The sequence below is a fragment of the Papaver somniferum genome, chromosome 8, assembly GCF_003573695.1.
Source record: "Papaver somniferum cultivar HN1 chromosome 8, ASM357369v1, whole genome shotgun sequence".
Lineage (NCBI taxonomy): Eukaryota > Viridiplantae > Streptophyta > Magnoliopsida > Ranunculales > Papaveraceae > Papaver > Papaver somniferum.
Genome location: NC_039365.1, coordinates 78,788,792 through 78,860,880, shown reverse-complemented (window position 1 = coordinate 78,860,880; position 72,089 = coordinate 78,788,792). Strand labels below are relative to the sequence as shown.

The 72,089-nt window shown below is 38.7% G+C and overlaps 3 protein-coding genes and 1 pseudogene across 5 annotated transcripts; 1 reads left to right on the top strand and 3 right to left on the bottom strand.

The window, feature by feature from the left end:
• Nucleotides 1-14,571: 14,571 nt before the first annotated feature.
• LOC113301699 (dual specificity protein kinase YAK1 homolog) lies at nucleotides 14,572-20,555 on the bottom strand. Of its 2 annotated transcripts, none has more exons than XM_026550489.1 (5): nucleotides 20,001-20,555; nucleotides 16,225-17,047; nucleotides 15,824-15,994; nucleotides 15,294-15,592; nucleotides 14,572-15,169 (listed from the first exon to the last, which is right to left on the bottom strand). In XM_026550489.1, exons 2-5 carry the CDS (start codon nucleotides 16,422-16,424, stop codon nucleotides 15,093-15,095), a joined length of 747 nt encoding a protein of 248 aa, XP_026406274.1. In that variant the 5' UTR covers nucleotides 16,425-17,047; nucleotides 20,001-20,555; the 3' UTR covers nucleotides 14,572-15,092. The 2 variants fall into 2 exon arrangements, with proteins under 2 accessions (XP_026406274.1, XP_026406272.1); XM_026550487.1 differs by lacking the exon at nucleotides 20,001-20,555 and adding an exon at nucleotides 17,591-17,744.
• A 3,269-nt stretch (nucleotides 20,556-23,824) lies between these two features.
• On the bottom strand, nucleotides 23,825-31,329 carry LOC113301697 (dual specificity protein kinase YAK1 homolog). Of its 2 annotated transcripts, none has more exons than XM_026550486.1 (17): nucleotides 30,685-31,329; nucleotides 29,581-29,780; nucleotides 29,140-29,403; nucleotides 28,948-29,017; nucleotides 28,750-28,832; nucleotides 28,584-28,662; nucleotides 28,407-28,447; nucleotides 27,521-27,643; nucleotides 27,240-27,390; nucleotides 27,039-27,153; nucleotides 26,845-26,927; nucleotides 26,659-26,733; nucleotides 26,452-26,526; nucleotides 25,467-26,290; nucleotides 25,066-25,236; nucleotides 24,535-24,833; nucleotides 23,825-24,410 (listed from the first exon to the last, which is right to left on the bottom strand). In XM_026550486.1, the coding sequence occupies exons 1-17, from the start codon at nucleotides 30,712-30,714 to the stop codon at nucleotides 24,334-24,336; spliced, it is 2,760 nt and encodes a 919-aa protein (XP_026406271.1). In that variant the 5' UTR covers nucleotides 30,715-31,329; the 3' UTR covers nucleotides 23,825-24,333. The 2 variants fall into 2 exon arrangements, with proteins under 2 accessions (XP_026406271.1, XP_026406270.1); XM_026550485.1 differs by having other exon boundaries at nucleotides 30,659-31,328.
• A 29,967-nt stretch (nucleotides 31,330-61,296) lies between these two features.
• Nucleotides 61,297-62,331, top strand: LOC113304623. Its single transcript, XM_026553767.1, has 2 exons — nucleotides 61,297-61,536; nucleotides 61,942-62,331. Exons 1-2 carry the CDS (start codon nucleotides 61,356-61,358, stop codon nucleotides 62,112-62,114), a joined length of 354 nt encoding a protein of 117 aa, XP_026409552.1. The 5' UTR covers nucleotides 61,297-61,355; the 3' UTR covers nucleotides 62,115-62,331.
• A 279-nt stretch (nucleotides 62,332-62,610) lies between these two features.
• On the bottom strand, nucleotides 62,611-66,576 carry LOC113301696 (annotated as a pseudogene).
• Between the last annotated feature and the right edge of the window lie 5,513 nt (nucleotides 66,577-72,089).

The window sequence follows — 72,089 nt, the reverse complement described above, 5'->3', positions numbered from 1 at the left end:
GAGGCATGCACTATATCCAAAAAGACCGATGTCTGAAGCTTAGTAAATTTTATAAGAAAATGGAGTTTGAAGTTAGGTAATAGTATTAGAAAAATTCAAAATAAAATTTACTAACATAAATGATTTGATCGAATCTAAAATTCCATTGAAAATCAAATCGAAAAACTCAAATTTGGGAGAAGATCTACTAGATTCGAGATGAATCTACAACGCATGCGATTTATAATCGATTGATTAATATAATAGATAGGTAATTACAAACACAAGACATGATTTTATATACTCAGCCCTTTACTCTCTCAATACATAATTTTCAGGTCTCATCTCTCGACTCACACACAACCCACACACACGTGTGTATACTATCATAACTTGACATCACTTACACATTCTCCATATACCACTCATACATATGCTTACCCTCCCTCAAGCTCAAGAGGTCTTGAGAGAGCCTTGAGATTGCACTCACACACTTTCCATACAAATCACAACATATGACTTTAGAAATCAAATCTAATAGGTGGAACACACCTATAGAATTAAGCAGTTGATGCAGATGGAAGAAATAGTGTTGTCATTTGACATAGCAGGCTGACATATGAGGTTGTTGTAGAAACTAAGGCATAGTATAAGAGAACAATACCAGAAAGAAACGGTCAAAGGGAATATGAAAGAAGTAGTAGCATCTGTAATAGGAGATAGGCCAGAAATTATTGGTGCAACAGTGAGAGTCAATGCAGTAGAAGAGACAGGCAAAAAAAAAAGAATTACCATGACAAAGGTGACAGTAGCAGGTGGACTAGGACAGAATGAAGAACTAATCACTTACTACAATAGCTCAGTACCCCTGCATATATCAAACCCACTAACATAACACTATCAAGACATGAAAGGTGACCAATTTAGTGAATATAGTTTGAAATAAGGAGTGTACAATCATGCTCAAATTGATAATTCAATCACGACAAGAAGAAAGAATTAACCCAAATAACAAATAAATAACAAGATAGAAAGGAAAATTAAGTGCGCTCAAAGTACCACCATAAGAATTAGTACCAACTCTATCAGTTTTCAAACTATGACCACCAGGAAGCAACAAGAACAATTTGAGTAATAGGAAAATCAGCTGTAAAAGCAAAGAGAACAAGTAGCTTCCCACCAACATGACGAACCTGATGATACTCTCCTCTTACTAAAAGAATCACTTGTGATAACACCTTTGCAGAATTCATTAACATACGGTGATGAAGTTAAATTTCAAATGTCCATTGAATTCAGTTTGGTCACATAACACCACAAGAGATCTTACAGTGAGACTAATCAAGTATCCACACACATAGACAAAAAGAAGATCTTACAGTTCCATTCACCAACCATTATAGCTTGCGTTATAGCACTAACAAAAAGAGTAGTTGAGAAGTAGTAGAAAAGGAACCAACAAGAGTTGAAGCTTCATTGCATTATTTATTGACACAAACAAGAAACTAACTACGATATGAAGAAAAACAACAGTAAAAGATAATGGATAATAGGATACACCCACAATTGAATGTATACTCAACAAAGAGAACTCCAACTTGTATACCAGTACCATCACCAAATTCAATCCTAGAGCACCATCTACAGTTTCTTCATCACACACCCAAACCAACTCACTCACATACCACTACTGTGAAGATTGTACCAAAGTAAACTGAAGAAAGATTAGGCACACGGGGGTGCAGCAAACAATCAACGCACACACCTACCCCAATATTCTACTGATCTTAAGAAGAATTCTTCTCCACTATCCAGTGGTACAAAATTAAGCCTCTTCGTAACTAAATATTGTAGTAGAAATATGCATGCTCGGATCGAATAGATTCAGGAATCAGTACCAATTGGATTTGATAAAAGAACTAGGTCAAATTCAAACCAATTTATGATGCGTGCAGAATTTGAAGACAAATTGAATGTTGTTGAGATAGTTATGTATAAATCAGGCACTTAAAATTAAATTTGAAGTAACCAAAAGATGAGATCTGATATTACCAATGTTGATTTGATTTAAGCAGTCGAGGTAGAAGAATCAAGTTTCAACGCAAAACGAAATTGCAAACCTAAATTCCCAATAGCTCAAGTGATTTAAATCGAATTTCAAATCTGAGAATAATGCTTGATTATGTGTGAAGACATAGCAGTGAAGCATCAGGATAAAATCAAACTTTGCACCAAGAACCATCAGTAACCACAACCCCAGTCGAATTCCATGAGTCTTCAATCAGCAGAGATTTGATTGAGAACAGCAGCAGAAAAAGTTGAATTAAAGAAATTAAGGTTTAATCAGCGGAAGAGGATCAACACTCCTGATAATTGAAATTCTCAGGACTGATACAAGATGAATCTACATTGAATACGATTTATAATCAATTAACTAATAGAAAAGATAGGTACCCTATAATACAAAACAAGATGCGTTTTTGAGCCCTGGACTTCTTGAGAGACAAACGTTGCATCCGACCATTCCAATCTCATCCTAGCCAAAGACATCCGACGGATGCAACAATTGTAACTTCTTTTCATTACGAACGTGCATTAATTAGATTCTTCTCATCATTATGTTTGAACAACGATTTTGGTTTTATTTCAACCTATAAAGAAAAATAACATTAAACCCTTTATCAATATTTTAAAAATAAATAAATTTGGAACCAGTTAGATATGATAAGACACCATGAAGAAATATTTTGAACAACGATGTGCACGTATGTTTTATTTAGAACATCATGTATTTAATACTTGGTGGAAACTTTTGAGGAATTATTTGGTTTCGTAATACCGAACAAGCATCCTAAAATTGAGGAATTCGTATTATAATCAAATGGTTTTGTTAGTACTAAAATTTAAAAAAAAAAAATCTAAGTTCTGGAGTTTTACCTGTACAATAAAACCAAAATTGATGGGAGTAAAAATTTATTTAAAATCTCTATATTAAATGAAACCACAAATTTTTTCGTTATCAAACTACAGACATGGTCTTCAAATGGAGGAGGAAACATATGGTAGTTTTTTATCTGCAAGTGCACCACCATTAATTTAGAAGATTCAGGTGATTTAAGAAACACTTATACATTTATCATAGATTAGATCAAAGCAAGGCCTTTACAGCAGGGTTTATTTACAAAAATAACCCGTGAGCTTAGGACGGTCAGAAAACATTTCTAGAGACAAACGTTGCATCCGACCATCCCGGTTTCACCCCAACCATAGATATCCGATGAATGTAAGCTTTGTAACCTCCTTCCAGTACAAATATATGCATTGATGACTGATAGACGCATTTATGTGTCTATTTTTATCTCTATTGTGTATTTTATTAGTACTCATTTTGTACTTATTTTGGTTATTTTATGTCTTTATAGGTATTTTGGAGAAATAAGCTTTTGCGGCGAAATTGGCTCGAAAAGTTGTTAAAGGCACCTGGGAGGACATTTGCTATTCGTACTCTCGCTTTGGATAAGGGGTAACCCATTTCGGGCATGTGCTAAAGGGAGACCGGGACTGGATAAAGGGGAGGTCACTTTCCTTCCCAAATTCAAAAGAAGAAAATTGGCGGGAAAACATGGCTTTCACGGGCAGATTTAGGTTTAGAGTTTTGATCGAGTTTTTTGGAGACTAAAGGGCTGATATTGATTGGGTTTACTCCTTAGGCCTAAATAGGCCTGGTGAAGTCTTTGGATAGCACCCAAATTGGCTGGAATGGCCGGAAATTGGAATCAAAGTCAAATAAGGATACACGGCTTCATGGGTTCGAATTTGGAAATTCAGAGAGATTAAAGGCAATAAATTCGTTCCAAAGATACATATTCTAACTAAGGAAGAGTTTGGTATAATCGGGAGAGCTCAGAAACGCGTGAAACAAATTTGGGAAGGAATTATTGCCGTGACTGCCAAGGAAGGAAAGAGGAGATTTCGATGCGATTTGGGAGAGATTCGATGACCCTTTTGTGTATAAATATGTTTCTTATGGTCCCAAGAAGGGTGACTAGGAGTAGGGAGAAGTTTAGATCACTGCAGAGCCGAGAAATCAAAGTTGCAGGAAACCAGTTCACTGCTGCTGCTGCCATTAACAAAGCTCGAAGAATACGAAGAACACACCTCCATAAGCAGTCGTTTTCTGTTGCGTCAGAAGCAGTCTTATTTTCTCGCGTCAACTGCAGCAGTTTGTGTCGTTGTTTACTGCAGCAGGAAAGTATCGTTGTTTTATAAACGCTTTCTGTTAGTCTTAAACTTCCTGTTTTAGTATTTCTTCATCTTTTAATCAACTTTTGAGCTGTAATCATGAATCTTGAGCAAGTGATTAATATGAGGAGATAAACCCCTTAGCTAAGGCAACGGAGGAAGCCATTGTTTCATGAAAATTGGTATAATTCTATTTTATTTATTTATTGCAATTATTTTATATGATTATTTGCATAGAACTTAAAAGAATAATTGATTTTTATTGAGTTGTTGTGAATTATTTTGATGGAGCATGCTTGGTTTTAAAACTTTTGATGTTTCATGCTTGGTGATTACAACTATTACTTCAAAAATCTATTAGAGGCAAAATATAAGATCACTTTAAAAGAAAGAATTGCATGAATATTGATTAGAATTTATCTCTTAATTGGTCATTGGTGGAATCCTGAGTCTTGGTATTTTCTTATTATCTTTGAAACAACTTAATTTACTTTTCAAAAATCCTTCGCAAGTCTGAGAATCGAACCACTTTTACCACTATCTCAAAACTACATCAATTTTTGGCGTCGTCGACGCGGATTTGCTTTTAGGGTTTTTAGACCTAGTTTTCTTTTATTTATTTTTATTTTTTAGGTTCTTATTATTTTTGTTCTTTTTTACGTTTTTGGGTATTTGTCTTTTGTCTACAGGTTTTGGATCATAAAGCGAATTGAGCCAAGGAGTTTGGTGATTTCGTAGAGACTGGAACTTAAAGCATAAAGACTTGGAGCAAAAGATTAAAGCGAAAAGAACGGAAAAGAAGACAATTTCTTTTTAGATTTTTTTTTTTAGGGTTTGTTTATTTTTCTTTATTAAAAAAAAAAAGAGAGAGAACTGTATTAGGGTTTGCTATTTTTGTAATTTTTTTTCTTTTTGGACACTTGGACATTGAACTTTGGACATTATTATTTTTAAACCCTAAGGAAGGGTTGGTTTAAATACAAAATGTGTGCAGGGAAGGACGGTGATTACGATATCACCTCGGCCCCTCGGGTTCGTACATAACATAGGAGTTGTGGCCCGAGTCGACTTCAGCGGTTCTTCGCCCGTCTGGTATGGGAGGTAAGTTTTTCGAAACACCCGCGAATCCCCTGTCAGCGGGTTTACTGTATTCCTTAAGGTGAATATATGCTGAGGAATTGAATACGGTTGCTTTTAATTCCTAGTAAAGGGCAAGGACTGGCCATACAAGATAAGGGTTCGGATTTCATCACCGTTCTCTTCTTGCCCGCCTTAGGAACACGAAACCAAACGCGAACCTAAGCCTAAAATTTTGACTAGAACGAGACCTATAGGGTAACGAGCTTAATAGGAAAATCGTTCGAAGAATATTGGTTACTTTTTTGAGCATACTTCGAAGTTCTTGACGGTTTCTGTGAGTTGAATGCGTGACTGCGCCGCCTTGTAACCGGTGAGGCCTTGGGTATCAAAGCTCCACTGAGCTTCCCTCGCCTTGATTCAACTTACTTTGACTCGGATTGATTCCAGAGGGGTTTGCTCAGATTGTAAGGAGTTGCTTTTCGAAAGAATAGAAGCTGGTCTAGTGACAATCTAAGTGGAGCCATCATGCTTTTTGTTTGCTAGAAATACAGGTTTGATTTGGTTGAGTCAGCCTTGTTTTGTTTGCATAGAATTCCCTTCCTTATTCTGTTGCATGCCTGAACGTAAAGAGACGCCCTAGGTAGATTTGTTAAAGAGAAACCTAGTAGTTCTAAGCGTCTTGATTACCTCAATTTAGAGAGTCCGATTCGTGAAGACTCCGCTTTTGAACGTCCGTTTGAAGAGAAAATCCCTGATAGTCCAATAGCGCCAGAAATGGCAACTTTGAAAGCACTGTTGAATCCGACTAGGACTACTCGTCCATCATGTATTAAGTTAGCTGACACAGATGCAACTTATGATTGAAACCTGGGACTTTACAGATGCTCCCAATCTTTTTAGGGAAAGAAAATGAAAACCCCTATTTCCATGTTAGGGATTTTGAAGAAATTTGTAGTACCCTAAGAATTAGAGGCTTAGATGATGATGCTTTGAAACTTAGGTTATTCCCATTCTCCCTAAAAGATAAAGCCAAAGCATGGCTATATAGTTTGACTTCCGAGTCAATTGAAACATATGAACAGCTTACATCTGCCTTTTACATCAAGTTTTTCCCTAGACACAAAACATCGTCGATTAGGACGCAAATCTGTACTTTTTCGCAACGAGAAGGGGAATCTTTGTATAGGTATTTGGAAAGGTTCAATGATTTGGTATCCCAGTGTCCTCATCATGGGTTAGAGAAGGTTAGGTTAGTTCAGATCCTTTATGAGGGTTTAGATTATTCGACAACGACCATGGTTGAGTCTTTATGCACTGGTGGGTTTGAAAACCAGACAGTTGATGCGGCGATGGACTTTTTGAATGAAATCGCCGATAAAACCCAGCAATGGGAAAATAGTAGGGAGCCCCAGAAAACAATTCTTCTAAGTAGAGGAAATGTCAATAGGGTAGAAGGAAACTTTGAATCAGATGCAAAAATTGCTGCTATAGCAAAGAGGTTAGAAGCTTTAGAAGTGAGTCACACTAGTGGTAGATTGGATCCTTTTTGGGAAGGCCAGAATAATGAAGAGCAAGCTAATGCTCTCTATAATAACACTAGGTTTGATAATCGTCAAAAGTTTGACCCATATTCAGAAACCTACAACCCTGGTTGGAGAAACCATCCTAATTTCTCTTGGTCTAAAGGCCAGAGTCAAGGGCAGTCTAGTAATCCTCAGCCTCCTCCAGGTTTTGGTTTTAAGAACTCCTCAGGTCAAGCCCAGTTTCAGAACCCTTCTGAGAATAGAATCACTAGCTTAGAGGAATCTCTCAATATGTTAAAAAAGAGCCACGATATGTTATACAAGAGCCAGGAAATGTTAATGACAAGTCAGGCTAGCTTCCAAGAGGAAACTAAGAAGAACTTTCAAACTAATGCTCAAACCCTTGCTAAGTTAGAACTTCAAGTAGGTCAAATTGCTCAGACTCTATGTGAAAGAGATAATGGTAGGTTTCCGAGTCAAACACAACCCAACCCTAGAGGAATTCATGAAGTAGGAACGAAACCACCACATCAACTGAATGCTATTAGTACCCTTAGAAGTGGTAGAGTTGTAGACAACAAGGTAACCATGCCCGATAGTCAGCATACTGTAGACCACCCCTCAGGATCTCATCCCTCAGGACCGCTAACTGAGGGGACTGATAAAATTTCCAATGATGCTGACTCGGTTCCTGAGAGGTCTGATCCTGTGCCTAGAGCCCCATTTCCCCAGCTATTAGTACCAACAAAAAGTGAATCCAACTTTAATGACATAATGGAGGTATTTAAGAAAGTTACCATAAACCTTCCGTTACTAGAAGCAATTAGGCAACTACCGGCTTATGCCAAGTTCCTCAAGGATATGTGTACCCGAAAGCGAAAGCTTAGTGTCCCTAAAAAAGCCTTTTTAGCTAGTCATGTAAGTTCGATCATTCAGAACACTGCAATTCCTAAGTATAAAGACCCAGGTCCCCTACCATTGCTTGCACAATAGGAAAACACCGGGTAGAAAAAGCTTTACTTGACTTAGGAGCCAGTGTGAATTTACTCCATACCATGTGTACTTAAAGCTGGGACTTGGAGAATTGAAACCTACCAAGATAACACTCCAGTTAGCTGATAGGTCTGTTAAAATTCCTCGTGGTGTGATAGAGGACGTTCTTATTGAGGTCGACAAGTTTATTTATCCTGTGGATTTCGTGGTCTTAGATACCCAACCTGTCCCTGACCCAGAGAACCAGATACCTGTGATTTTAGGTCGCCCATTTTTAGCGACGTCTAATGCAATCATAAATTGTCGAAATGGTATCATGAATCTATCTTTTGGTAATATGACTATCGAACTGAATATTTTTAATGTCAATAAGCTACATTCTGAGCTAGATGACACATGCATTGAAGAAGTGAACATGATAGGAACCTTAGTTTCGGAGTCCTTACCAAACACCACATCAGACGATCCATTAGAGAGTTGTCTAGCCCATTTTAGCCTGGATTTCGACGATGATAGTAACATTGAACAGGTTAATGCTCTGTTGGATTCTATTCCTGTGTTAGATGTTGATATATGGAAAGATAGGTTCGAACCATTACTAGCTTCTGAGTTTACCTTAAAAGAGCCTCCTGAGTTGGAGCCTAATTATACATTTTTAGGACCGCCCGAGTCTTTTCCTGTGATTATAGCTTCCGATTCGGATAATGATCAGGAGATTAGGCCAGAGACTGTGCTTCAAGAAAATAAGGAAACTTTAGAGTGGAAGAAAGCTGAAGATGAACTACCTGATCACAACTTAGAGAAAGCAATTGACCTTTTTCAAGAACCCGATGGTCTAGAAATTAGGAACATTGTGACTAGTCTATGTAGAGGCAGCGAATATTATAAGTTTGGGGGTAGCGAACTAGAAGAATCTATTGAGTATTTTAAGGACTGGGATGATCCGGAAATTCGAGCAATAATTAGAGGTTTGTCTGAGGGTAGTAAAAACCCTAAGTTTGGGGGTAGTGATGATTCTTGTGATTGTCAATTATCCAAAGTCCCTAACTTGGGACTCGAGCCTAGTGAGGTATTCCCTGAGTCTATTCAGACTCCACAACCTGATCCTCCTGATACTGTCCAGGAGGAAAATGATAACTTAGAGACCCGTTTTTCGGATGAATCTGTTTGTCGAGACACTCATATGAAGCCCAAGAAGGCCCCTCAGATAAATCTAGTTGTCTTGCGAGAAACTTTAGATCAGGTTATGCTCTATTTGCTCATTCTTCTGATTTTGAGCATTTGTCTCCTATTAGTGGCAGTTTTATTTGGTTTTGTTGACCCGCAGTTGTTTCGACTATTGATATATGATTTGAAAGGTAACTAGCCATTTTGTGGTACTTATGTCCGGCTGAAGACTTTAAACTTAGCATCATGCTCATGCAACCAGGTAACATCTTTCCTTAACTCTTTTGCTTCAAATGGTAACAGTTTCTCCTTGTTCATGCTTTTAATTTTATCTTTAGAACATTGAGGACAATGTTAGATTTAAGTTTGGGGGTATGGGAGAAACTTTTTAGTTGCAGTATGAATAAATAAACTCCAGAGCTTAGAAATTTATGCCTATTTAGGATTGCACTAACTAATCTAAGTGGATGGAAGCATTTTGGTTGTAGGAGTTGAGGAACCAATCTGATTAGATGGAAACATCTATAGAGTCTATTCATAAAAGCACAGAGCTCAGGTGTTAGAAATAACATGATAGTTTCACCATATCTCGTTGAGTCCTTTTCACTTCTATTTTTATTTTATTTTGTTTTTAAACTATGTTTCTCTAAGTGATAGGTGGGGCCCACGATTCAAGTTGTTACCAATGCTAGGGTGAATTAGAGTGATTGAGATACCATGCAAAAAAAAAAAAAAAAAAGACCGGACCAGTTAGACCAATCGGAATAAGTATTAACACTTGGATAGCAATATGCGTGTGTTCTCCCTGTTTCCGTCGCCTAAGCAAGCGTGGAATGCAGGACCCGTGGGAACTATCGTGTAATCTGCTGACAAGAAGCATGCGCTTGGATCAAAAAGATCTATTCATGCCGTTAAAAAAAAAAAAAAAAAAGGGTTATTGTTCTGTGTAGTCAACTGCTGGTTCCCTTGTATTTGCCAGTTTGTTGATCTAGATTTAAGTTATTGACCACTGGTACCCTTGTATATGCCAGTGTGTTGATATTAGTCAGACTAGTATCTCAATCCATTAGGATAGGTTCATTTTGGCGGAGGCCTTCAGACAGATATGGGAAACGTCGTCCACTTAGTAAACATCAAAACCATCTATGTTTTTTTATATCCATCTTCTTGATCTATCCATGTGATTAGTTTTGACTCCGAATATGATGTCCATAGTGCAACTATCTGAGTAGAGCTCTGTCACTTTATATGAATTTTAGTATGCTTGAGTGCAAACTCGTGTACAGCAATTGGAATTTCGCATCAGGGTACTTCTTCCTGTAGTTAATAAGTATGCCAACCAAGGAGATTCTTTAGTGCCTTCCAAGGTTCTGCGTAGATAGCTAAGGTCTGGAGTACAGGTTTTGTGGGTATATCTCTAGTAAGCCCTCCCGAGACTATAACTCGGCCACTAGGAACACCTAGGGGTTTAAAGGCTTATTGCATACGCTAAATGCAATCGACGATGCCTGCGACAGTGAGTTAGGATTTTATTTTGTAGTTTTGATTTGCTCGGGACTAGCAAATAATAAGTTTGGGGGTATTTGATAGACGCATTTATGTGTCTATTTTTATCTCTATTGTGTATTTTATTAGTACTCATTTTGTACTTATTTTGGTTATTTTATGTCTTTATAGGTATTTTGGAGAAATAAGCTTTTGCGGTGAAATTGGCTCGAAAAGTTGTTAAAGGCACCTGGGAGGATATTTGCTATTCGGACTCTCGCTTTGGATAAGGGGTAACCCATTTCGGGCATGTGCTAAAGGGAGACCGGGACTGGATAAAGGGGAGGTCACTTTCCTTCCCAAATTCAAAAGAAGAAAATTGGCGGGAAAACATGGCTTTCACGGGCAGATTTAGGTTTAGAGTTTTGATCGAGTTTTTTGGAGACTAAAGGGCTGATATTGATTGGGTTTACTCCTTAGGCCTAAATAGGCCTGGTGAAGTCTTTGGATCGCACCCAAATTGGCTGGAATGGCCGGAAATTGGAATCAAAGTCAAATAAGGAAACACGGCTTCATGGGTTCGAATTTGGAAATTCAGAGAGATTAAAGGCAATAAATTCGTTCTAAAGATACATATTATAACTAAGGAAGAGTTTGGTATAATCGGGAGAGCTCAGAAACGCGTGAAACAAATTTGGGAAGGAATTATTGCCGTGACTGCCAAGGAAGGAAAGAGGAGATTTCGATGCGATTTGGGAGAGATTCGATGACCCTTTTGTGTATAAATATGTTGCTTATGGTCCCAAGAAGGGTGACGAGGAGTAGGGAGAAGTTTAGATCACTGCAGAGCCGAGAAATCAAAGTTGCAGGAAACCAGTTCACTGCTGCTGCTGCCATTAACAAAGCTCGAAGAACACACCATCATAAGCAGTCGTTTTCTGTTGCGTCAATGGCAGTCTTATTTTCTCGCGTCAACTGCAGCAGTTTGTGTCGTTGTGTACTGCAGCAGCGAAGTATCGTTGTTTTATAAACGCTTTCTGTGAGTCTTAAACTTCCTGTTTTAGTATTTCTTCATCTTTTAATCAACTTTTGAGCTGTAATCATGAATCTTGAGCAAGTGATTAATATGAGGAGATAAACCCCTTAGCCAAGGCAACGGAGGAAGCCATTGTTTCATGAAAATTGGTATTTCTAATTTATTTATTTATTGTAATTATTTTATATGATTATTTGCATAGAACTTAAAAGAATAATTGATTTTTATTGAGTTGTTGTGAATTATTTTGATGGAGCATGCTTGGTTTTAAAACTTTTGATGTTTCATGCTTGGTGATTACAACTATTACTTCAAAAATCTATTAGAGGCAAAATATAAGATCACTTTAAAAGAAAGAATTGCATGAATATTGATTAGAATTTATCTCTTAATTGGTCATTGGTGGAATCCCGAGTCTTGGTATTTTCTTATTATCTTTGAAACAACTTAATTTACTTTTCAAAAATCCTTCGCAAGTCTGAGAATCGAACCACTTTTACCACTATCTCAAAACTACATCAATGACTCTCATAATTAGTTCCTCACTAATTATGTTACAACAAAACAACAAAGTGCAAGGGAAAAATTAGTTCCTCACTAATTTGTGTTCACTAATTAAAAGAATTAATGTAGCAACAAAACAACAAAGTGAAAAAATAATTGTTACAACCATTTAAAACTAATATTATTACACTCATATTTTATTATTCAAAAAAATAATATTTTGGCTCATATCTTTTTAAAATAAAAAATAATAACCTTCATCAACCTGTGTAACGTTTGAGAATTGCTGCAAGAAAACCATGAACTTAGATTAATATTTCTCATGCCGTGCCGTTACGGCACAGGTTATTTCTAGTTACATACATAGGACATGAGTTTATATACTCAACCCTTTGCTCTCTCAATATATAACTCTCAAGTCTCATCTCTTGACTCACACACTCTCCATACACCACTCATACATATGCTATTAAGATCTACATTGATCTAACCAATTTGAATCTCAAATTTGAAAAAGACTAAAATCACATAAAGATAATCAAACTGATTCTTTCCTGAACTTGATAGTGTAACTGTTTAGAAAGTCGAATCAACAAAGAACTTAATAAAATAAAAAAATCAAAACAAAAACCAAGCTAAAGTCACCTCTTAGCTCTCAGAGCTCCTTACATGTAGAGAAACGACTAAATATCTCTAAATATGCTTCCAAAATCCTAACAATCAAAGAAACAGAAATATAAAACTTACGTAAAACGAGATAGAATCGAAGTCGAACAAAACTAAAACGAAAAAAAAAATGTAACAAAATAAAGAAAAAATCTTCCGGGAGACTTTCAGTTGATCCTTCTGAAAACCCCTCTCTCAAATCCGAGAATCAAGTACAGTAAAAACTCTATATATTAATACACTTCGGACCTAGAAAAAGTATTAATATATCGATATTATTAATATATGGAGGCTATTGTCTATATGATTTTACAAGTTGGAACCAAATATTTTATTAATATGGAGGATCATTTGGATTTTCATACTTATGGGAAAAATATATTTAACTCTGCAAGAAGATTTTCGTCTTATTTAGCCTGATTCTCAAGTAGAAGGTCAGCGGATCGAGTATACTCCTCTTATGTAAATCTAGTTTAAGTTCTTAATGCTCTTCTTTCCTATTTGAAAAAAAAAACATTAAAAAAAGGGGGAAAATATCGTTTGGTCCCTTTTTAGGTGGGCCCATGTTTGTTTAGTCCTTTGGGAAAACGCCTTTACTGTTTGGTCCATAATTATTTAAAAATATAAAACAGACAAAAGTACCCTTCCGTGTTAAGTTTTACTTATTTTCTTGTAGCAGTTCATTCGTCAAAATGAACTCATGTTAATTTCTACTTATTTTTCAGAAAACTTATAAACCAGAGTTCATTCCGGAAATGAACTCCATATAAAAACCTAAAAAAAAAGAGTTCAATCCAGAAATGAACTCCATATAAATCTTCATCTTCTTCTTCATCGATTTCATCTTAAGCAGCAGCAACAAAACACATAAATCTTCATCTTCAAACAACAGCAACAGATTTCTAGGGTTTGACAAGTTCATCTTCAACATCAACATATTTTTCTAGGATTCATCTTCAACAACAAACACCAGTAGAGAATCATATTTGACGAGTTCATCTTCAACAGCACACAAGTTCATCGTCGTCTTCATCAGCAGATTTGAATTCGTCATCTTCAAACGCCGTCTTCATCTTCAACAACAAACAAACACGAGTTCAGATCTAAAAAATCTTCAAACAAACGTCGTCTTCGTCGTCTGCATCTTCAACAACGACGAGTTCATCTTTAAAAGATGCAGCAGAAGATCAAATATTCAAAAAAATTGTTTACAGGAAGAAATATAAAAAGAAAAAAGAAAAACTGAAATTCTAAATCTGAAAATATAGGAGAGAGAAAGTAAATATGAGAATGATTTCTTCTCTCTTACTTTTTGACTATATATATGGTCATAATCTAAAAGGGTATTTCTGCCACTACAAGATGACAATTACATCATCCATGACATCACCCTAGGAACAAACCATAATTTCTTGGACCAAACTACAATATATTTTCCCAAATAAGACCAAACAGACATATGACTGAGTCAACTGGACTAGACTCTCTCTAATATATTATTGCTAGGACTATATGGTATTTCCTACTAAAAAAGAAAGCATTAATAACGACTGTTAAAGAACGACCTAATGAACATCACTTGAATGACCACACCCCTTCACGTCTTGGAAGAAAATTAAATAACTCCGTGTGGCGACACTATCTGAATTGGGCTCCGACTTCATGGTTTCTATGGTGACAGGACAAGCAAGAACTAATTAACAAGCTCAAAAGAGCCTAAACTGCCAAAACCTAACTGAGTCATTACAGATCTGCAAGAAGTAAGACTGCATCAAAGCCAAACCCCAAATATTTAATCAGTGTGAAGGCTAAGTACATAAAAACTGTTCTAATATGCTGGTACAAACCTGTGAAAGAGCTGGACTTCTGCCATAACATACCCTCATCTGACATTTCATAAAAGTGCACCTTAATTGCAAAATAAATATATTGAAGAATGTTCCTTTCAAATCAATAATATGTGAATAGCTGAAAATCAGTACGAAGTCTGATTACAGATCCAGCACCCCTTGGTGATCAATTAGTAAGTTGACCAACTTCACAAGAAGAGTGCCTAAAATGGAGATAGACATGGATGCCATAATTTAGAATGTATTCCGTGAATAGCACAATGGCTTTACATGTACCACCATCCCACCCCACACCACTGTCACCACCATCAAGAAGAAGTTTTTACAATGGATCTTAGATGGATCCATCCCACCCCACACACCACTGTCACCACCATCAAGAAGAAGATTTTCCAACAGATCTTAGATGGATCCATAGGACCACTAAAATAATTTCCCCCAAATTATCACAATCCCCACGTTCACAGAAGGGTTTCTTGTAGAAACTTAGTTCCACTGCTGAATACACAATAACCCCACTTTCAGAAGGAAAAAAAAAGATCAAGTTCATTATTCATATATATCCTATCAAACAATCCTTCCATAATCCTTCCTTGAGTTGGATGCTGGTGGAATGTTGGTCACTGGATACCCAGGCCTCAGTCCTACAACAACATTTATTGCAGTTATGTGACATGAACATTACTCAAGAAAAATAACATAAAAAAAGGATTAGGAACACGCTATAATCGAGACAAGTGAAAATGCAGCACGCCTAATGGAACATACCCCATGGCGACCCGTTAGGAAGTGTGTTATTGCCTAGAGAGTGTGAGCCAACATTGTTATAGATTGGAGGTGGCTGAACCTTCTGATGATTCCACTCACCACCACGAGCAAAATTTGGCGGCACATAATTAGATCGATGACAAGGTGGTGGATGCTGCCCAAAACGACTAGGAGAGATTTGTGCGGAATGAGGTGTGAACTGTGAAGACATAATTGGACGGCCATGCCCCGCATGCATATCATGCGCTGAAGAGGAGCTCGCATCTACTTGAGGGAATGCTTGATTTGTTAAGAAGTTTCTGGATTACCAGAAGAGCCAAGAAGCATTAACAGTACTTGAAGAGTAATAAAGTTCGAACAAGACATTTCACGAATCACACATCTTAACAGACGATGTGTTTAAGTCTCCTAAAGAAAACTATGTGCATGTGAACTAGAGAGAGATACCTTGGAATCTCTGACCCCACCATATATGCATACAAATCATAGCAGAAATTGCAATGCTAAAGGATGCCACAACATTATATTACCTTTGATTGGGTATATGTGAGTTCATATGTGTCTGGTAGGTGTTGTTAAACCTTCCCATGCCAGCAACTGGAACAGCAGGATCTGGGGGATGACTAATGCGCATGATATTGGTAAATTCAGAAACCATAGAGCCCACATCAGGACCATCCTCTTGCAGGAGTAATTCTTCGCTGCAAATAATATATGTATATAAAACTATTAGGGTCGACAAACCATGAGAATTTTCCAAGTGCATGATTACATAACCAAGAAAAAGTACTAGCTCTTTGTAAGTAGCTCTAGATAAAAAGGTATGAAATGTGAGAAAAACCTTGATAATAATTTACTCATCAAGAATATAATTTAAACACCACAAATCAACACACCAGCCAAATCAGTATCTGAAGCTGTTAAGGTTTACCTATAATTGGGGTCCCAATCTCCAGGATCAGGTAGCGAACTAATTTCAGCCTTTTCATTTGTAGACTCCAAGCTTGGGCGATATGGCATGTTGGAGTTCAGTTGAGGAACAGACTGTGAAGTGCCAGATGAAAATCCTGCATTGAATATGGCATTTCCTCTCAAAGGCCTCCAATTAGGAACACTACTGGTTGATTGCATATTCCGAGGAGAACCATTAGTATGCCCACGAGATCTTCCCTCACCGTAACTACAGCTGGCACCATCAGTATGATGCCCTTGCCAGTGCGCTGTATTTCTTGAGGGGGTAACGAGTGGGACCCAGGATGTCCCCAACTTCTCCTCCTATTATTGAAGTGTCCAACAGCAGCCATTTTTCTTAAAGGTGATCCATGAACACTTCCTCTTGCTGGGGAAGTTGGGCCGAACTTTCCTGAAGATCCAGTGGAAACTTGAGTATGGTGATTACGAGGTGTAAACTGTGAGGGACTCACACCTAGAGACATCGGCCCAAAGTTTCCTGCGGATGGACTGACACCAAGTCCTCCATTCCCATGAGAAAGTTGAGAAGTTCTCCATCTAGCATCAGAGCTAGCTCCAGCGATTGGCACTCCACCACCCTGAGCACGGATGTTCAGAACAGATGGACCCACAGGAGAATAGTATGCATATACACAACTATCATCGCCATAACTTCCATAGTTGCTGCCAAGTCCAACTCCTTCGTTATAACTACCATGGCTTCCCAAGCTGCCATAGCTACTAGCATTCTGTGGAGCCACCTGAAAGTTATTCTGTGGAGGCCCTCTATTGATGCTTAACACCTACAAGTTCCAAACAATCGAAGGACTTTGAACCTGAATCATTTTAGTTACTATAAAAATAAAATTTGAAGGACAAGATCATAGTAAGATTGATAATCTTTGACATTGATGTTATATTGAGCCATAAAAAAAATTCCAAATTTGAAGGTTTGAAATTTAAAGCACTTTTTATATCGTTCGTGATTCAATTAGAAACAAAAAGACTATTCGATTTACGGTTGAGAATTTATATCCCAATCCACAATCATGAGAAAAATATATTTATTAACCTTGAGTATCATGTTCTCGTCATCAATAGCAGAAGCCTTAACCTATCAAGGGCAAGTGTCTTCTTTACACTTGGCAGAGAACCTACTAGGTTCTTTTTTTGTAACAAGAAGAATATACCCATATTACTTAACCTCATATTTCATCACTGCAATTCATACTTTTGCTATACCTCCAAAGAAAACTTTACTAACTTCACCAAGTATTGTAATTAAGCCACCCATCGAATATAAAAGTATTGGTATTAGGCATAAACTCATCCTAAAGGAAACGTACCACAACATCTTCAAGCGCAGCTTACACAACAACTACTAGAAGAACTAGTAGCACCACCAGAAGCATTACTGCTGACTTCACAATCAAACTAAAACTCCTTTGACCTTTCCAGTGGCAAAAACGCAAAACTTCAAAGTAGAACATCAGAATATACCTATACAAACTTGGTCTCGTCATTAACAGAGAAACTGATATGCTAAAAGAGTTCACTTCAGGCAAAAAATTGTCTTCAAATATTCTAGGGTTGTGTTGATATCGACATGATGATCTAAAACTTCAAGCATAAAGAAACGCAACAAGTGAACTAACAAAACACATTTCAAATTGCAACTCAAAAACAAGTAAAAAACAAAAATTACATCACAAAGAAGAAAAAAAAAGAGGCATGCACTATATCCAAAAAGACCGATGTCTGAAGCTTAGTAAATTTTATAAGAAAATGGAGTTTGAAGCTAGGTAATAGTATTAGAAAAATTCAAAATAAAATTTACTAACAGAAATGATTTGATCGAATCTAAAATTCCATTGAAAATCAAATCGAAAAACTCAAATTTGGGAGAAGATCTACTAGATTCGAGATGAATCTACATCGCATGCGATTTATAATCGATTGATTAATAGAATAGATAGGTAATTACAGACACAAGACATGATTTTATATACTCAGCCCTTTACTCTCTCAATACATAATTTTCAGGTCTCATCTCTCGACTCACACACAACCCACACACACGTGTGTATACTATCATAACTTGACATCACTTACACATTCTCCATATACCACTCATACATATGCTTACCCTCCCTCAAGCTCAAGAGGTCTTGAGAGAGCCTTGAGATTGCACTCACACACTTTCCATACAAATCACAACATATGACTTTAGAAATCAAATCTAATAGGTGGAACACACCTATAGAATTCAGCAGTTGATGCAGATGGAAGAAATAGTGTTGTCATTTGACATAGCAGGCTGACATATGAGGTTGTTGTAGAAACTAAGGCATAGTATAAGAGAACAATACCAGAAAGAAACGGTCACAGGGCATATGAAAGAAGTAGTAGCATCTGTAATAGGAGATAGGCCAGAAATTATTGGTGCAACAGAGAGAGTCAATGCAGTAGAAGAGACAGGCAAAAAAAAAGAATTACCATGACAAAGGTGACAGTAGCAGGTGGACTAGGACAGAATGAAGAACTAATCACTTACTACAATAGCTCAGTACCCCTGCATATATCAAACCCACTAACATAACACTATCAAGACATGAAAGGTGACCAATTTAGTGAATATAGTTTGAAATAAGGAGTGTACAATCATGCTCAAATTGATAATTCAATCACGACAAGAAGAAATAATTAACCCAAATAACAAATAAATAACAAGATAGAAAGGAAAATTAAGTGCGCTCAAAGTACCACCATAAGAATTAGTACCAACTCTATCAGTTTTCAAACTATGACCACCAGGAAGCAACAAGAACAATTTGAGTAATAGGAAAATCAGCTGTAAAAGCAAAGAGAACAAGTAGCTTCCCACCAACATGACGAACCTGATGATACTCTCCTCTTACTAAAAGAATCACTTGTGATAACACCTTTGCAGAATTCATTAACATACGGTGATGAAGTTAAATTTCAAATGTCCATTGAATTCAGTTTGGTCACATAACACCACAAGAGATCTTACAGTGAGAGTAATCAAGCATCCACACACATAGACAAAAAGAAGATCTTACAGTTCCATCCACCAACCATTATAGCTTGCGTTATAGCACTAACAAAAAGAGTAGTTGAGAAGTAGTAGAAAAGGAACCAACAAGAGTTGAAGCTTCATTGCATTATTTATTGACACAAACAAGAAACTAACTACGATATGAAGAAAAACAACAGTAAAAGATAATGGATAATAGGATACACCCACAATTGAATGTATACTCAACAAAGAGAACTCCAACTTGTATACGAGTACCATCACCAAATTCAATCCAAGAGCACCATCTACAGTTTCTTCATCACACACCCAAACCAACTCACTCACATACCACTACTGTGAAGATTGTACCAAAGTAAACTGAAGAAAGATTAGGCACACGGGGGTGCAGCAAACAATCAAAGCACACACCTACCCCAATATTCTACTGATCTTAAGAAGAATTCTTCTCCACTATCCAGTGGTACAAAATTAAGCCTCTTCGTAACTAAATATTGTAGTAGAAATATGCATGCTCGGATCGAATAGATTCAGGAATCAGTACCAATTGGATTTGATAAAAGAACTAGGTCAAATTCAAACCAATTTATGATGCGTGCAGAATTTGAAGACAAATTGAATGTTGTTGAGATAGTGATGTATAAATCAGACACTTAAAATTAAATTTGAAGTAACCAAAAGATGAGATCTGATATTACCAATGTTGATTTGATTTAAGCAGTCGAGGTAGAAGAATCAAGTTTCAACGCAAAACGAAATTGCAAACCTAAATTCCCAATAGCTCAAGTGATTTAAATCGAATTTCAAATCTGAGAATAATGCTTGATTATGTGTGAAGACATAGCAGTGAAGCATCAGGATCAAATCAAACTTCGCACCAAGAACCATCAGTAACCACAACCCCAGTCGAATTCCATGAGTCTTCAATCAGCAGAGATTTGATTGAGAACAGCAGCAGAAAAAGTTGAATTAAAGAAATTAAGGTTTAATCAGCGGAAGAGGATCAACACTCCTGATAATTGAAATTCTCAGGACTGATACAAGATGAATCTACATTGCAGACGATTTATAATCAATTAACTAATAGAAAAGATAGGTAACCTATAATACAAAACAGGATGCGTTTTTGAGCCGTGGACTTCTTGAGAGACAAACGTTGCATCCGACCATTCCAATCTCATCTAGCCAAAGACATCCTATGGATGTAACTTATTTTCATTACGAACGTGCAATTAGATTCTTCTCATCATTATGTTTGAACAACGATTTTGGTTTTATTTCACCCTATAAAGAAAAATAACATTAAACCCTTTATCAATATTTTAAAAAATAAATAAGTTTGGAACCAGTTAGATATGATAAGACACCATGAAGAAATATTTTGAACACTGATGTGCATGTATGTTTTATTTAGAACATCATGTATTTAATACTTGGTGGAAACTTTTGAGGAATTATTTGGTTTCATAATACCGAACAAGCATCCTAAAATTGAGGAATTCGTATTATAATCAAATGGTTTTGTTAGTACTAAAATTAAAAAAAAAAAAAATCTAAGTTCTGGAGTTTTACCTGTACAATAAAACCAAAATTGATGGGAGTAAAAATTTATTTAAAATCTCTATATTAAAGGAAACCACAAATTTTGTCGTTATCAAACTACAGACATGGTCTTCAAATGGAGGAGGAAACATATGGTAGTTTTTTATCTGCAAGTGCACCACCATTAATTTAGAAGATTCAGGTGATTTAAGAAACACTTATACATTTATCACAGATTAGATCAAAGCAAGGCCTTTACAGCGGGGTTTATTTACAAAAATAACCCGTGAGCTTAGGACGGTCAGAAAACATTTCTAGAGACAAACGTTGAATCCGACCATCCCGGTTTCACCCCAACCATAGATATCCGACGAATGTAAGCTTTGTAACCTCCTTCCAGTACAGATATATGCATTGATGACTCTCATAATTAGTTCCTCACTAATTATGTTACAACAAAACAACAAAGTGCAAGGGAAAAATTAGTTCCTCACTAATTTGTGTTCACTAATTAAAAGAATTAATGTAGCAACAAAACAACAAAGTGAAAAATTAATTGTTACAACCATTTAAAACTAATATTATTACACTCATATTTTATTATTCAAAAATAATAATATTTTGGCTCATATCTTTTTAAAATAAAAAATAATAACCTTCATCAACCTGTGTAACGTTTGAGAATTGCTGCAAGAAAACCATGAACTTAGATTAATATTTCTCATGCCGTGCCGTTACGGCACAGGTTATTTCTAGTTACATACATATGACATGAGTTTATATACTCAACCCTTTGCTCTCTCAATATATAACTCTCAAGTCTCATCTCTTGACTCACACACTATCCATACACCACTCATACATATGCTATTAAGATCTACATTGATCTAACCAATTTGAATCTCAAATTTGAAAAAGACTAAAATCACATAAAGATAATCAAATTGATTCTTACCTGAACTTGATAGTGTAACTGTTTAGAAAGTCGAATCAACAAAGAACTTAATAAAATAAAAAAATCAAAACAAAAACCAAGCTAAAGTCACCTCTTAGCTCTCAGAGCTCCTTACATGTAGAGAAACGACTAAATATGCTTCCAAAATCCTAACAATCAAAGAAACAGAAATATAAAACTTACGTAAAACGAGATAGAATCGAAATCGAACAAAACTAAAACGAAAAAAAAAATGTAACAAAATAAAGAAAAAATCTTCCGGGAGACTTTCAGTTGATCCTTCTGAAAACCCCTCTCTCAAATCCGAGAATCAAGTACAGTAAAAACTCTATATATTAATACACTTCGGACCTAGAAAAAGTATTAATATATAGATGTTATTAATATATGGAGGCTATTGTCTATATGATTTTACAAGTTGGAACCAAATTTTTTATTAATATGGAGGATCATTTGGATTTTCATACTTCTGGGAAAAATATTTTTAACTCTGCAAGAAGATTTTCGTCTTATTTAGCCTGATTCTCAAGTAGAAGGTCAGCGGATCGAGTATACTCCTCTTATGTAAATTTAGTTTAAGTTCTTAATGCTCTTCTTTCCTATTTGAAAAAAAAAAAAAAAAAAAAAGGGGGAAAATATCGTTTGGTCCCTTTTTAGGTGGGCCCATGTCTGTTTAGTCCTTTGGGAAAACGCCTTTACTGTTTGGTCCATAATTATTTAAAAATATAAAACAGACAAAAGTACCCTTACGTGTTAAGTTTTACTTATTTTCTTGTAGCAGTTCATTCGTCAAAATGAACTCATGTTAATTTCTACTTATTTTTCAGAAAACTTATAAACCAGAGTTCATTCCAGAAATGAACTCCATATAAAAACCTAAAAAAAAAAACAGAGTTCAATCCAGAAATGAACTCCATATGAATCTTCATCTTCATCGATTTCATCTTAAGCAGCAGCAACAAAACACATAAATCTTCATCTTCAAACAACAACAACAGATTTCTAGGGTTTGATGAGTTCATCTTCAACATCAACATATTTTTCTAGGGTTCATCTTCAACAACAAACACCAGTAGAGAATCATATTTGACGAGTTCATCTTCAACAACACACAAGTTCATCGTCGTCTTCATCAGCAGATTTGAATTCGTCATCTTCAAACGCCGTCTTCATCTTCAACAACAAACAAACACGAGTTCAGATCTAAAAAATCTTCAAACAAACGTCGTCTTCGTCGTCTGCATCTTCAACAACGACGAGTTCATCTTTAAAAGATGCAGCAGAAGATCAAATATTCAAAAAAATTGTTTACATCTTCAAACAGTAACAGGAAGAAATATAAAAAGAAAAAAGAAAAAGTGAAATTCTAAATCTGAAAATATAGGAGAGAGAAAGTAAATCTGAGAATGATTTCTTCTCTCTTACTTTTTGACTATATATATGGTCATAATCTAAAATGGTATTTCTGCCACTACAAGATGACAATTACATCATCCATGACATCACCCTAGGACCAAACCATAATTTCTAGGACCAAACTACAATATATTTTCCCAAATAAGACCAAACAGACATATGACTGAGTCAACTGGACTAGACTCTCTCTAATATATTATTCCTAGGACTATATGGTAATTCCTACTAAAAAAGAAAGCATTAATAACGACTCTTAAAGAACGACCTAATGAACATCACTTGAATGACCACACCCCTTCACGTCTTGGAAGAAAATTAAATAACTCCGTGTGGCGACACTATCTGAATTGGGCTCCGACTTCATGGTTTCTATGGTGACAGGACAAGCAAGAACTAATTAACAAGCTCAAAAGAGCCTAAACTGCCAAAACCTAACTGAGTCATTACAGATCTGCAAGAAGTAAGACTGCATCAAAGCCAACCCCCAAACATTTAATCAGTGTGAAGGCTAAGTACATAAAAACTGTTCTAATATGCTGGTACAAACCTGTGAAAGAGCTGGACTTCTGCCATAACATACCCTCATCTGACATTTCATAAAAGTGCACCTTAATTGCAAAATAAATATATTGAAGAATGTTCCTTTCAAATCAATAATATGTGAATAGCTGAAAATCAGTACGAAGTCTGATTACAGATCCAGCACCCCTTGGTGATCAATTAGTAAGTTGACCAACTTCACAAGAAGAGTGCCTAAAATGGAGATAGACATGGATGCCATAATTTAGAATGTATTCCGTGAATAGCACAATGGCTTTACATGTACCACCATCCCACCCCACACCACTGTCACCACCATCAAGAAGAAGATTTTACAATGGATCTTAGATGGATCCATCCCACCCCACACACCACTGTCACCACCATCAAGAAGAAGATTTTCCAACAGATCTTAGATGGATCCATAGGACCACTAAAATAATTTCCCCCAAATTATCACAATCCCCACGTTCACAGAAGGGTTTCTTGTAGAAACTTAGTTCCACTGCTGAATACACAATAACCCCACTTTCAGAAGGAAAAAAAAAAGATCAAGTTCATTATTCATATATATCCTATCAAACAATCCTTCCATAATCCTTCCTTGAGTTGGATGCTGGTGGAATGTTGGTCACTGGATACCCAGGCCTCCGTCCTAAAACAACATTTATTGCAGTTATGTGACATGAACATTACTCAAGAAAAATAACATAAAAAAAGGATTAGGAACACGCTATAATCGAGACAAGTGAAAATGCAGCACGCCTAATGGAACATACCCCATGGCGACCCGTTAGGAAGTGTGTTATTGCCTAGAGAGTGTGAGCCAACATTGTTATAGATTGGAGGTGGCCGAACCTTCTGATGATTCCACTCACCACCACGAGCAAAATTTGGCGGCACATAATTAGATCGATGACAAGGTGGTGGATGCTGCCCAAAACGACTAGGAGAGCTTTGTGCGGAATGAGGTGTGAACTGTGAAGACATAATTGGACGGCCATGCCCCGCATGCATATCATGCGCTGAAGAGGAGCTCGCATCTACTTGAGGGAATGCTTGATTTGTTAAGAAGTTTCTGGATCATCAGAAGAGACCAAGAAGCATTAACAGTACTTGAAGAGTAATAAAGTTCGAACAAGACATTTCACGAATCACACATCTTAACAGACGATGTGTTTAAGTCTCCTAAAGAAAACTATGTGCATGTGAACTAGAGAGAGATACCTTGGAATCTCTGACCCCACCATATATGCATACAAATCATAGCAGAAATTGCAATGCTAAAGGATGCCACAACATTATATTACCTTTGATTGGGTATATGTGAGTTCATATGTGTCTGGTAGGTGTTGTTAAACCTTCCCATGCCAGCAACTGGAACAGCAGGATCTGGGGGATGACTAATGTGCATGATATTGGTAAATTCAGAAACCATAGAGCCCACATCAGGACCATCCTCTTGCAGGAGTAATTCTTCGCTGCAAATAATATATGTATATAAAACTATTAGGGTCGACAAACCATGAGAATTTTCCAAGTGCATGATTACATAACCAAGAAAAAGTACTAGCTCTTTGTAAGTAGCTCTAGATAAAAAGGTATGAAATGTGAGAAAAACCTTGATAATAATTTACTCATCAAGAATATAATTTAAACACCACAAATCAACACACCAACCAAATCAGTATCTGAAGCTGTTAAGGTTTACCTATAATTGGGGTCCCAATCTCCAGGATCAGGTAGCGAACTAATTTCAGCCTTTTCATTTGTAGACTCCAAGCTTGGGCGATACGGCATGTTGGAGTTCAGTTGAGGAACAGACTGTGAAGTGCCAGATGAAAATCCTGCATTGAATCTGGCATTTCCTCTCAAAGGCCTCCAATTAGGAACACTACTGGTTGATTGCATATTCCGAGGAGAACCATTAGTATGCCCACGAGAGCTTCCCTCACCGTAACTACAGCTGGCACCATCAGTATGATGCCCTTGCCAGTGCGTTGTATCTTCTTGAGGGGGTAACGAGTGGGACCCAGGATGTCCCCAACTTCTCCTCCTATTATTGAAGTGTCCAACAGCAGCCATTTTGCTTAAAGGTGATCCATGAACACTTCCTCTTGCTGGGGAAGTTGGGCCGAACTTTCCTGAAGATCCAGTGGAAACTTGAGTATGGTGATTAGGAGGTGTAAACTGTGAGGGACTCACACCTAGAGACATCGGCCCAAAGTTTCCTGCGGATGGACTGACACCAAGTCCTCCATTCCCATGAGAAAGTTGAGAAGTTCTCCATCTAGCATCAGAGCTAGCTCCAGCGATTGGCACTCCACCACCCTGAGCACGGATGTTCAGACCAGATGGACCCACAGGAGAATAGTATGCATATACACAACTATCATCGCCATAACTTCCATAGCTGCTGCCAAGTCCAACTCCTTCGTTATAACTACCATGGCTTCCCAAGCTGCCATAGCTACTAGCATTCTGTGGAGCCACCTGAAAGTTATTCTGTGGAGGCCCTCTATTAATGCTTAACACCTACAAGTTCCAAACAATCGAAGGACTTTGAACCTGAATCATTTTAGTTACTATAAAAATAAAATTTGAAGGACAGGATCACAGCAGGGAATCCTTTTCAGGTTCCCATGACTTCCAAGATATAAAGTAATAATCATACAAAAAAGAGGCAACTATCTGACCTGAGGTGAAAGACCTGCAGCAAACCAGTGACCACCACCAGGGTGGTGGTCCACCTTAAAATTCTGAGCTACAGGCTACAAGGATACAAAAAATTAGGTACACTCATGCACTGAACATGGGTGACTGTAGTTAATGAGCTCGTAAACTCAGCGTAGAATCTTTACAAAAATAACAAAACTGATGATGAGTGATAAAAATACACCTACCACATGAGGGGTCTCCGGAGAAGGCCTATACGGGCTTGTGAAGGGTTCTCCAGTCATAAAAGGATGTTTTGAAGCCTGAAAATGAAGGAATTTAAGCAATGTGATACACAAAATTAATCCACTAGCAAATACTAAGAAACTATGTAGGATAAGGAAAAGGGTGTTAATTAAAGTGAGCTCACGAACTTGCAAAGGCGACCACCTCTTTGCTGGATCAAATTCAATGAGACCCCTCAAGAAATCAATCATTGCTAAACGGTTTATACTTTCTGGATGACAGTCAGAAAAAGAACGAGAGAGCAATAAGCTAGAGTTAGTGCGATATATTTACTGAAACTTACTTTATTACTACTCATTAAAATATGGAAGCTGAAGCTAACCTCTGGATATCTCTTCCTGAGGTAAGTTATTTCTATATGGGTAGTTTTTAACAACCTCCTCAAGCTTCGTATACTTGAAATACTGCTTCCCTATTGTTGCTTTTTTCAGCGTCCTCTTATGTAACCACCAGCCAGGAAATAAGAATAGTGGAAGAAGAGGCAAAAACTGTGTAAGTGGACGAAGGAAGAGAAAAGACTTACAGCTTCATATTCCTCTGCAGTTAATGGTTGGTAACCACTTCTTTCACCCATGCAGATTACATCATTCTCGAAGTTGTGGCCACTTCCTATGCGCTTAAAGAACTTAGACGTATTTTTTGCCTCCTTCAGTACATGATCAGGTGGTTGGCCTCTACATAATTCCAAAATGATACAGAGAGAAGAACAACTTTTATGTTGGTACAGCAGGAGGAATATACAAATATTAAGGTAATAAAACATTTGCTTCATCTTACTGATGAACACGTAGTTGCAAAACATACCCAAGTGTTGTTATCATTCGTCTGAGCAGATCAAACTCCGACATTCCCGGAAATAGTGGCAATCCTAAGAACAATTCCGCAACTATGCAACCGAAGGACCACATATCTATTGCAGTATTATATCTGAAAGATGTGTCAAGGATCCCTCTAGAACATATTACCTCAACATGAGGTCCAACACAATAATAATAATAATAATATTAAATACTGATAGCCATGCTTTTCAAGCCAATACAAGCATGACAGATACCTTTTTTTTGAGTTTGAATTTATGGAGAAAAATGTTGATCTGTTTCCAGGAGTGAGATGTATGTTCATTTATCTTGAGCAGAGCATGTCAATTAACACCGTACCAGTCCGTCCAAAAATAATCAGATGACATAAATACCCTCACTTTCCTAACAAACATAAAGATCAAAACAATAGTAAAAATGTAACTTCAACAAAGTTATTTTCCTTTTTCTGAGAAATCTCCTCCTCTCCTAAAGTATTTCTCTTTCTAAAATGGAGAGTATATATACATATATGACATTGATATATCTTCTTCCACTCCCTAAAATGGAAAAGTGGGTCACAAGCTTCTACATTGCAACCTTAAAAATAAAAGATATTGAATATTACTTCTTTATTTTCAGTAAAAATAAAGAAGTAGATATTAAAGGCGAACGGAAGGCTACTAAATTGAGATGGAGACGTAAATCAAGATCCATAATCAGACGAGCGGATACATATTTATTGAAAATGGACTTAAACGCAAGAAGCAAACACAGTGGAATACGAACAATGGTACAGGAAAAGAATAGAAAATCAATGTAACAAGCATGTGCATGGTAGTGCACTTTCACTATTGTTGATTAATGAAAGAGGACTTCATCTAAGAGGATACTGATAACCGAGAAGAACTTCAGGGGACCTGTAGTAACGACTCTGCAGCAAAACAAAATAAAAGGCTCAGACTGAAGCCATAGATGATGCATCAATCACCTTAGCTTTGTATACAAACCACATCGACATAACTGAACAGTAAAGTCAAAAACTGAAGCACATAAATAGAGATGAAAACCTGAATGTAAGAATAAACCGTTCGATCCTCTCTACAAGCTGATCCAAAGTCGATGATTTTGATTTCTCCAGGCTTTGATCTTGTTAAACAAAAAACGAACGGTTAGATTTTACAGAGTGGACATACTTGAACAACTTAAGATCTAAGGTGGAAAACAAGTACTGACCTCGTGCACAAAAGAATGTTTTCAGGCTTCAGATCACAATGAATGATGTTGGCATCTTTCATTAATACTAAGGCCCGCAGGATCTACAGAAAAGAAAAAAGGATAGAACGTAATAAGGACATGCTCTATGGGAGCTTCAGTATAAGTAACCTATGACGAAATCATAAATTCAAACATAACGCAAAAGAACAAAGCTACCTGTCTCGCAAAAACTTGGACAATGTTCATTGATAGTCCTCTAAAACTGTTCATCTTCAGGAGCTCATACCTATGTAGCGACAGAGGTTTCATTGACATATGTCAACATAACATAAAAGGCTAAGCTACTTATAATGCTTATTGGCATTGAAAAAACATCATGCAATAATTGAAATGCACTTAGAAGCTTACAGGTTTGAGTCAAGCAATTCAAAGGAAATGCATAAATGGTTTTGGAACTCAAAAAAGTCCAGAATGCGAACTATGTGGTGTTTATCCTCCGGATCAAATTTTGTATTTAGCTGCCACAAAAGGGATACTTCAACTAGTGCCTGCTGAAAATATGCTGGTTGATTCTTTATTATCTTTAAAGCAACATGACCTTTCAACTCTTCGACCCAGCACTTAGCAACTTGTCCAAAAGTCCCATGCCCAAGCATCTCTTTGACGATGTATCTATAAGATGATAAAAGCAACAAAGCACTTGTTCTAAAATGCAAACTAAAACTTTTTTGGATCCTTTAAAACTTAAAAAGATAATTTATGACAAGTTCATATGACAATGTAAAGCAAATCAGAAAAAAATAATGTCTACTAGTATTATATAAGCAAATCAACTATCTGAACCAAGACCTTCGTTGTGATTCCATGTGGAGCACGACAAAGTTCACACTCAAGATCATATCTGAATTTGCATTATCATATCCACCGTTGCTAATACCAACTGATGGGGTGGTTAGGAACCGCTTTGGATTTAATTCTTCATTATGCTTGAAATCTGGATTACATGTTTGGTACGTTTTAACTATGTCTTTAGTTAATCTGGTGATGAGCTGCACATGTGAAAGCTTCTGTCAGCATGAATCAGTACAGGAGTATCCACTTTACAAGAGAGAGATATTAGAGAGACTATGTAATCTGAGCACTGCAGTTATTCTGGGACACTTTATTTTCAAGCAACTAAGGTGAAGCAATTTCAGGAAAGTAACATACACAAATTTGGCAGAAATTAAAAGGTGAGAATTGTAACTACTTGATGGATTCCACCACTGATGGGAGATGAATAGCAAAGACACCCACTATCACATAGCTATAGAAGCAAATATCACTTCAAGGGCGAGTCAAACATTTAACACTAAGATAGTAATTGGTGGTTGCATTTTGCTACAACTACTTTTTAAATGTTTCTTTGTGCAAGTTTTGATGCATGTAATGAAGACTTTAACATATAGTTGGACTGTTTTTATCAAATACTATGCCTACGTTAGTGTCTGGGGTAAAATTCTATGCTCCCGTGTGTTCATACTTATAAGTTGCATCTTCCTGATACAAAAAACAATGACATGCATACACACCCAACCCATGGCGCTTCTATCATGTTAAACAGCGGGGAAAAAAAAAAGATTAATGCGAGTCCCACTCCTAGATTTGTTAGTCCTCTCTCTGGAAGTTACTGTTTTTTAGAAAATATTAAGGGAAAAAAATGCTTTTGTTCCTTCAGTTCAAGCACAATTGATTTTTTCTCGTAGCACAGTTGAAATATTGGATAAGTGATGACATTTCAATCCATCATTTGGCTTTAATGAGATAGTGAACTCAGTACTAACAATCAACTTATGAAGCTAATCAAAATCAAATACCTCAAGGAAGAACAATCCAGAACTGAAATTCACAAATTCTGAGTTCTAATAATCACCAAAATAAAACTAACCGGTTTTCGTGTAACAAGGCTCGCACCATTCTGTTTCCGAGAAGTTTCTCCACCATCCATTATTGGCGAATACCGATGAAAAGCTCTCTCTGCAGGTTTCCATGGCGACTTCACCCCAACTTCGCTCCTAGTACTTGTATCATCCATGACGAAGAGCAAAAGAAAGTATCAAACTTTTCAAAATTAAACCCCAAAATCTTTGGTAACTAACGCCTCCATATTAACATTAACCCTAAAGCAAATAAAAACTCATAAGATGAGTAATTTTTGGTTTTTCCTCTTTCTATCCTTAAAACCATGCATGAAATTCAGAAAATTTAACCAGAAGATTCTAACCCCATCAATCATTTGTATCAATCAATCAAACATTTCCACCCAAATTCTACAGAAACAAAGAATTTGACATGCAAAAGATTGAAACTGAGAAACGATCAAAAACACAATAAAATTAAACAATTTTGAAATTACTAGGGTTTTGGTAGAAGAAACTCAATCATCATCAAAATCAAAACCTAAATTGATGGAACAGATTTTAGATTGACGATGATGATGAGAGAGAGAAAGGTAAGGACGGGAAATTTGGGGTTAGGGGAGAGAGAAGGTCTAGAGAGAGAGTGTGCGTGTGTGTTAGTTTTTCTTCCGCCTCCGTCTCTTTGATGAGAGAGAAACTCTTAACCAGAGTTTGGGTTTAATTTAAAATTTATTTATTTTAATTTTTAAGCAGATTAAAAAAAATTATTTTATTTTTTTGAAGCATAAAATTTATTATAATAAATTTAGTTTACAACTTGTCACAAAGTCTTGAAATAAAATGTGATAAGGATGGGATTGCCTGGTCCCAAATTTTGGTTGAAAAATTTCCTGCTTGGCTTCCATCCGCTGCATGGTTTGTTAATCCGTCCGCTTCTTGATTTCCTTCCCTGTAGTTGTGTTGTATAGCGACTTGCGGGATTTGCCTAAGTCTCATTTTTATTTCTTCGATCAGTCCTGTTATGTGTCAAAGTGGTGAGGTAGTTGGTGTGATGAACCTTAGGAGGTTCTCTGAGTTTGTTTCAAATAGGATTCTAGGCCATTGTCTCTCTGATGCTATTCTTGAAGCCAATAGTAAGGCCCATGTTTCTGCAGTTAGTGCTGTCGTAATTCCTAGTGGTTGAGCCATGACTATTAAAGTTCGTGCATCAGAGTCTCTACAGATGAATCTAGTTCCTGCAAATCCCGGATGTCCTCTGGCTGGTCCATCTGTGTTAATCTTAATCCAGTTGATATTCGGAGTGGACCAACCTACCAATATTGTTGATGTTCTTTTATTTGTTATCGTGTTGTTGAATGTTGGTGTATCTCCTGGTATGATTGATGGTGAAGCGTGCAGTGCCCAAGAAACTTCTTGTTGGTTTTATTTCCTATCCAGATATATCCTACTCCCTCCTTCCGTAAAAGAAAGAACTTTTTTTCCAATTTTCACAATTTTTAAGGAAAGTATGTGAGAGAGTAACTTTTAAAATTTATTTCCAAAACCACCCTCAACAGAAATCCTCAAAAAAAACCATTTAATTACCACTATTATCATTAGTATGGGGAATGATAGTTTTGGATGTTCAACCTATTATGAATGAAAATACTTCTTTTGTAGATACAAAATTTAACACTTTTCCGGAAACGGAGGGAGTATATGTTATCTTTGACTTCTAAATTCACTTTAATAAGTGTAGTTTTCACAGTTTAATTGCCCAGGTACTTTTAAGCTTAAGTCTTATGGCCATCTTCACAACCCTTCCTAACCGCACCCAGACTTAACATTGTTGTTTCATTTTTGCTCGATGTTAAGGCGATCATATGACGAGCATAAAAGATTTTTAATAAATCTCTAAACAACTCATTGGTTAAGCGTGTTGATGATGTGTTATGAAACCAGAAAGTAGAGAAGAAAAGAACACAAAACAGAGAGGATCCGAAAAAGAGAATTCTATGTGTAGTTACAAAGTTTTAGGGATTTATTTTAAAGTTCTGATACTTAGCGCCCAAGTAATAGGGTCTCATTAAAGTGGACATCCATATAATAAACTCTCATTTTTTAATACTCCCCCTACATGACTACTCTGTCTAAGTCATTATAAACATATCAGGAAAACTCAAAAGAGAAAAACTTGAAATTGTATAAGCATGTAAAGACTCAAACAATGTTAGATACGCATGTGTTACCTCGTTAAAACCTTAACAAGGAAACCTCGGTAGGATAAAACCTTAACGAAGAAAAATAGTACAACATGGTAAGTCTAGAAGAATACACCTTGTATGACGGAGCTCCCATGATGAGTGCTGCAGTAAATTCTTGGCTTACAAATCTTGAATCGATGTGATCCAATTAGAATAACTAATTTCTTGAGTGCAAAAGATTGTAATACTTTCTTGAAGAAGCCTTCTTTGGTGTTACACAAGCGGTGTTGTCTTCGAATGATAGTGTGAGTATTCTTGCTCATTTAAATACATTGAGGGCTTTTATCATGGATTGCTAGCTTCTTGGAGATGATTTGCATAATTAGTTCATGTAGTTTTTTCCAACAAAGTGCCAAAATGCAGATACATTACAATACATGAACAAAACCGTATTTGTGATTAAATGTTATGTGGTTCAGAAAGACATCCAAGTTTTTAAGAGATGATTATGTTTATTTGGTACAATCAAATGTGGGCATCCATTTAATAACTGAAATTATACAACTCCGTTTTGGATGACCACCATACGGATAAATTTCCTCACAAAACCTTGCCAGTAAAATCTAATAGGAAAAATTTTGGACGAAGAAAAAAGAGCACAATATCAACATTTTGAATGAGAATTCAACGTCAACAAGATATTGCCTTGTTAAAGTCTTGTCCGGAAAACCACGTAGGACAAAACTTGAAATGAATGGAAAAGAGAACAACTTTTGAATTTTGATGTAAATATAGAAGCTAACTCAACTATACGAGTATTACAGGAACATGAATCAAAATAATAACAAAGGTTCATATCATACAAAGAAGTTTTATGCAAGCATATATAATTCTTAAACTACATATAAAAAACTAGATGACCGCTGCTACGGTGGGACAACCGGCCGAAGAAATCGGCGAGAAAATATCATTTTTTCTGATACGACGCAATTGCGCGAAAGTATCATTTTTCCTGACACGGGATAAAATATCACTTTTCTTGAAACGGAAAATTAGCCGATGCATAAACCAATATATGATTGAATAATGCGTTATGCATCCTCTGAGGAGGTTTGCATAATGGGTATGCATTCAATTTTCGAAAATTGTGCCTAAATTGGAAGTATCACTTTTTTTTAGCGGAGGGAGTACATTGTTTTATTAGTTGCGGCGGAATATAAGTTGATGCACACACCAAAATATGGCTACATAAAGTATTATGTATCCTTTGTGGTGGTTTGCATAATGAATATATATTTAATTTTAGAAAATTGTGCCTAAAGTGATAAACACCTCCGAATTTTTCGTAAAAACTCTAAATTTGATATTGTTGTTTGTACTCATTGCGTCGAGTTTTTTAATACCATTCCAACGAGATAAAATTTATAAAATTCTAAGGCACTGATTTTTAGATATGTTATATTAAAGTTTGGTTGCCAATTATACCCCTGAAAAAATAAGATACACAAGGAGTTATAGTAATTGGAATGAAAGGGAGGGGCAATTTGGAAATTTCGGGGGTATGGCTCCAAATCCAATCTTTTTTGTCAAATTGGAAAAAAAAAAGTCATGTCCCATTTGACACAAAGTCACCATATATAGAATCCTACCTCGCTTCGCTTGGTCGGCCTAATTAAGATTTATGTTGGTTAAAGTGTGAATTTTAGTGTTTTTAAGGACGCCTAAGGAGACTTATAAAGCTAATAACATCTACTAATTAATCTGGATTTCTGGTTTTGTACAAATTTCTGGGAGCACAGAAAGAATTGTTAAACCTAACATAATCGATTAAAGTGTGGCTGCATGAATATAATTTGAATCCTCCATGGATTACAAATTTAACTACGTTTTCTGACCACATTTCTTGTGTAAATGCAGTACGAGCCCTTCAAGTACTACCACTCCAAATGCATCATATAAGAAGAGCAACATATATAATTGAACTGATCCCAAGGTTTGATAAAAAAATGAAACCCTCGAATCATTTTCACAACGATTATAATTCTTTCATTGTGCGTTGTGACTAATACCTATCTGTAATTTTCAGGCTTGGCAATTTTAAGGTGTTAAGTGTTGGACCCTGAATTGCGTCAATCGACAAATTATATTAGCCCAACCTAATTTGGATTGTACGCCAATCAATATGTCGATATTCCTCTGCACAGGGATTACCAACCACCATCAATTTATTTTAGTAGCTACTATAAATGAATATTCTACAATCTTTAGCTTACTACGATCCCATATAAGTCTCAAGTGTATGTATATGTTGAAAAATTCAATCAATTACTGGTACCAGTGCCATTTCCGGAAGTTATAATATCCTCATCTTCCAATGAGGAGATATGACATATGATTATGTGCATCACGTTTGGTAGTCTCAAATAGAGCACTACACATAGCCTATTATATGGCGATATGTGCATGCTAAGTGTGACTTCCTTTGCCATTTCAAGAGGAATAAACTTATATAAAGAAAAATGAGATATTTTCACGCTTACCATTAATGACATCCTTTTTCGATTTGATCTTGGTAGGAGAGACATTTGTACAACTTTTCAGTTAATTCACCTACTTCTAGTAACATATAATCTCCCTCACATCATGGCCGAAATATTTTATCTCATGTACCAAAAATTCAAGTTTCATAAAGTATTATCCTATCAATTCGAAGACATGTATACTTATAAGAAATTTTGGATTTTAATAGTACTGCCATATTGGACTGTAAAAAGTGACTTCAAGAGCTATAAAAATTATGTCCTTCAATAAAAAGTATTGTATCATACTTAACATACGAATTCAACCCAACCATGGATTTTATTGGTTACAACCAAAATAAAATAAAAAAATATGCAAATAAATCTCAAAAAAATATGACTTTTAAGCTCGACAAGATAATCATTTACCTTCGAGTGAAATTATGAACACTTTCTTATCAAAAGATATTAATTTCAAGATCGATTCAGTCACTACGAGGAGTGATGATATAATCACAAATCGTCGGGTGCGCATCCGCACTAATCAAAGTAAAGTGGAACAATTTCAAAATATGGAAATTAATACCATAGGGAAAAAAATTTGCTCAATATCCTTCGGAATCCAGCAATTCCCCGTTTCTTTGATGTTTGCAACGGATAAATTTTTGATGTGGGTAATAAATCGATATGGAGCATGTGGGACAAATAGAAACATAACAACTGGCATTCTGTTGCAACTGCTTTTTACTAGGTCTTATAATTGAGTAATTCAGTCGCTCTAAGAGGTGGGTGGTTTGAGTTCTGAATGGTGTTTGAGTACATCCCCCCTTTTGTTAGAGATAGAGTCTGAAGGTATTCTTGGTGGCGTTTATATTTTTATAAAACCTAAAAACCATATGACTCAAATTACTCAAGTTATATTGGAAAGAAGGTGAAAGACCACAAATACGTTCTATTCAAGGAATTCGAATTTGATAAATTTGTTTCTTCTTGTAATTCGTTTTTTAGGTATATAGGAAATATTGACATACACAAATGTTTATTATGAAAATGTCGTTCATAAGAATTACACTGGTAGATTTGTACTTGTTTATAGAAACTGAATGTAATGACCAGTCCCTTCACTGATATTGTCCCTACTTAGCCACTGCGGGTATACGACAGTGTGAGGTTTTCAACGAGCATTGTTGTGGTTATCCATCAGCAACTTTCCGGGAGGTCACCCATCTCTGGATTACTCTCGCCCGAGCACGCTTAACTGCAGAGTTTTCAGCTAACTATGGAGCTATATGTTCTGAAAAAAGCATCGGTATAACGTAGACGTTCCTTGCCTCTTATGAGACTAGTAACTGGCATAACCACCCAGCATACTCACCAAACCCGAGCACAGGCGAACAGTTCCTAGTTGTATCCCAACTCGATATTGTCCCCACCTATCCACTGCGGTTATCCAGTAGTGTGGGAATTTTAATGGAGCTACTGCGGTCATCCAGCAGCAGCTTGCCGAGAGGTCACCTATCGTGTGACTACTCCTGGCCGAGCACGCTTAACTGAGAAGTTTTCCCCACATCTCAATTAATTGAACCCATCATGCCTCAGTGTTAGGAAAGGAAAAACAATTACTTATATTCCATTCGGCCAACCATTGTCGACTATCGGGATCATACACTAAACGTGGGGGAGATTTACTTCCATTCGACAAATCAAAATGGTAGTTGGAAGGAAGATGGAAAGACCTACTTCAATTATACTCAAATGAGGCAGAATGAAATCCAAATTATTGAAAATCAAAATCTCATGGATTAAGAATGTTTAAGTTGAAAAGTTTTTTAAACCGTTATGCATAACAAATGAATGAAAATAGGATAACAAAAAAAGCCTATTTGTTCCCTGAACATTATGAGGAGCGCGAACGTGTATTTGTGTTGTGGATACACGAACATATGACTGTGAGTCTGTAATTTTATCAAAACTTTACATAACTCTCGGTGGATGTCGTATTCCAAAGAAAGCCTAAATGGTTTTTTGGAGTATTGAAGGTAAGAACCACAATATATTTCCATCATTTTATTTATTATCATTATAAATTTTGAAATGGTGAATGTATTAAACCAGTAATTACATTATTTTCAGTATTGGTGGTATACTTACTTCCGTATTTGTTAACCTTATCTTCACGATAACACTAATATTTTTCCGCATACGGAAGTAACATTTCGATAATTGGATGTCCGGTCAGATTGAGGATGGTCAACATGTTTCCATTGTTTAGAGGATTCAACAACTATGTAGAAGAAGTAACATTATTGTCATGTCGTATCAATCAATACTTGAGTATGAAATTATGGAAGTCCATAGTATACTACTGTTGATGGTGGTTTTTAGCTTAGGGTTAAAATCGTAAAACCGCACATCTGACATGACGTCACTATGACCATTAGCGCATTTAATAGACCAATCATCATGCCTACGTAAGAATTACCAGTGTACCTTTTTTTAATGTGTCATGTTCCACGGCGGAACCCTTCACATTGACCGACATCATCTATGCCAAACACTAATTCTCATGCTACCGTGCCAATGACAAACCACGCCAGCCACATCTCCGCGCCAAGGCATGCCAACTATGCCAGCCGCATCACCGTGCTGGCAAACCTTGCCAGCCATGTCTTCGCGCCAAGGCATGCCAACCATGCCAGACGCACCACCGTGCCAATGGCAAACCTTGCCATCCATGTCTCCGCGTCAAGGCATGGCAACCATGCCAGCCGCACCACCGTGCCAATGGAAAACCTTGCCAGCCACGTCTCCGCCCCAAGGCATGCCAACCATGCCAGCCGCACCACATGTGCCAATGGCATGCCGCGCCTAAGCCATGCCATGCCGCGCCTAAGCCATGCCATGCCGGCCTTCCCTTCACGGCTGCCAAAACGAAGGCGTGCGACAATCAACAGCCACCCTTCCATCTTAGATGCAAATCTCAGTCGTCCAAGGTCACCAACCAACGCATGGTAACCTTTGGCCCAACGACAAAACCCTAATTTGGCCGCGCCTAAAACATGCCAAGGCATGCCGACCATGCCACATGTGCCAATGGCATGCCGCGCCAGCCACCTTGCCACGCCTAAGCCATGCCATGTTGGCCTTCCCTTCACGGCTGCCAAAACGAAGGCGTGCCACAATCAACAGACACCCTCCCATCTTAAATGCAAATCTCAGCCGTCCAAGGTCACCAACCGACGCATGGTAACGTTTGGCCCAACGCCAAAATCGCAGTTTGGCCGCGCCTAAAACATGCCAAGGCATGCCGACATGCCACATGTTCCAATGGCATGTCGCGCCATCCACCTTGCCGCGTCTGAGCCATGCCATGCCGTCCTTCCCTTCACGTCTGCCAAAACGAAGGCGTGCGACAATCAACGGCCACCCTTCCATCTTAGATGCAAATCTCAGCCGTCCAAGGTCACCAACCAACGCATGGTAACCTTTGGCCCAACGCCAAAACCCTAGTTTGGTCGCGCCTAAAACATGCCAAGGCATGCCGACCATGCCACATGTGTCAATGGCATGCCGCGCCAGCCACCTTGCCGCGCCTAAGCCATGCCATGACGGCCTTCCCTTCACGGCTGCCAAAACGAAGGTGTGCGACAATCAACGACCACCCTTCCATCTTAGATGCAAATCTCAGCCGTCCAAGGTCACCAACCGACGCATGGTAACCTTTGCCCCAACGCCAAAACCCTAGTTTGGCCGCGTCTAAAACATGCCAAGGCATGCCGACCATGCCATATGTGCCAATGGCATGCCACGCCTAAGCCATGCCATGCTGACCTTCCATTCGCGGCTGCCAAACCGAAGGCATGCGACAATCAACGACCACCATTCCATCTTAGATGCAAATCTCAGTCGTCCAAGGTCACCAACCAACGTATGGTAACCTTTGGCCCAACTCCAAAACCCTAGTTTGGACGCGCCTAAACATGCCAAGGCATGCCGACCATGCCACATGTGCCAATGGCATGCCGCGCCAGCCACCTTGTCGCGCGTAAGCCATGCCATGCCGGCCTTCCATTCACGGCTGCCAAAACGAAGGCGTGTAACAATAAACGGCCACCCTTCCATCTTAGATGCAAATCTCAACCGTCCAAGTTCACCAATCAACGCATGGTAACCTTTGGCCTAACGCCAGAACCCTAGTTTGGTCGCGCATAAAACATGCCAAGGTATGCCGACCATGCCACATGTGCCAAGGGAATGCCACGCCAGCCACCTTGTCGCGCCTAAGCCATGCCATGCCGGCCTTCCCTTCACGGCTTCCAAAACGAAGGCGTGTGACAATCAACGACCACCCTTCCATCTTAGATGCAAAATCTCGACCGTCGAAGGTCACCACCGAGCCGACAAGTCTCCCAAGCTCAACTTGCCAGACAACAACAACATGCTACATGTTTTCCATGAAAATACTCGAGACATCAACATATGTCACAAACTGGGGGATGCTCATTGGATATTGGTTTGGCAGTTTACAGCGTGTGACGTACACTACGTCTGTCACAATACAGTGTCATAAGGATGAGGCGGTTAGTAAATACAGGGAGTAATGGTAAAACGCTTTCTTTTATGGAACATCAATTCCAGGCGTTACCAGTTACCACCTCCTCCCATTTACTTATCTGTTTTCTATTTCTTACGAGACCAGAGTACGTTTCACTTCGACTTGTATAAATAGGTCATACCTATTTCCACCAAACAACAAGTTCGGGTCAGGAGCATACAACACTTAGAAAAATATTTGCTAGATTTCCCATTTGTTAGCTTCCCACTTTCTGATACAAGTCGTAAAACAACTATTATTCTGGTCTCAACACTCTCTTCGCTTCCCTCCACAAAACCAACCCTTCTCATTCACTTTGTGACCGAAGCAAGTCTGGAACGGCCATTTCTTGGTTTAGGCCGGATTTGTACAGATTGATCTCTCTAATATAAAGTACTCCCTTGCAGTACATTGTTTAGGGTTTAAATTTGTTTCTCACCCACACACCCGAAATTACCAAAATCAGCAGAAACCATTTTCACCTTCAAACAATTGGCGACCACAGTGGGAGGTAAATCTCTCGGTTCCAATACCAATTTCAGAATACGTTTCTCTAACTCAGGAAGATGGTTGGTTTTAGGGCTGAATCCGTGTCCTCAAGTTCCATTCGGGCGAACGGCAATGTTCCTTCTCCCAACACAATATCCAATAACGCAATCGACGAAGGAATTCTGAGGATAACCGACTTGGCACGGATTCAGGAGATCCACACCAAGAACATGGATCTGATGAAAGAAGTGATTAACATCATGCTGGTCTTCCTCATCAATTTAACGGCGGAGTTGAACGATCTACTTGCCCCGGAAACTCCAGCACTGGGGACTAACATCCCAGACGATTACTCCCAAGTCAACAACATCACTACCAATCAGAAACCAGTAGGCCAGGAAGCGTCCTCACTGGTGGAAAGTTTATGTGAACTCTTACATCTTTCAAGAGATCAACGGATGGAGACGTTCACCGCCATCAATCGAATAGCGTTAAATGCGCCCTTGGTTCCTTCACGCTTGGAAACATCAAGAACGCCAGAGATGTCCATCAACAATGTCACGTTTACCGACGACGACATGATGGCAGAGGAAGGACATAACCGGGCCCTACACGTCACGACTCGTATCAAGGACGTGGAATTCAAAAGGTCTCTCATCGACACGGGAGCATCCTCCAACGTTGTTACCCTCAGGACACTCAAAACGGCCAGGGTACAACCTAACGAAGTCGTGCAACATTCCACTACAATGACCGATTTCGAAGGCAACCAAACCAGCACGTATGGGTACATCAACCTGAATCTATCAGTAGGACCCGTCCAGTCAAAAGTGAGGTTCGAGGTAATCGAAAAGGAACCACATTACCACATGATAATGGGAAGACCATGGCTCCACGACAACAGAATTATTCCTTCGACGTATCAACAATGCTTGAAAACCATGCTGAACGGAGAAGTCGTTCGCGTAGCTGCGTCGTTATCTCCATATGCACCGATCTGCGGCATGGAGATTTTTGAGCCAAGGAAGGGCATGCGGGCCACATCCAACAAGACTCACCACACCCCATTACCAAAATGGACGACCATTGAAGGATCCGATGGTCTTGCACCGCTTCACGGACAAACCCGATCTCGCATCACCCCTTCGGAAGAGAGACACGCCGGCCCCCACCTGCCAAGACAGAATTTGGTTCGCACCCATACCAAACAAGAACAGGCTTTTATCATGGGCCATGATGAAAAAGGGAAAATTGTATATCAGCGCCGCTGTTAGCAAGTAACAGGAGAGACTACCACACAGTCTCTCCGACCAATGGAACGCAAACGCAGTAATACGCCGCAGGAGGAAGAACTTGATGCACCACGACAGCCACAAGACGGTACCAACTATACCACAGACGAACTTGAGGTTGTTAATATCGGAAGTGAAGAATCCCCGTGACCCATCTCGATCAGCTTGACTCTGTACGCAGACGAACGCGTAAAGCTGGTAAACCTTCTCAAGGAATATCAAAACGTATTCGTATGGACATACGAGGAAATGCCTGGCTTGGATGAGAAGCTGGTCACTCATCATTTACACGTGATACCCGGATCCAAACCGGTCAAGCAAACCCCGAGAAAATTTCGGCATGATGTGGAAGAACAAATTAAGGTAGAAATTCAAAAGCTACTAGCGGATGGTTTCATCAAGCCAATTCACCACACTACTTGGCTGGCCAACGTAGTCCCGGTAAAAAAGAAGAATGGCCATATCAGGTGTTGTGTCGATTTTAGAGATTTGAACAAATGTTGTCCTAAAGATGACTTTCCGCTTCCCAACGTCGACATGCTGGTAGACGCCACCAGTGGACACGGTATGTTTTCTTTCATGGATGGATACAGCGGCTACAACCAAATAAAGATGTACGAACACGACGTAAGTAAGACGACTTTTCGAACTCCTCTTGGAAACTTTTACTACACTGTGATGCCTTTCGGTTTGAAAAACGCTGGTGCCACATACCAATGCGCCATGACCATCATTTTTCACGACATGATGCACAAGCAAGTCGAAGATTATGTAGATGACATAGTGGTCAAGTCAAAAACTCGGGCAGCCCATGCGGAGATTCTACGACAAGTATTCGAAAGATGTCGCGAGTACAAACTGAAGATGAACCCGTTGAAGTGTGCTTTTGGTGTCTCTTCGGGAAAGTTCCTAGGTTTCCAGGTGATTGCCGAGGGAATTAAAGTTGACCCAGTCAAAACACACGCTATCCTCACAATGCCACCATCACGAACCGTGAAAGAACTTTAGAGTTTCATGGGTAAAATAAACTACATTCGCCGCTTCATACCAGGATTGGCTCAACTCGTTGCTTCGTTTACTCCCTTGCTGAGGAAAGGAGCAAGCTTCGTCTGGACCACACTACAACAGAAGGCGTTCAGTAAGATTCAGGAAACGTTATCTTCCCCAGCCATCATGAATTCTCTCATACAAGGAAGACTGCTACACCTCTACACTGCTTTTAGTGACACTGTTGTCGGAGCTCCCCTCACCCAAGAAGATGACGAAGGGATTGAGAATCCCATTTACTACTTTAATCGAACTTTAAAAGATGTCGAACTCAGATATCCCAAAGCGGAAAAAGTGTGCTTAGCTTTGATTCACTCCATACAGAAATTCAGGCATTACTTACTTTCTAATAAAGTGGTGTTGATTCTAAGTCCGATCCTGTGAAGTTCCTCCTCTCAAAACCGACCCTGATAGGAAGGCCGGCCAAATGGCTCCTCCAAATATCAGAGTTCGACATAACATGCGCTTCCCCGAGAGCTATCAAAGGGCAAGCAGTTGCGGATTTACTAGCAGCGTTTCCGGGAGAGAGCACCATGACACTACACGAGGACCTCCCTGGAGACTTTCCGGAAATCTCTTTCATCCAAGAAGAAACATGGCTACTATTCTTCAATGGCTCCGCTACCCCTAACAATGGCACTGGAGGATCAGGTGTGGTTCTAGTATCCCCAGCCGGTGAAGTCTCCTCGTACTCCTTAAAGCTAGATTTCCCCAGCACCAATAATTCAGCAGAATATGAAGCCTTTCTCATCGGGCTGTCCTTGGCTAAACAAGCTGGAGCCACACGTCTGGAAATAAGAGGGGATTCTAAATTACTTGTCAACTAGGTGAATGGAGTATACGCATTGAAGGAAGTAACCTTGGCCCCATACAGAGCTGAGGCACAAAAACTACTAAACTACTTCGCCGACGCGACCATAACATATATTGGGCGCAGCGGCAACCGACAAACTGATTGCCTAGCCACGCTAGCATCGAAACTGCAATTTGAAGGTTTTGAGGAAATCCTGACAATGAAGAGACGAACCGTGGCTTCAACATGGCTTTCATAACCCGAAGAGGATGAAGTCGATGACTGGAGAACACCAATTATCCAAGAGCTTAACAACTCGCTTTCCCAGGGAAAGGTCAGTCTTAAAACCTTACAAAATTTCTTCATGCTCCGAGGGGTGCTGTACCATCGAAACCCAGACGGTTCCTTGTCAAGATGCCTCGGAGAGGGATAAACACAACAACAACTCAACCGCGTCCATGTTGAAGTTCTGCGGGCAAACATTAGTGGTAACACTCTATCGCCGTTTGAAACGCCTTGGATACTACTGGCCAGAAATGGAGGCTCAATCTCGGTTACTTCAAGGAACCTGTTCTAACTGTCAAGCGCCGCCGCATCAATTAGAAGTTTTCAATATTGGTCACGCTGGGGACTGGCAGGAGCCATACACCCATTACCTTCGTGACGGTATGCTCCCCCACCAATAAGAAGGAGACAGTCAAGATAAAACAAAGGTACGAGAGATTCGTATTCCACGAAGGAATCTTATATCGTAAAATCTTTGGAGGAAGTTTGCTACGATGTTTGAACGAAGCAGAAATCCCAATCATGCTGAAAGAGATGCACGAAGGAGAACATCAAGGAAAAGGGAAATTATTCCTTCAGATACACGAGAAATACTACTGGCCAACTATGGAGGATGATGCAGCTGTTTTCGTCCAGAGGTGCGAAAAATGCCGAATTCACGGAAACCTTATCCATGTACCATCAACTCCCCTGCATTCAAAAGCAGTTTGTGGCCCTTTTACAGCTGGGGACTCGACATCATTGGAAAGATCAACCCGCCGTCCTCAAAGCATCACGAGTACATAATAACAGCAACCGAATATTTCACCAAATGGGTCGAAGCCATACCTTTACGGGGGACTAATGGAGCCACAATCGCGACATTCATTAAGGAGTACATTATCTACCGATTTGGCGTGCCTAAACACATAATCACCGACAACGACACTCCTTTCGCAAACAAGCAAGTGTGGGAATTACTCGAAGAATATGGAATTAGGCAAGTCTTCTCCACCGTGTACTACCCCCAAGGGAACAGACAGGCTGAGAGTACTATCAAAACTCTGATCCGAATCCTCAGTCGGAAAGTGCACGATAATCCTCGGACATGGAACGAGCAACTGCCAATGACACTCTGGGCATATCGGACATCACCAAGAAGTTCCACTGGTGCCTCTCCCTACTCCCTCGTTTACCGCGTAGATGTCATCCTACCAGCAGAAGTTAAAATCCCATCAGCTAGGATTGTCGAAGCAAGTGGAGTTCGATGGGATGAAGCTGAAACATTGAGCGCCAGAGTAGCATAATTGGACACTATAGATTCCAGAAGATCCAAGGCAGAAGAGCACGCACGAGCATACAGAAATAGGGTTTCCAGAGCATATAACAAAACAGTGAAGCCTCGGGTTTTTCAAGTGGGAGATTTGGTACTGAAGACTGCCAAACACGTTCAACAAGACGCGTCCGCACCAAAATTCTCCGCAAAGTGGGAAGGGCCTTATATAGTCACGAAGGCGTACAACAGTAGGTACTACAAGGTCATTAAAGAAGACGGAGGAAAATTGGAAGCAGTCATCAACGGAAAGTGGCTTAAAGCATATTACGCCTGACCACCACCTCGCGCCCCATATCACAAATACGGATAGCCAGGCATCTTTCCACTTTTCTTCCACATCTCAATTATCAAGTTCTTTTCCTTTGTTTGATTGAAGCGAATCAATAAAATTCTCTTATTCTTTAAAAAAAAAAAATCGATGCAAATAAAAAGGGGGGCAAACATGCTCAATACTCATAAAGAAACCAAACATCTCGCAACTACATAACATAGAAAAGCCCATCCAACAGATTGTAATCCCTCGAAAGCATCATCTTTGACCGGCTTTGATACCTTTCAGTCTTACTCTTCAAGTTCTGGATTGACTCTTCCACCTTCTGTAACTCCATTGCCAGAGCTTTCGCCTCTTCCAGAATATCTTTCGTAGCAGGAACCAGGCCAGCAAGAATACCGGCTCTGTCGACCTTCACAATATTAAGACGATGTCGCAACCATCTAATGTTGAACTTCAGGGATTCACAGGTAGACACCATGTTCTCCCACTTTTGAATAGTTGGTTCTGCGACAGCACGTATAGACATACTTTCAATTTCTGCGACCATTGGCAAGAGACAATTCACCGTGGAAACTAAAGCAGACAAACAATATTGCACTACACTCCTGATGGCGATGTGGCCATATATCCTCCATATATTTGTGTAAATAGGCACGAATTATTTCCGCACCAGAAACCCACCGACGTTTCGGTAATTATAGGAGAGACACCTCATGCGGGTTCCGGACGACAAACCTGCTTTGGGATACTCATGACAAGAAATTCCTAAGTCGGCGTTCTCCATATCTGCAGCGGTTGGTGGGATCGGGCTCGAAGGAAAAGGGGTAACCAAATCATCCTCATCAATGATGGTGACGCATGCTTCGACATGATATCTCTACACAGAAGAAAAAACTTTTGTCATTCATCAGCAAACAATGAAACATTTGTCGGTCGACGAAAACATACCGGTACAATCTTCTTGACTCGAGTGACCCGGAGGGGGGAATTGTTGCAAGAGTCAGGCCTCACGCGTTTGACTAGAGGATCTAGCTGGCTCGAGGATGATTCACTTCTGATTGACATGATGAAGAGATACAGACTCAACAAGAGGAAATCTCTGTTGTAAAACGGGGAAGACGATGCCGCTTCTCCGGCATAGATACCGTGGAAACCCTAAAGGAAGAAACAGAAACAGAGGCTGAGTAAACATAACGTGATTGCATCACGGCCGGGAAATCATCCTCGAACGAAACCCCTCATCAATACCCTAATGAAAGCCAAACAAAGGAGACACAAGGGTGTGATACTTTGGCATTTGAATAAGGAAATGATTTCTTATTCGAACTACGTGTGGAAAGAGGCAACCAGGCACACAATGTCAGGCTTCACGGTATCAACACTCCATGCAAACTCCCAAGCCATGCCATGCAGACGCCCAAGTCATGTCTTGCCAACATCTGCGCTAAGTCTGCGCTAACAGCTCCCTTCCAAACTACACCAACACCAACAACTCGCCAAGCCAGCGTCTCAGTGTTCCCTAACCCAGCCAAGACGACGCATGACCAGACTAAGCCGACGATCTTCATCTCACCACCTCCCGGTCTACACCAAAAGTAGAATCTATACAAGGCCGCCGAACACGAGAATCACCAAACTCTCCCTACCTCTCGAAAAAGGTTAGTCGAGCCTTCTTGACCATCTTTTTACGACTTGTCGCTTCGATTTTTGTCCTCGCCTGTCACCATCTTATGCTTACCTCACAACAATGCTCCTGTTTCGATCTAAACAGGGGAATTAATGTTGATGGTAGTTTTTAGCTTAGGGTTAAATCCTAAAACCGCATATCTGACATGACGTCACTATGACCATTAGCGCATTTATTAGACCAATCAGCATGCCTACGTAAGAATTACCAGGGTACCTTTTTTTTATGTGTCATGTTCCACGGCAGAACCCTTAACATTGACCGACATCATCTATGCCAAACCCTAATTCTCATGCTACCGTGACAATGGCAAACCACGCCAGCCACGTCTCCGCTCCAAGTCATGCCAACCATGCCGGCCGCATCACCGTGCCAATGCAAACCTTTCCATCCACGTCTCCGCGCCAAGGCATGCCAACCATGCCAGCCGCACCACCGTGCCAATGGAAAACCTTGCCAGCCACGTCTCTGCGCCAAGGCATGCCAACCATGCCAGCCGCACCACCGCGCCAATAGCAAGCCATGCCAGCCACGTCTCCGCGCCAAGGCATGCCAACCATTCCAGCCGCACCACATGTGCCAATGGCATGCCGCGCCTAAGCCATGCCATGCCGGCCTTCCCTTCATGGCTGCAAAAACGAAGGAGCGCGACAATCAACAACCACCCTTCCATCTTAGATGCAAATCTCAACCGTCCAAGTTCACCAACCAACGCATGGTAACCTTTGACCCAATGCCAAAACCCTAGTTTGGCCGCGCCTAAAACATGCCAACGCATGCCGACCATGCCACATGTGCCAATGGCATGTCGCACCATCCATCTTGCCGCGCCTAAGCCATGCCATGCCGGCCTTCCCTTCACGGATGCCAAAACGAAGGCGTGCGATAATCAACGGCCACCCTTCCATCTTAGATGCAAATCTCAGCCGTCCAAGGTCACCAACCAACGCATGGTAACCTTTGGCCCAATGACAAAACCGTAGTTTGGCCGCGCCTAAAACATTCCAAGGCATGCCGACCATGACACATGTGCCAATAGCATGCTGCGCCTAAGCCATGCCATGCCGGTCTTCCCTTCGCGATTGCCAAAACGAAGGCGTGCGACAATCAACGGCCACCCTTCCATCTTAGATGCAAATCTCAGCCGTCCAAGGTCACCAATCGACGCATAGTAACCTTTGGCCCAACGCCAAAACCCTAGTTTGGCCGCGCCTAAAACATGCCAAGGCATGCCGACCATGCCACATGTGCCAATGGCATGCCGCGCCTAAGCCATGCCATGCCATGCCGGCCTTCCATTCACGGCTGCCAAAATAAAGGCGTGCGATAATCAACGACCACCCTTCCATCTTAGATGCAAATCTCAGCCGTCCAAGGTCGCCAACCGACTCATGATAACCTTTGGCCCAACTTGTAGTGTATCTAGTACAAATACAAGATAAATTTTGGATAACAATGGTAGCAAGCTACCTTCTCTCTGATGAACAGAGCCTAAACTTCAATTGAAGTCAAATTTGGTTTTCATTACATAATTCAGGAGAGAAGAATGATTGGCCTTTAATAGACTAATCCTTAACAGTTACATGAACGGCTAGAATAGAATCATAAGCCAGTGCTAGACTCGAGAAGGAACCCATAGGATTAATACACCCAACTCAACTTAGTTACACCCACTCACTAGTTACTCAGAATTACAAGGTATGTGGAATGAATACCCTGTGAACATGACACTGCCCCTCCTCAAGGATGAAATCTGGAAATTGAGCTTTGATGTGAGCAGCATCCTTCCATGTTGAATCAGTTGGGTCTGCATTGCACCACTGTACTAAGACTTCGAGAATCTTAGAAGACCTCTAACAGTAATTCTAGTATCTAGAACATCTACAGGTTCAATCACAAACTGGCATGCATGGTCCACCAAAGGTAACTGAGGTGAAGTATTTGACTGCAAGCCTATTTTCTTCTTCAGCTGTGAAACATGAAAGACTGGGTGTATCCTAGACCCCGCAGGAAGTTGCATCTTATAAGCAACCTCCCCAATTCTTTGTAAAACTTCAAAAGGGCCAAAGTATTTGGCAAATAACTTGAAATTCTTTCTTATAGCAACTGAGGTTTGCCTGTAAGGCTGAAGTTTCAAGTACACTAGATCACCAACTGCAAATGTCTTGTCAGATCTCTTCTGATCTGCAAAGAATTTCATCCTGCTCTGTGCTTTTGAGAGTTCTTCTTTAAGTAATTGCAGCATAAAATCCCTCTCCTCTAAGTAATTATCTACAGTGGCAACCGATGTAGCAGTAGGAATGGTGAAGATCAAATGAGGTGGAGCATACCCATATAAGGCTTGAAAAGGAGACATCTTCAAGCTGGAATGATAGTTGGTGTTAAACCACCATTCAGCTAAGACTAACCACTGAAACCATTGTTTAGGGTAATAGCTTGTCATGCACCTTAAGTATTGTTCAACACAAGCATTGGTTTTTTCAGTCTGACCATCAGTTTGTGGATGGTAAGCAGAACTGAGTTTCAAGGTGGCACCTGAAGTCTTGAATAGTGCCTGCCAGAAATTGCTGATGAAGATTTTGTCCCTGTCACTTACAATGGAGCTAGGAAGGCCATGGAGCTTAAATACATGTGCAAGGAACTCTTTAGAAACTGTAACAGCAGTGAAGGGATGACCAAGAGGAATAAAGTGACTATACTTAGTCAGTCTATCCACAACCACTAAGATAACATTCTTCCTAAAAGACACTGGGAGCCAATATATAGTCTCCCATTGAACCTTAAGAGGCCTTGTGCATAAGAATAATTATTTTGGTTAGGAGTGACAGTGAGTTGAGTAGTAAGTTTTTATGTTGTTGGGTCTGACTCATAGCTGGCATGAATGTCTTGAATCCATTGTGGTTGAGATAAAGACAACTCTGAGGAAGAGGCAGTTGGTAGTCTTGATAATGCATCAGCTGCCTTATTATCTAACCATTTTTTGTACTTGATAACATAGTCAAAACCCATCAATTTGACCAGCCATTTTTGTTGTAAAGCAGTATACAATTTCTGATCCAGTAAATACTTCAAACTTTGATGGTCTGTATGTATGATAAACTGTTGGTTGCTTAAATAGTGTTTCCACTTTTGAACATCCATAACAATGGCCAAAAATTCTTTCTCATAGGTAGATAAGGCAAGTGCCTTAGGACCCAATGGCTTGCTGAGGAATGCAATGGGTTTACTATTCTGCATAAGTACAGCACCAACTCCCCTTGAACATGCATTAGTTTCTAGAGTAAAGGGCTGAGAAAAATCAGTTAAGGCCAAAACTGGTGCAGATGCAATGGCCTGCTTGACAGTGGAGAAGGCAAGAGTGGCAGCATCGGTCCAAGAAAAAGAGTCCTTTTTGAGCATATCAGTCAGTGGCTTGCAGATGTTGCCATAATCCTTAATAAATTTTCTGTAGTAACCGGTTAGCCCCAAGAATCCTCTGAGTTGCTTTAATGTATGAGGTTGTGGCTAATTAACCATTGCAGTAACCTTGTCAGGGTCAGCAGCAACACCATTGGCAGTAATGATATGACCAAGGTATTCTAGTTGTGGCTGAGCAAAGGCACATTTCGACATCTTTGCGAATAAAGAATGCTTCCTTAACAAGGATAAGGTAAGTTTAAGGCGTTCTTTGTGTGCTATAATGGATGCACTGTAGACTAAGATGTCGTCGAAAAACACAAGGACAAACTTACGGAGATATGGCTGAAACACCTCATTCATGAGTGCTTGAAAGGTTGCAGGGGCGTTAGTAAGCCCAAATGGCATAACTCTGAACTCGTAATGGCCTTGATGAGTGCGAAAAGCAGTCTTGTGTTGTGCATAAACCCGGATTTGGTAATACCCAGAACGAAGATCAATCTTGGAAAATACCACAGAACCATTCAACTCATCCAACAATTCTTCAATAAGAGGAATAGGAAATTTATCCTTGACCGTAATATCATTAAGCTTTCGATAATCGACACAAAAACGCCAAGTACCATCCTTCTTCTTGACTAAGAGAATAGGAGCAGCAAATGGGCTATGGCTGGGTTGGATCACTCCACTAGATAGCATTTCAGAGACCATTGACTCCACGACAGACTTATGTATAAAGGGGAATTTATATGGTCTTTGAGAAGTGGGGTTAGACCCATGTTTGAGTGGAATCTTGTGGACAAGTGATCTAGAGGGTGGAAGGCCAGTAGGCTCTGCAAAAACATCTGCAAATGTCCCTAATAGTGTAGAAACTGCAGGTGGAGGTGGGAGTATAGGAGTTGTATAAATAGAGAAAAACTGGCCAATTAGGGCTGGAGTATTACTCTTAATAAACTTCTTCAATGAAGAACCACTAATCATGCTTAGAGAAGGTTTATAAGTGATACCCTGAAGTGTGATATGGCTGCCTTGATGTATAAATGAAATGCTCAATTGACTGAAGTTGAATGTAACATCACCAAGTTGGCGCAACCAATCAGCTCCTAAAACAATGTCACAACCGCCAATAGGAAGAACTCGTAAATGTGCAGAGAATTGATGGCCTTGCATTTCCCAATGTAGGTTGTGGCAGATACCTTGACTGAGAGTGCTATCTCCATTAACAACTGTGACAAGCATTTGTCCAGTTGGAGAAACATGTAGACCCAACTTTGAAGTTAAATTAGCATCAAAGAAACTGTGGGTGTTGCCTGTATCAATAAGGATAATGACAGAGTGCTTATTAAGATGACCAACAATTCTAATTGTGTCAGGGGCAACATTCCCTGTCAAGGCATGTAAAGAAATCTCGATGGGAAAATCAGGACTTGAAGGAGAGTGTTCAGAGACATCTTCAATTGATAATGGTTCATGTCCTTCAAGGTCCTCATCAGCAATCAACATAAACAGTTGTTGAGTTTTACATCTATGCCCTTGTCTGTAAAACTCATCACAATTGTAACAAAGCCCTTTGTCTTTCCTAACCTGCATTTGTGCATGGGTGAGTCGTTTAACAGGAGGGAGAGAGTTGTCTGGGGATGTTTTAGTGGGTGTAGTAGGATGAGACACAATGGGGGATGATGATGATGCAGTGTGCTTAGTAAATGTGGAGGATGGAGTGAAAAAAAGTTTGATAGTAGATGGTGGGTGGAAAACAGAAAGTGGTGAGGTAGCAAATGGTTTATAGAAGGATTTAGTTGATTTATGTTGGTGATGCATAGAAGCTTGCTGCAATCTAGCCAAGTAAAAAGTTGTTGCAGTATTATCAGGTTTAAACATTTGCACCATAGTACGGATCTCCTCTTTTAACCCACTAATGAAACTCAAGGTATAAAAACTCTCAGGCAAAGAAGGATTGTTATCAACCATGAAACTTTGTAATGTTCCCAAAGATCATAATAATCCTCAACACTGGTGGTCTGGTAAAGTTTATTGAAGCTACCTACATAACTGTCATGAGCAATATCTTCAAATTGAATACATAAATCCTCAACAAAAGTATCCCATAGAATGAAATCTTTACCCTGTTGGTAATTTAGAAACCACGGATCTACGGAAGAATCGAAGTGAATAGCAGCAATATCAACACGTTCATTATCAGGAATATTATATAATTGGAAGTATCTTACACATTTGAGAGCCCAAGCACGGGGATTTGTACCATTGAATCGAGGAAAATCTACTTTAGGAGTACGAGAGAACTTACGATGTTCAGTATGAGAAAGATTGTGAACCAGCTTCTGAAAGCCTACAATTGAATTTTACAGATTCGTTTGATGAGTCTCAGATGAAGAAGGATCTGGAGGTGAAGTCGAGTTCGGTGCAGCCTCAAGTAACCTCATGATAATGTTCATCTTAGTACTCAAAGACTGTATTTCATATTTAATCTCAGTAATTGAATCGGTGTGTTGAGAAATGGTTGATGAAATCTCTTGAAGCTTTTCTTTGGTGGCCATGGCTACAGGTTCCAGGATTGAGTCTGATACCAATTGTAGTATATCTAGTACAACTACAAGATGAATTTTGGATAACAATGGTAGCAAGCTACCTTCTCTTTGATGAACAGATCTTAAACTTCAATTGAAGTCAAATTTGGTTTTCATTACATAATTCAGGAGAGAAGAATGATTGGCCTTTAATAGACCAATCCTTGACAGTTACATCAACGGCTAGAATAGAATCATAACTCAGTACTAGACTCGAGAAGGAACCACTAGGATTAATACACCCAACTCAAATTAGTTACACCCACTCACTAGTTACTCAGAATTACAAGGTATCTGGAATGAATACCCTGTAAACATGACACAACGCCAAAATCCTAGTTTGGTCGCGCCTAAAACATGCCAAGGCATGCCGACCATGCCACATGTGCCAATGGCATGCCGCGCTAGCCACCTTGCCGCGCCTAAGCCATGCCATGCCGGCCTTCCCTTCACGGCTGCTAAAACGAAGGCGTGCGACAATCAACGACCACCCTTCCATCTTAGATGCAAATCTCAGCCGTCCAAGGTCACCAACCAACGCATGGTAACCTTTGGCCCAACGCCAAAACCCTACTTTGGCGGCGCCTAAAACATGCCAAGGCATGCCGACCATGCCACATGTGCCAATGGCATGTCGCGCCTAAGCCATGCCACACCATCCTTCCCTTCACGGCTTCCAAATGAAGGCGTGCGATAATCAACAGCCACCCTTCCATCTTAGATGCAAAATCTCGACCGTCCAAGGTCACCACCGAGCCGGAAAGTCTCCCAAGCTCAATTTGCCAGACAACAGCAACATGATGCATGTTTTCCATGAAAACACTCGAGACATCAACACATGTCACAAACTGGGGGATGCTCATTGGGTATTGGTTTTGCGGTTTACAACATGCGGCGTATACTACGACTGTTAGAAGACAGTGTCATAAGGATGAGGCGGTTAGTAAATACAGGGAGTAATGGTAAAACGCTTTCTTTTATGGAACATTAATTCCAGGTGTTACCAGTTACCACCTCCTCCCATTTACTCATATTTTTTCCATTTCTTACGAGACCAGAGTACGTTTCACTTCGACTTGTATAAATAGGTCTTACATATTTCCACCGAACAACAAGTTCGGGTCAGGAGCATACAACACTCAGAAAAACATTTGCTAGCTTTCCCATCTGTTAGCTTCCCACTTTCTGATACAAGTCGTAAAACAACTACTATTCTGGTCTCAATACTCTCTTCGCTTCCGTCCCCAAAACCAACCCTTCTCCTTCACTTTGTGACCGAAGCAAGTCTGGAACGTCCATTTCTTGGTTTAGGCCGGATTTGTACAGATTGATCTCTCGAATCTAAAGTACTCCCTTGCAGTACATTGTTTAGGGTTTTAATTTGTTTCTCACCCACACACCCGAAATTACCAAAATCAGCAGAGACCATTTTCACCCTCAAACAACTACAATATAGCTTTAAGCGGATGGTGTTATACAATCTCACTTATGAAAAGGGTGTTTGATACTACGGCGAAAGACTCTTTCTTCTGTTGAAAGGAATAAAGGTAAAATCCATCAACGCCCTATCCAAATGGAGAGATTTCTCACGGTAATTGGTTAGATTTGACAAAGAATGGTCGAGATTGGGAATAAAATGAAGATTTGATCCAAGAGCCTCGTGATGAAGATGATTATCTTACTTGGTTTAACACAATTTAGAAACCAAATATTGTTATACAACCTAAAATTTGGGTCAGTCAGATTCCCCCCCTAAGTAGGATTCCTTGGTGAAGATTATCTTCCTTCCCAAACTCCACCATATAAAATCGACGTATTTTCCTATCCCAGTAATAAAATGGGTTCATCGTTGGGCAACCATTTTCTTTGGAACAAAAGACTATATCTTTGTAAGGAGATAGTATTACTGTTCCAATTGGTAATAAATGTCTCAAACAGACTTGTCCATAAACATCTACTATAGGATTTCAGAGATTCCACTTGCATGAGATGCAAATACTTAGGGATAGCATGATATTTTACATATATACTCTGGGATATTCCATTCGTGGTGGTGTAAGTTCAAGCTGTGATGGTATAGGTTAAAGTCATGGTAGTGTAGGTTCAAGTCCTGGTGAGGTTCGAGTCATGGTGGTGTACGTTCAAGTCTTGGTACTGTAAGTTCAAGTCTTGATACTGTAACTTCAAGTCCTAGTGGTGGAAGTTGGTGAAGTTTGAGAAGTCGTGGAATTCATTAAAATATTCGTTATACTCCAAATGTAGTGGTAGATACTCAAGTAGCAGCATGTGGTGAAGTCATTGACAAAAAAACAACTCACGGAGGTTTGTTTAATTCATTTTTAAGAGAAACTTTGACTCCTGGTGGTGGGTTGAACATTCAAGCAGCTAGGAAATCTCCTCTTTATACCACAATTGCCCCAACAACATCAAGATTTCATACATTTCAAGCTCACCCATTTCAAGATTTCTATTATATTCTTCTTCGCACAAATGATCCCTCTCAGATTACTTCAAGGTTTTGGAGATGATTCTCTTGATGAGACTCAACCACCAAGTGAAACACAAATCAGTGAGTTATGTCCTCTTGATACCACCGTTGTCTCAACAATATTAGGATTTCACGCATTTCAAGCTCACCTATTTCAAGATTTCCATCGTATTCTTCTTTGCACGAATGATCCCCTTCAGATTACTTCAAAGTTTTGGAGATGATTCTCTTGATGAGACTCAAATACCAAGTGAGACTCCAACCGGTGAGTTATCTGTTATGTTGAACACCACTCTTGATCCAGAAAAGTTGACAAAATTGATCTTTAACGGACAGGAAAATATGTAGTTTATGAATATGATTTAATTTCAAGTATTTGATGTAGTTCTTTTCTTTTTATTTATGAAAATTATCTTGAAATTAATGTTCAAATCCAAATGGGATTTACATTTCATTAAGTTTTAATTAGACCTAACATTTAATTAAAAAAATGCAACCGCGTTACATAAGAATATTATTGCAGCACTTAATCAACATTAAATCCATGCACATGAATCTTATAAAGTTCATATCATTCATCATGTTTAAATCGTATTCTGTTTGCTTCAACAAATTTGGAATGAGCTGTAAGTCGGTAACTTTCTGGAAAACACAGTTAAATAATAAGTTAATATAACTTTAAATAAATAAAACTAAGTCATAAAAAAATATTAAAAAGTTATTAAGATAGTCACTTGTTCACCAATGGACAATCATCCATAACATTTCTACATAATTTCTCATATCCTTATTGATAAAGTAAAATCTATGTTGAAGGCTCTCATTGGTTCTTCTTGAATTTTCATTAACGGCTAACGTCATAAACCTTTAAAACACATTGTACCATAAATTAAAAATGGTTAAATTCATATCTTTGTCACTTTCAATTGATATCCAGGATCGAACAAGAGCAACATCTTCTTCTCGAGTGAAGAGAGAGCACAACCATTTCAGTGTAGAGAAGGTATAAGTTGAATTGCATGAGATCGAATATTTATAGAGGATTGGTTATTAACCGTTGAATGATAAACCACTGAGTCACCTATATAGTACCGAGCCATGAAGATAAAACTGTAGCGATAAAAACTTACCCGAGCGATATAGTGACCATGAAGTGATGAAGATACAATCTCTCCCCTCGATAATGACAATCCTAGCTTGGAATTTTCAAAGAATAAACCTTCCACCAACCATTCAACACTTGCGAGGACTAGTTTCCCTTCATAAACCTAAAATCATATTTCTTTCCGAAACCTTAGCAAATCAACACCATATGCAAGGACTGGCTCATCCATTACAATTCCAGAATCACTTCTCCGTCCCTAAAATTGAGAGGAGAGGTGATCTTTGCCTAATATGGAAAGATAACCTCAATATTCAAATTTTACTTCACTCTCAAAATTACATACACGCCTTGGTCACTCCACCACCCCCTAAACAACCCTGGATATGCACATGTATATATGGCCCACCACATCCTGATATAAGGAAAAACTTCTGGCACAACTTCCCATCAGTCTTCAACAATATCAATCCATCCATGCATGGATTCTGCTAGGCGACTTCAACGAAGTTTTGGATCAATCAAAAAAAAAGGAGGAAGACAAGTAACTTATGCTCAATCCCAACCTCTACTCACAGTGATGGACCAGATGGGATTTATGGATCTGGGCTTTCGTGGAGATCCATATACATGGAAAAACAACCAAATGGGGCAAGACAACATTCTGGAGAGACTAGACAGAGCACTGGCGACCCAGCACTGGCGTACTGTAAATCCACATGCAGCAGTTACCCACCTTCCGAGAATAGCATCTGATCACGCCCCAATTCTTTTACAAGGAAAAGCAATAGATTGGCAGGGAACAAAAAGCTATAAGTTTGAACATGTATGGCTCACACACCCGCAACTCAAACAAGTGATCGACTCGACTTGGATACAACAACAAGATTTAGAACCTACACTAGACCTTTAATTAAAGCTCATAACCACCGGAAAAACTCTCTTGGAATGGAACAAGGAAACTTTTGGACACCTTCCAACTATGATCAAAAAGTTGACGACAAAGATTAAAATGACACAAAATCAGTGTGCTACCCAATCGGGTAATGGACTGGAATTCTGGTTGGCTCAAGAAAAGCAACTAAGGAAGGATCACAATGAGCTATTACAATGTCATGCAACATACTGGCAACAAAGATCCAGAATCCAATGGCTACAATCAGGAGACCTCAACACAACCTTCTTCCACACTAAAGCAACCATTCATCGGGCCTACAACAATATTCAACAACTTCAGGATCCACAAAATAATTGGGTTAATAAGAAGGAAGATGTGATTCAACTCATTCTTAACCAATTCTCTGATCAATATACTGCTCAACCAACGATCATATACGAAGACCTTTTCAAGGATATCAACCCCAGATTATCTCCCAGACAAATGGACGTTCTTACTAAGGAAGTAACTACAACATCAATCAAGCAAGCACTATTCTCCATAAACTCCGAGAGTTCTCCAGGTCCAAATGGTTACACTAGTAAGTTTTTCAAATTTTTTTGGGAAACAACCCATACACAATTGATAGCTATGGTTCAAACATTTTTTAAGGATCTTAATATACACCCACTCATGAATCACACAAACTTGACACTGATACTAAAATAGACCACCCATCAAAACCTACTCAATTCAGACCCATCAGGCTATGCAACGTCACATACAAAATCATTGCAAAAAATCCTAGTTAACCGAATGAGACCTTTACTCCCTTTTATAATAAGCCCATATCAAAGTGTCTTCGTACCACATAGATCAATTCATGATAACATAGCTATTGCTGGATAATTGTTCCATCATATAAAAACCTCAAGCCTCACCAAAGATCCAAAAATACCACTCAAACTGGATATCCAAAAAGCCTATGACAGTTTAGATTGGGGATTTAACAAAACTGCTTTCACCGAATTGGGATTTCCAATAATTTTCATAGATTACATCATGTTATGTGTCACAACTGTTACATACTCAATAAACATAAATGGTACACCACATGGATATATCATCCCAACTAGAGGAATTAGACAAGGGGACCCTCTATCTTCTTACATCTACATAATTTGTGCGTAGATCTTATCGACGAATTTGGGGAATCTTCAATGTCAAAAGTTGGTTCAAGGTCTTAACATTTCAAAAAAAGCACCACCCATTATTCACTTAATGTACGATGATGACCTTCTAATCACTTACAAAGCCTCTGCTCAAAGTAATCTCTATCTCAAGAACCTGCTTCAGTCTTATGGCACTTCAGCAGGCCAGGTAATCAATACTTCTAAATCAGTAATCATTCATCATCCGAGATTGGATCCGACAAAGGTTATTAATCTTCAACAGTTCTTTGATATGCCGGAAACATCAAAACCTCCAATCTGTCTAGGAGTCCAATTCAAACAAGGAAGAGTATCTAACCACACCTTTGCGCCACTCCTACAAAGATTAGCCCGAAAACTAAAGGATGGGTGACAAAATGCCTAAACCAAGATGGAAGATTATTACTCATTAAAACTTCCCTAATCCCCACCTCAAATCACCTTATGCAAACACAAAACCTGCCTGTCAATGTCCACAAACAAATAGATCGTATAACTAGAAACTTCTTCTGGGGACATGATTCGTCATCCTATAGGTTGGGACAAGGTAACAAAACCAATATCTGAAGGAGGATTAGGCATAAGGAAAAGCAGTGATCATAACAAGGTTCTTCTCATGAAAAGAATCTGGAGTTTGCATGAACAAACTAACTCCATCTGTGGAAGCTTGTTCAATGAAAAATATCTTGATCAACAACCAATTCTACAAGGCATCAATAACATACCATCTTCTTTCAGTGCCCGACGGAGACAACTAGCATCAATCGTACCTACCATGCAACAGCTGATATTTCATCGTATTGGAAATGGGCTATCAACACCAATAGAAGCCAACTGGATTACACATACCCCAAACCTAGATCCAACCCAATGCTACCCATTCCAAATGGTAGCTGATATCATAGATTCAATCACTCATAACTAGAACCGGGAAAAAATAAATACACTCCCCAATCTTGTAACCCAAAGAATCATAAACATCCACCTACCCCAAGATAGCACCCAAGACAAAATTATCTGGCCACATTCAAAATCGGGAAAATACACTACTTCGTCGGGATATAAATGTCTAACCCATAGTCAACCTAATCATACCCCCCTCCCACCCACCAAATTCCTGTGGACCTTACTGTGTCCACAAAAAATTCAGCTTTTCTTGTGGAAAGCAATCAATGAAGGGTTACCAACCTTCTCTATCCTCCATCACATCCATTTGACCAACTCAGACATTTGCCCCGGATGCAATTTAGCTCCGGAATCAGCAACTCACCTGCTAATTCACTGTCCAGCGTTAACTACATCTTGGAACACTTTATTCTCTCAAACCCAAAACACATCAAATCCCAACAATGCACTCTATTTTGCTTTGACATCTCGTACAACCATCTCACACATCCTTCAACAATCAACACCAAAATCAGTCATTTCCTATTTATGTTTTCTATTTCGGACACTATGGTTAGCTAGGAATGATCTAATATACCAACAAAATCAAACATCAGCAAGAAAAACCCTTGCTTTGGCTCAAAAACAGCAAAAAGAATATACAGAGGCGCTACAATCCTTACTTCCGGTTCTACCGGGAGATTCTCCAATACTGAACCACCCAAGATACACCAAAAGAATCTCAACAATCTCGGGAGGATGGTCCACCCCGAACATAAACTGGATTAAAATCGACACTGATGGAGCGGCCAGGTGTCATCCCGGTTTCGTGGGTGCAGGTTTCATTTGTAGGGACTCCAACGCACGAACAATAATGGCTCTAGCTCAACCTTTGGGAATTACAACTGCCTTAACTGCTGAAACTTTGGCTATGCTATTGGCATCAAGAACAGCCACAGAAAGGAAATGGCCAAAAGTTCTCTTTGAGACAGACTCAAAGAACCTTTTTCACTTCATCACATCTTCTTCTCCTCCCCCTTGGAATATCTCAGGGATGATTGAAGAAATAAAGAATAGGATGCAACAGATTCCGCAGACTGCTATACGACACAACTACAGAGAAGGGAATCAAGCAGCAGATGGTTTGGCCAACAATGCAGCAGACGGAAGTCAAATGGGGAACTTTTCAACCAAAATTCGGGACCAGGCAATCCCATATTTTATTAGTCACATTGTTTTTCATGACTCTTGGGTACTACATACCCACGTCAAATTGTAATTTAATTCTACGTTTAATAAATTACATGCTTAAAAAAATAATGAAGTGATGAAGTCTCAATCGCTCGCCAAAGGCTATACCGCGACTGGCTAGGTGACATAAAGTATTTGTCACTTAATTAGTAATATTTGCCACTTTCCCATACTCATAATAGACACAAATCCTTACATTTGCAAGGTACATAGGAACCCGCCTAAGAACCACATCGCCACATTAGTCGATTAGCCCGGTTAAGTTGTACGGTGGAAAAAGCCCCTCTCCCAGTCCACACTAACCTCGGTAAAAATTACACGTGGTTAAATTTGATTCTCTTCCGGCTTGGGGGATGTTTGGGGAGTGTGATTATATAACGACAAAAGCCCTCCTGAAGTCAATATCCCACAGAAAAGAATTTGAAATTTTGAAAGAGAAAACCAGCAAGAAATATGGCGTCTAAAGGTGATATCAAGGGGTTTTTCAGGCAACAGAAGAGCAGTGGAGTTACCAAACCAAATAACAAAACTACCAAATCTTCTTCATCTTTCTCCAAGAAAGCTGCAACAACTCTTGGCTCTGACCAAACACAACCATCTGCTCTCATCTCTCATGGCTCCCTCGACCTCAAAGGTAATCTCTCTCAATGAAAAACTGACCTTTCATTAGGGTTCTTAATTTATTTAAGTGATGAATAAAGGGTCTTTTTTGTAGATTTGGTAGATTCTTCTTAGATAAGAAAGTCTGTTTCCTTTTTTTTTTCCTGAAAAACCCTAATTTCTGAAACAGAAGCAGAAAATAAAATGTAATCAGTTTTATTAGGCTTATTAAAAGGGGTATTTTGAAGTTTTACTTTAATGATTTTAGATCTGGAGTTGCTGAAAAGGATGCTATTAGAATCTAGGGTTTTGAAAGTTATCTGCATCGAGTCTGACGAATGTATTTGAGATTTGAGAATGACTTTTTAAATGGAAAAATTAATTGATTGTTTTTGTTGGAAGAGTTGTGCAATAATTTGGTTGTTGTTTGAAACTGAAGAGATATTGAGGCAATTTGACATGAACATGAAGTATGGACCGTGCATCGGAATGACCAGATTGGCCCGTTGGGAACGAGCTAAGAATTTGGGTATGAACCCACCAAACGAAATTGAAACTTGCCTGAGGCAAGCTAAGGTTGGGTTGGAGTGTTTATGGAGTAGCCGTGTTTAAAATTCATGCGCTTTATGAATTTGGTAAGGTTGTGTTGGAATGATGTTTGGGGTAATCGTGTTTAAAGCTCGTTTGTATGAATGAAAGCTACAGTTGTTTGCTGTACTAGAGTTAGTGAATCCTTTTATGTAATAGAGTTTGTTGCCGTTCACCATTTCATATATTGGAAATGGTGTTCGAGAATTGATAATTCCTCTATTTATTTTTTTCCGACTAACATCATGAGGTTCGACGATATGAGTTTGTACATAATAATGTCAAGCCCATGGATGGTGCATTTCGATATTGACTTCACCAATTAAGCCATAACCAAAAAGAGACAGGGTTTCATTGTTGACTGAAAATTCAGAGATATCTGTAACGGGTATCAAAAGGATAGTCTACCAACAGAGGAGAAAAACAAACTGCTGGGTAACCAGATAAACAACTAAAAAGCATTTGCAACTGTTTCCTGAATGCTTTGATACTTTACTTGCAAAGCGTTACAGGCCAAATGTGATATAATTCTGGATAAATATAAGAACAAACTAAATTAAACAAATTCCACCATTCAGAACAAGGTAATGTTTTATCCATTTACCAGTGATACAGAAACCCTGGACTCTTAACAATAATAATACCCTGGACTCTTAACAATGATAATACTTAAACAGATGCCGGTAATGAAGCACAAGAGATGAATTTCCTTCACAATGCATCCGAGGCACTTAAAGTTAAACACGCAGACACACTGAAAGGTTCTGCATAATACAAAAGGTAAGTCACACCTCAATTTGATGATCAGAACTATAATCTACAGAGCCAGTTAGGAACTATGAACCGGAAACCGCAATCCAGAGCTGAGGATGCTATAGAGAAACTGCAGTCTGAGATGCAGAGAGTGGGATGGGTCTCATGGCACTATGGATCCGCCGGAAAGCTGTCTTAACCCTCTCTTTAAGACTTTCATTTTCACATTCAACATCCCCAGTCTGACAGACTATCAAGGTGGGCCACATTCCCATCGACCGTGATTACCAATTTTCCCTGCTCACCAATCTTGACATTGCCAAATAGTGATACCAACAGAGAGTGAATCACCTTTTCTGTTGTTTTCCCTGTTTCTTCCTCTGTTTTAGCCGTTTCAGCCACTGTTGTAACTTTCGGCATTTCTCTACTTATGTTCAAAACCAGAGCAACAATCGAATCCGAGACCATATCACTGATTGGATCTGACGTCCACTGCACAGAGACATGCTTCTCTGTTTCCTGCTTCACCGTAACCCTTTCATGCACTAGCAAACTAGGCCCCTCGGATTCTTCATCTGGCGGTGATTCAACACTCTCATAGATCTGCTTCAGCCTATGCTTTATCACACCGAAGGCACCAGTGTAAGGGACCGAAATCCTCTGAATGATATTTGTTGTGGATAACTGTGAGAATACATGAAGATCATCTGGAGCCATTATCTGATAAGTAAACCCTTTCTTTACTAGCAGGCCACTAACTGTTTCGCCTGGTTCTGGGGTTTTCTCAGCTAGTTTTCCAATTGTCTTGGCCATTTTCTCAGAGTTGAAGTACATTTCAACAGACTGGCAATTCTTTGGAGATATGATTTTAGTGTTTTTATCAGCAAATTGTGTGATGAGCTTTTGTTTGAGCCTACCCATCTCGTTAGCTTCTCCATGGACAAGAATAATATTAGGAGGCATTAATTCCTTCAGGAACGTACTTGTTTGTGCAAAATCAGCATGGGCAGAGAAAGAAATGTAATGCACTTGCATGTTGAGCGGCGCAGTGAGACCATTCATGAGGGTGACCTCCTTGGGCTCGTTGATTATGGTCTTTGCAAGGGCTCCTTCGACTACATACCCGGGTATGACACAAGAATTCTTCTTGTCAGAGCACCACAAATCAAATAACTGCCTCGATAAACCACTCTGTAGACCCCCAGGACTTGCCATCACCACTGATGGTCCCACATCTTGAAAATTCTCAATACTCTTTAATGGTGATATGTGCTTGAAGTCGAAAGGGTTTGAGTTAGCAAACTGAGTCCTGATCCTGTCATTCATAGAGTTGATGTAGGTTTGGTACACAGCCATGCATCTCTTGGCAAGAGGCGATGCATAGTATATTGGAATGTTGTGGAGTTCAGGGTGATTCGACCAGTACTCATCAAGAATAAGAAGCAGTTCCTGTGCACGACCGAGGGCAAATGCTGGTATGAGGACACGGCCACCCTGGGCGATCGTTGAGTGAATTACTTCAGTGAATCTTTTTTCCCGTACAATCCGTGACTGATGGAGCTGGACACCGTAGGTTGACTCAATAATACAGATATCAGGAGAGAATGTAGGAGTTTCAGCAGCACGAAGGTGACGATCTTCCTCGCGTGAGTAGTCCCCTGTGTAGAGTACCCGAACTCCAGCAATGTCAACCATGAACATGGCAGCACCAAGGACATGCCCAGCAGTGTAGCACCAGAAGCGAATTCCATTCACTTCTAGAGTTTGGTGGAAGTCAATAACCTGCGCAGAGTCGATAGTGGAGTAACATGAAAAACAAGATGACTTTGAGAACCTTAAAAATCTAATAATGAATTTCCTTTATTTGTAAGCAACTATTGTAGAGTGGAGCAACACACTTTTGAAATGTTTATTTCATTTTTAACTGAAGTACAGATGAATGGCAAAAATGAGAGTTAAGCCCTCTCATCTGTATTCACTAAAAGAAAAGGACAAACAAAACAGTCGGCTATTTCTTATTTGGTTGTTTTCTATTCATTAACCATGGAATATATAAAGCACAACACTCAAGAATTTTACTTTTGTATGTTATATATGGGTAATGACTGAAAATGTGCAAGGTGCTGTATCCAACAATTTGTAAATTATAAGAATGAAACACATCCTACAGAGATTATCGACAAAGATTTGAAAAATAAGAAAAAATAGGCCAGGTAGCAAAATTTAAAACATCGGAGACACTTCCAGACGGTGACATCCAAAAACCCACGCTCTCCTAGTGTGTAACAGTTTAACTATATTTAAGAAATCAACTACATCTGAGTGACTGAATTTGACATAACTTACAACCCACACGAAAGCTATGTCTATTATCATGGTTATTGAGAACATACCTCGATTTTGTCCATGGACTTGATAATGTCTTGTTCATCAAACAACATATCTTCAACTGAAACCTTGCTAACTTTTACATAATCTGATAAAAGCAACTTGTAGATAGCCTTTGTTGCATGAGTCATATAAACGCGGCCTTTGAAGGTGGTCTGATACACAAATTAGCACGTATCAGTTTACAAGCAAGGAGCAAGGTGGGGTTTTACTTCATAAATAAGGTTACTGACCTTCTCTAGAAAATATGGAAGTGACGCCGCATGATCCAAGTGAAAGCTGCACATAAAGAGCATCTTCAGTTAATTTTTCTCATAATTCTGATATTTTTGTGCTTCAAGAGTAGGGGGAACACTAGGTAAATGTTACATAGAGTAGAAAGAAGTAAGTTCAATTGCCATATCTCAAACTAAGAAGGTTTTTTTTTTTTTGTTAAATTGATGACTGAAACAGGGAAATAATGTTGCAGAAAGATACCAGACTAAAGCATTTCTTTTGCACAAACTACCATACATAAGATTCAGGACAAACTGAAACCAAGAGCTGCTTAGAAAAAAATGTTGCACATTCTAAGAGGATAATCTCTGAATAGGTATATATGTTTTGCATTTGCAGATCCATTAGATTGATGATTTTGATGTACAATTCAAGCTAAATGTTTAGCATTGTTTCCAATGCCGTACTACTTAAAAAAATTGTGCATCAAATAAGCTAAGTGTAATGATATAAACACCCCGAATTCAGAAAACAACAAATTTCAAGACCGAAGTGAAAACTTAGAATGTAATTTAAAGTTCAAACATACTGGGTAACAAGAAGAACATCAATGGTTGAAGGATCGATCTCATCAAAGTAAGGCAAAGCAGCCATTCCTGAATAAGCTGGATGAATTCCACAATCAAACTACCAAACAAAAACAACAACAAACGAATCAGAACAGTTTAAAACCCTAAACTAGAAACCCTAAACCCTAAATTTAAAACCTAGAAGTTTGAAAAATAAGCAGGAAGAAATATATACCAGAACAGTTTTCCTTTGTAAGACATGTAAACACAAGAACGACCAACTTCATTACCAGCACCTAATGGAGTAATTATAAGTTGATCCCCTGCTTCTCTTGTCACTGAAGAACTTCTCTTCATTGCTTTATTAGCTGATTGAGCTTCTCCTGTTGCAGCCATTTCTCTATCTCTATCTCTATCTCCCTTTACGGTGAGACGACTATTAGATTGAGAAGGTTGCCCTAGTTATCAAGAATTCAAAGAGTTTACACCCGCTTTTCCCTTTCTCGTTTCTTGAAGAAAAATCTGGTGTTTAAGAACACCCTATCTATAGTCGCAGACTCGCAGAACCGTCGGGGGATATTAGGCACAGAGGGCTATGGGACGAAATCTGATGACCTAAGAAAAAAACAACCTGGTATTAGAGTGCGGTGCGGCTACGATGTGGTCGGGCACATATTTCAAGTGATTCTCTCGGGAGAGCCCAACTGAATCCACGACATCTAATTTGTCAGAACGAGAACACTAATGACTAAACGGTATTGGCAAGGAAAATTTCTTGTTTGGTCCTAAGCCCATAAGGTTATTTATAGTAGGGTCTAACTGGATTTTACTCTTATCCTAAGGTCCAAAGTTATTTGAAAACATGGAAATGACTAATATACTCCACTGTTTAAGTACGTGTGAAATAACATATTTCTACCAAATCAGGATTTTATTTATCTGGAGGTCCAAATTTAATTAAAACATATAAAGGACCATAGATTTGAGTACATATCTGCTACACTGTTTACAAATTTGAGTACATATCTGCTACATTGTTTACAAATTTGAGTACTTCTACTATTTTATTTCTCAGTAATCTTCTCTCTTGCTGCATCACAATCTTCTTAGCTTAAACCGCAACTGCAACAGCTACATCAACACCATTGTCATTTCAATTCAGCTGCAACACGGACTTGTTCTTCTTCCTTGTTTACACAACACTACCATCTTCATAAACCCATTGAGACGAACATCTCATCCACTGATTTTGTTCACAGTAATCACCACATACAATTCCTCTATCTCATATGTATCTTCAGTTTACATCAGCAACCCAACCTTCTATGTTCCTCCAAATCCATTTTCAGCACACCTTCTTTCAAACACACATCACAACCAATTTGTAACTTTATCAAGACCACCACCAATTTCACAAGCTTGCAAATATGAACCAATAGCAACTCTTGTTCCTATCATTCAAAATCTGTCATTTCTTGCAATAAGTTCTGAACTGCAGCTCCAGATCATCTCCATATCCAATTCCAGTACTGAATCAAACGTAACAAAGATCATTTATTTCAGTATTTCATATACGTACTGAATCAAACATAACAAAGAGCACTTCCTATCAGTATGTGACATATGTACTGAAGATTCATGAAAACACAAAGAGAAAGCACAAAGAAAATGGCGAGTACAAACCTGTGTATGAATCATTCGGAAAGTAGACATCAGTATACAATGAGCTGGTGCACTCTCTGATCCATGTAGAAAGGCATTTATGAAGGATCTGTCGGGACTATCAATTAATACCAGCATTACATAGCCTGGTTGCCAGAAGGAAGGAAAAATGATGATGCTTATAATAGATGTATGCATAGGAGTAAGTATTTGGATTGGATCACTCAGCATCAGACATGTTTTGAACCTGTAAATGTGACAAAGATGTAACAGTATTAATACACAATATTTCACATATGTACTGATGGATCAATACTAAAACAAGTGAGAGATCTATGAAAAAAACAGAATCTAGGAGCAGTTTCTATGAGTATGCCATATATGTACTGCAGATTCATGAACTACAAATCAAACTGCATGACAAGAATAATTAAGGATCTATCAGAAATAGCAGAATCTAAGCACATAATATGGTATTTGACATATGTAATGATGGATCAAACTAAAAAAAGTGAGAGATCTATGAAAGAAACAGAATCTAAGAGCAGTTTCTATGAGTATGCCATATATGTACTGCAGATTCATGAACTACAAATCAACTGCATGACAAGAATAATTAAGGATCTATGAGAAACAGCAGAATCGAAGCACATAATGCGGTATTTCACATATGTACTGATGGATCAAACTAAAAAAGTGAGAGATCTATGAAAGAAACAAAATCTAAGAGAAGTTTCAATGAGTATGTCATATATGTACTGCAGTTTCATGAACTACAAATCAACTTCATGACAAGAATAATTAAAAATCTATGAGAAACAACAGAATCGAAGCACATAATACGGTATTTCACATACGTACTGATGGATCAAACTAAAAAAATGAGAGATCTATGAAATAACCAGAATCTAAGAGCAGTTTCTATGAGTATTCCATATATGTACTGATGGATAATACCATCTGAAAGTACAAACAAATCGAAAACAGAAAAATAATAAAATCGATAGATAAAATCATTAAAAACATGATAATCTAACCAAATAACAGAATAAATGTGAACAAGATTCATAAAAAAATAACAAAAATGACCGAGCTTTATGAGTATTCCTTATATGTACTGCTGGATAATACGATCTGAAAGTATAAACAAGCCTGATTTTGAAGCGAAAACAGAAAGATAATGAAATCGAAAGCATAGATCTCTCACTTTTTTAAGAATCTATGAGAAACAACAGAATCGAACAATCACAAAGAAGATTTATAAAAACAAAAAAAAAACAATTCACAAATAGAAATATAAACAATGTAAATCACAGAAATCACTAACATAGAGAACATCATTATAATCGAGTTACCAAAATCATGAAATCGATCTAATCTTTATGATTCAGTTGAAAGCATAACAGAAAACAAAAACAAAAATTATAGAAAAGATTAGATAACATACCTGCAAAAAGAGGGCGACCTTCAGAAACCCTACGTCTAAATTCATCAGCACCAACAACAGCTGAAGAAAGAGAAAGGAGAGAAGAAAACCGATCTGAATTTTTTTGATCGAGAATATAGAAAACTTAAAATGTTATTTGTTAGGTGAAGGTTATTTTAGGAATTTTTGAAATACACATCTTTGGTCCCGCACGTGTACATGACCTGGGCTTAAAAAATTTGGTCCATTTTCATGTTTTCTTTTAATTATGGACCTCTGATTAGTGGGCTTTAATGGGTGGACCTGCCACTAACTAAGAACACTATAATGGTACCTATTAGTAATTCCTTGTATTGGCAATTAGGAAATTTTAAAAAAAATGTTCATGTGGAGAAGGGCATTTAAGAAAATATCCACGTTTTTTTCTTAATTTATTAAATGCCCATACCATTAGGAATTTCATTCGAACACACCATTACGCTAAAATCTCGTAGACAACTCATGTGGGGAGATGATATTTTAGTGGGCGTAATTACAAATTAGCCCATTACTAACGAACGACTCACAAGTTGGGTGCTTAAAGATAATGATCATCCGCTGTTTATTTGGAGTTGTATTCATGGTGGTCTTAAAGAGAAATTGAATCCCAGAGAATCATAAAGGAACTAAACCAACACTGGCTTTCTTTTTTCTCCGTTCTTTCACTATTATCTTCTCTTTTGCTAATTGTTCCGTGAGAATCGTGTCTTCAACCTTAAGTATCAAAATAAATCTGACAAGGAAGGAAACCACCCGCACTTGCATATAAGCATATATTTTTATCAGAGAGGCCATAAATAACCGATAATAACATCATTGTGACATTCACACATGAGTTTTCGACAATCTCTGTTCATGATCCTTTGATAAAGCCTACCTAAAAAAGCTATAACTTAATCTTGTTATATTAAAAAGTCACACCAATCATAAGAGATCACCAAAATATAAGATCGGAAATTAGGGTTAGTGTAGACCGAAATAACATCTCATAACCGAAAGCAAAGCATAAAAGATATCCATTCACATTACCAATGCAATCGAATCCATAAAAAAGAATGACTCGAAGGATTTACATAAAAGCTTAATTATTCATATTATTGATAGTTTTGAATATACTTTACACAAACATTGAAATAAATCAACAATTGATTAGTCTATTCTAATAAGAAGTAAATCTTATTCATCTTTTTGAGCAAGTTAATCCTTCATATCTTCAGCACTTGATGAAGGTGGATTTTTATTTCCAATCTTGAGCTTGTGAATTTCCTCAAGAAGATAACCTTGTTGCTTGACAATAATCTCTTGCAACTGAGATGTTTTGTAGAAAGACTCTGCAAGAGCATGCAATTCTCTATTAGATTGAATACAAAATTGGATACAACGGAAGCAGTGGAAGAGGTCTTTAATTTCCAAACAGAATTAATAACAATTCATCCTTTTAGTGGTCTTGATTTCAATTACTAGATTTTTAAAGTATGGATTGTTTGGGTGGGTTAATTTTGGAGAAGAATTGAGATGAAATTTAATTGTAAGATCTGTTAATTTGGTTCAGTTGCTTGAAAAAATTTGGGGAATTGATCCACATCAACTTTTTTTGCTAATTTATTAATTTGGTAGTTGTAATTTTACCGGTTATTCATGATTTTTAATTGATGAAATTTGATGTTTGGAGTTTATAATTTCGGAAATTAGGGTTCATAGTGAGGTTTACGGTTTTGATTGTGGTGATGTTTTTCTTTATAATTTTGTGTTGATTGGTTAGAGATTACAAGAGAAAATGAAATCACTACAATAATTCCCCACCGCTCATTGGAGCCCTACAATGGGTTGATTAATGAATAGTGGGATATTGGGGAAGAAGATGAACAATGCTGGTTTATAGCGAGCACAAACTGCATGCACTGTGTCAAATTGAGTCCAGACTAACTCGGAGGACTCAGTTGAGTTCAGACTAACTCATCGATCCATCTCGGTCACTATGATGCTTTTAACATGACCAATTAAAAGCCGTCTATCCCCTAACATCCGTTAGACGTTTTTCCAATAAAAATGGAAGGAAAACGGTCAGGTTATGGGCATTTATTATCAATTGAAAATAAAAAACGTGGGCATATTTTTAAATGCATTTATCCACATGAGCGTTTTGTTAATTCCCTATTTTTTATTTATTCGGTGAACCGGATATATGTTCGACCAAACACTAAACTAGCCTTATGTATGGACTAAACGACATTGGTAAGGAAATAAAAAAAAAATGATTTTTTGGTGAACCGGATATATTCAACCAAATGCTAAACGATCCTTCCAGATTTGGAGAAAGCTCTCTCTGATACATCAGTAAACGAAACATTGTGCAAAAATTAGGGAGAGTGTAAGCCAATATATTCAATATATATACTCATTCACAAATTTATTTATTTTTGACAAAATATCTACTACAAAGTTCCCTTTTAGTGATGTTAAAAGATCAACAGATCAAAACAAAGAGATAAAGAACAAATATTTTTAAGCAAGATATGACTTTAGACCAGTGTGCATTCCTAAACACAACAATGGCAGATTAAGTCGCGACAATAGGCTTATAGACGCCACAAACTAAGGACAAACACATACCATCTCACAAGGTCCATATTTATGCGACATTATTAGTGTTACGATGGATAATTTTAGAAAATGCAGCCGTAAACTCTTGATGTTAGGTCTTGTGTCAGTAACTTATATCTCAAGTATCCACTCGTGAGCATGTGACGCCAGGGATCCAATTATTTTTCCTTCCTTGTGCTTATTTGGACCCGGGACATCCCTCATTTGAAACGATCTAGGATGTTAGGGCTTAATTCAACTGCAAACGTAAAGTTTTTTCTCGTCCTTTTGGGGTTGTACTCAGGTCTTCCGTGTCTATTTTCATGTTTCTTCTCCAGTTGACGACTTGTGATTTGAGTCTTT

What these genes read in the sequence shown, in the direction of transcription:
- LOC113301699 (XM_026550489.1), bottom strand. Translation starts at nt 16,424, where the DNA reads ATGCAATCAACCAGTAGTGTTCCTAATTGGAGGCCTTTGAGAGGAAAT. An exon ending in TCACATATACCCAATCAAAG is followed by an intron (nt 15,593 to 15,823) that starts GTAATATAATGT and finishes CTGGTAATCCAG; the next exon opens with AAACTTCTTAACAAATCAAG. An exon ending in TCCTAACGGGTCGCCATGGG is followed by an intron (nt 15,170 to 15,293) that starts GTATGTTCCATT and finishes ATGTTGTTGTAG; the next exon opens with GACTGAGGCCTGGGTATCCA.
- LOC113301697 (XM_026550485.1), bottom strand. Translation starts at nt 30,805, where the DNA reads ATGGATGATACAAGTACTAGGAGCGAAGTTGGGGTGAAGTCGCCATGG. An exon ending in TCCAAGTTTTTGCGAGACAG is followed by an intron (nt 28,833 to 28,947) that starts GTAGCTTTGTTC and finishes TCTTTTCTGTAG; the next exon opens with ATCCTGCGGGCCTTAGTATT. An exon ending in GATTGGGACCCCAATTATAG is followed by an intron (nt 25,237 to 25,466) that starts GTAAACCTTAAC and finishes TATTATTTGCAG; the next exon opens with CGAAGAATTACTCCTGCAAG.
- LOC113304623 (XM_026553767.1), top strand. Translation starts at nt 61,356, where the DNA reads ATGGCGTCTAAAGGTGATATCAAGGGGTTTTTCAGGCAACAGAAGAGC. An exon ending in TGGCTCCCTCGACCTCAAAG is followed by an intron (nt 61,537 to 61,941) that starts GTAATCTCTCTC and finishes TTGAAACTGAAG; the next exon opens with AGATATTGAGGCAATTTGAC.